This window comes from Epinephelus fuscoguttatus, linkage group LG11, assembly GCF_011397635.1.
Source record: "Epinephelus fuscoguttatus linkage group LG11, E.fuscoguttatus.final_Chr_v1".
In the NCBI taxonomy this organism is placed as follows: Eukaryota; Metazoa; Chordata; class Actinopteri; order Perciformes; family Serranidae; genus Epinephelus; species Epinephelus fuscoguttatus.
In genome coordinates this window covers 39,105,569-39,177,657 of record NC_064762.1, presented here as the reverse complement: position 1 = coordinate 39,177,657, position 72,089 = coordinate 39,105,569, and the positions used below count along the sequence as shown (strand labels likewise).

The 72,089-nt window shown below is 41.2% G+C and overlaps 1 protein-coding gene and 1 long non-coding RNA gene across 3 annotated transcripts; one reads left to right on the top strand and one right to left on the bottom strand.

Annotated features, from left to right (window-relative positions):
- Window positions 1–17,479: 17,479 nt before the first annotated feature.
- On the top strand, window positions 17,480–50,435 carry LOC125897423 (trace amine-associated receptor 1-like). Its single transcript, XM_049590761.1, has 2 exons — window positions 17,480–18,368; window positions 50,361–50,435. The coding sequence occupies exons 1-2, from the start codon at window positions 17,495–17,497 to the stop codon at window positions 50,387–50,389; spliced, it is 903 nt and encodes a 300-aa protein (XP_049446718.1). The 5' UTR covers window positions 17,480–17,494; the 3' UTR covers window positions 50,390–50,435.
- Window positions 50,436–55,965: 5,530 nt separating this feature from the next.
- On the bottom strand, window positions 55,966–64,918 carry LOC125897432 (uncharacterized). 2 transcript variants are annotated; one of them, XR_007450423.1, is made up of 3 exons: window positions 64,746–64,918; window positions 56,950–57,013; window positions 55,966–56,567 (listed from the first exon to the last, which is right to left on the bottom strand). It is a non-coding gene; the product is annotated as an uncharacterized LOC125897432 (long non-coding RNA). The 2 variants fall into 2 exon arrangements; XR_007450422.1 differs by lacking the exon at window positions 64,746–64,918 and adding an exon at window positions 57,091–57,292.
- Window positions 64,919–72,089: the final 7,171 nt, after the last annotated feature.

Below are 72,089 nucleotides of genomic sequence, written 5' to 3'. Positions count from 1 at the left end.
TTCATGCCAGACTGTCCTGGACTCTGTTGCCCCGTATAAAGACAAAAAAACAAGCAGAGAATCACAACCCTGGCTGAATGATCTAACTCAAGAATTAAAGGGAGAATGCAGAAGAAAAGAGCGAAAATGGAAGAAAACTGGTTTATGTTTTTTTATGACATTTGGAAAGATGCTGTGCATAATTACCAAAAGGCAGTTAAAGAGGCAAGAGCCTTATTATTTTCTAATCTTATTTTATCTAATCATTCTAACCCCAGGATTTTATTCAAGGTTTTAGACTCAGTTAGGTCCCCTACCCATAGTTATTTTACTGATGCTTCTCAAGAGCTCTGTGAGAAGTTTTCAAATTTTTTAAAGAGAAAGTTGATAATATTAGTAAACAAATAACCCCACCAGATCATGCTTTTCATGCTAGCAGAGACATTTTTAATTACTTGAGCTGTTTTGAACCTGTGTCACTGTCCCTTTTAACCAAAACCATTTTACACATGAAGCCAACTACGTGCAGTCTTGATTTTATTCCAACCAAATTTCTTAAAGAAGTTACTGACACAGTTGGGCCCAGTATTTTATTGGTTATTAACAGCTCTCTCTCACACAGTGTTTTTCCATCTGTTTTTAAACATGCTGTGGTCCAACCTCTTTTAAAGAAACCCAACCTCAGTCCCACTGTTCACAACAATTTTAGGCCAATTTCTAAACTTCCATTTTTATCAAAAATTTTAGAGAAAGTGTTTTCTACCCAGCTTTTAGCTTTTGTGTGTCATAACAACATCTTTGAGAAATTTCAGTAAGGTTTTTGAGTTTTACACAGCACAGAAATGGCCCTCCTCAAGGTCACAATGCTCCCACTTGGTCAGATTATTCAACGTCATAATGTCTCTTTTCAGTGCTACGCGGATGACACACACAAATACCTCCTGCTGAGACCTGGTGACCCCAAAAGCCTAGCTGCTGTTGTTGACTGTATCTGTGATATTAACTGTTGGATGGCACAAAATTGTCCCTGTGGCAGAGGACTAGTGAGCATCAGAGCTACTATCCAGGATGAAACATCCAAATTCAGGAGTACATCAAGGTTGTCCCAAAGGATGAGCTGCTAAGTGAATGCATCAAACAACAGAAACCTGAAGGGGGCAAAGAGGTAGAGGAGCAAACAACACGGAGGGATAAGCCCCTACATGGTGCATACCACCGTCAGATAGAGGAAGTGTCTGATATCAAGAAGACCCACCAGTGGCTGGAGAACGCTGGACTGACAGACAGCACAGAGGCACTAATAATTGCAGCACAAGAACAGGCCCTATGCACAAGGGCCATAGAGGCCAGGGTCTGTCACAGCAGATCAGACCCAAGGTGCAGGCTGAGCAAAGATGCCCCTGAGACGGTCCAGTACATAGTGGCAGGGTGTAAGATGCAAGCAGGATCAGCGTACATAGAGAGGCACAACCAAGTGGCTGGGATAGTGTGCAAGAACATCTGTACCCAGTATGGACTTGAAGCACCCAAATCCCGATGGGACACACCACCAAAGGTGGTTGAAAACAACAGGGCTAAGATCCTGTGGGACTTCAGCTTCCAGGCTGACTAACAGCTGCTGGCTAATCAACCAGACATAGTGGTGGCTGACAAACACCAAAAGAGGGCAGTGGTGGTAGATGTGGTGATACCAGCTGACAGCAACATCAGAAAGAAGGAACACGAAAGGTGGAGAAGTATCAAGGGTTGAAAAAACAGCTGGAACAGGTGTGGAAGGTCAAAGTTGACTTGGTCCCCGTGGTAGTAAGAGCACTGGGGGCAGTGACCCCCATACTAGGAGAGCAGCTCCAGCAGATTTCAGGAACAACATCTGAAGCCTCAGTCCAGAAGTGTGCAGTCCTAGGAACAGCTAAGATTCCGTGTAGAACCCTCAAACTCTCAAACCTCTGGTAGAGGACCCAAGCTTGAGGATGACACAGACACCACCCGCCTGCTATCCCATTTGCATAGCTATTTTTAAATGCCAGTAGAGTTGCAATCAGATAAGATAGAGCAATAATTATTTTTGCGTATAAAACCAGAGGAGTTACACTAACAAATCATGCATTCATTGTGTCCCAGACTTTCTCGCAACACTACCCATGACAACAAGGAATGATGCAATTTCCCGGGATGTGCAGGTTTTTTTTTTTGCGCTAAATATTTCTCTTAGCTTGTAGTCACACACTCGCTCTTGCTCTTGCTTGTGTGCTTGTGAATTAATAATAAGTATGTGTGTGATCCAAGTTGTATTGAGGTGCTGGGTCAGTAAAAAGGATGTTAAGTTGCATGTAAGACTCTGGAACATGAGCTAACTACCATCATTTTACTTTTGGGAAAGCCAACTACCCAATAACCTGACTACAAAGAAATCACAACAATAGAACTGCAAATATTAATATTAATATTAATATTAATATTACAGTTTTGCTTAGTTTGTACTGTTGTATGAATGCTATGCCCAGTTGTTCTATTGCTAGGTCATGAGTGGAGGGAAGAGTTGCTTTGTTTTGCTGTTTGTTTGCAGGTGGTCTTCCAATGAGGATAATCCCTTTAGCACTAATTTCAGAACCTTTATGTCATTTTTCACAACTCTAGACAAAAAAACTCAAAACGGTCATCCCTTGTAACACAGGCTGTCCAATGCTCAAAACATTGCATTGTGCATCCATATCTTTAAAGAAACCTTACACCTGCAGAATCACTGTTTCAAATAGCGCACTGTATCATGAAGTACCACATGAACTTAATTTAGGGTTAGGGTTAGGGTTAGACACAAGATACAGATAGTTTCATTGTTTATTACTTTAAACAATCATTAAATATTGTAGAACAACATATGTGAAAAATGTTTCATTATGGTACTACATCACTCTAAATGGTTAACTGAAATCTATTGAAGAAATACAACATAGACTGCTTTGAATCAAAGCAAAATTAATTGGCTACAAAATGGAAAAAACTACAGTACTATAAAATGCATGTAAAAAAACAAACAAAAAAAAATTAAAAAATCACTCAATCCTAAAAAGGACTGATTACTGTACTGCGTTTCTATCCATCAACCCTGTCTCGTAAGTTTTGGCACAGGATTTCATCCACATCATAGTTGATGTTTTCATTTGCCAAACATCTCCTCTACCACGTTCCCCCACACCTCAAAAACGAGGCCCATGGCCACCTCTCTGTTGAGGCCTAAGCCCTCCTCTCATACAAGGCCCACGACCACCTCTCAGAAGGGGTGCGTGACCCCTTTCAATCCTTCGACCACCATGTCTTCCTTGTCTTCCTCTTCCCATTGCTTGACTTCTGTTGTGATCACCTGCTGGCTCCATGTTACTGAAATCGCTTGTGCTGTCATGGATTCCACTCATTTATACTCATACCACAAGGTGAAATCAATCATCAGCAACAAGTTGAGAGTGTTGGAAAAGCAATTACAAGGGCCTTTCATGATCTAAACATTAAATATTGTTCAGCAGTCTCCATAAAACTGTGTGTTACAGTTTTTTACCATCCCTTTAGCACTAATTTCAGAACCTTGATGTCATTTTTCACAGCTCTAGACATAAAACTCAAAACGGTCATCCCTTGTAACACAGGCTGTCCAGTGCTCAAAACATTGCATTGCAACATTGTGCATCCATATCTTTAAAGAAACCTTACACCTGCAGAATCACTGTTTCAAATAACACACTGTCATGAAATACCACATGAACTTAATTTAGATCACCCACACACAAGATACAGATAGTTTCATTGTTTATTACTTTGAACAGTCATTAAATATTGTAGTACAAAATATGTGAATAATGTTTCATTATGGTACTACATCACTCTAAATGGTTAACTGCAATCTATTGAAGAAATACAACATAGATTTCTTTGAATCAAACATAAAAGTGGTTACAAAAAAGAAAAAACTACAGTACTATAAAATGCATGTAAAAAACCTCATGCCACAAGGTGAAATCCATCATCAGTAATGAGTTGAGAGTGTTGGAAAAGCAATTACATGGGCCTTTCATGATCTAAACATTAAATATTGTTCAGCAGTTTCCAGAAAATCGTGCGTTAAGAGAAATGCAAGTTTAACTTATTATTATTATTACTTATTTAGCAGTTGTATAGGCTACATTGATAGTTAGATCATTGTAATGAAATGAATAGACAGTCATCTCAGATGTAATGTGTGAATTGCATTTTGAAATGGTAATACTTTGATGTTAAGTTGTGTCATTTTGAACAGGTGATTTTAGTTAAATGAACAAATGATCTTAGGTTAATGTCTATAGTATCCAAACAATTGGAAAAAGTGTTAGGAGTTTTGAAAAAATGTGCATTTTGATCATTAGTTTTGAGTTTTGTGTCTAGAGTTGTGAAAAGGGATATCAAGGTTCTGGAATTAGAGCTGAAGTCATTGTAAAAATCTATAAAAGACTTGTGGTTTCAGTGCAGTCTTTGCTGTGTTGTGTTCCAGTGTTGCAGATCAGAGGAATCTGGTCATTCTGTGTGTCCTTACAGAATAATCAGTTTAGCTTTGTTGTCCTTTGCTTGGAAAGTTAGTGTGCAAACTTTGTGTCTGCCTTGTGCTAATTTTTCTACTTTTCTGGTCTTTTCTTCCTTTTAGAAGGGTTGTGTGTGTGTGTGTGTGTGTGTGTGTGTGTGTGTGTGTGTGTGTGTGTGTGTTTGTGTGTGTGTCTGCTGGTCTTGAGTATTCCACGCAGGGTCCAGTGTCGATTTGCACAAATAAGCAAATTGTCTGGGGAGTATACATATTAGGGCTGTCAGCACTGATGTATTAACTGTGATGCCATTTGGTCTGTGCATAGCGTTTGTTGTTGTTTTTGTTGCTGTTGTTAATCACCAGAGGTCCTGGCTTATGTTGGGGTCAACACATTAGGCTTCACACGGTAACACCAAATATGTTGGGATTTAATTGGCTATCGGAAATAATTAATAATTATTAATTATGTTAAATAATGTGACTTAATTAACATTAAATCACCTCATGGGGCACCATTCCCATAAAGGGAAAATGATAGCCAGTTAAAGATATCAGCCTCATAAAATAGGCTAAACTAATAATTTGGAGTGTGATTAATAATTAAATTAATGACAACAACCAAAATTAACGGTAATACCTGAAGGATTTCGGAGTTCTTGACGCAGCAGATGTTCACTATTCATTCACTCTTGTGCAACATTAAACAGACAGCAGGTATGATTCCAAAGAATTATATTTATTCACAAACAAGCAAAGCAAACCAAAACACACAAATTCTAACTATATACAAGCTTGGTGTGTATGTGTGTGTGTGTGTGTGAGAGAGAGAAAGAAGAGAAAGAAAGACAAAGGTGGGTGTGGTGATAAAAGAGCCATTTGGCCTACAAAACAAAATGGCTGACAACAGAGAACTACCAAAATGGCCGAATCAAGGCTGGCTCCAGGTCGGGGGAGGTGTTTGTCTGACCCATAGACTGTATAAAATAATGGACGTAGTCACCGTGACGTCATCCGTTCGTTTCTGAAGAGTGGATTTGAAGCTCAAAATACTCCGCTCTGGACGTCGCCATCTTGGCAGTGCCTGACTCCGCCCAACTCCTGGACAATCAAAAATGGGCAAAGAGGTGGGCCGAAGGAAGCCTGGTTGCCTAAACACGCCCACCTCGCTTGGCGCTGCTAAGTTAGCTAAGGCTAAGGAGCTAGGCTAAGAAGCTACGCTACTTTGGCTAGCCCTGTGGTGTTGGCTGCTCCCTTGGTACCAGCTCCCTCACGAAACTTGAGGTAAGTTGAGTTTAGCTGAAACTAACGTTATACAACAAACTTTGAAACAATGATTCAGCTGTTATCTTAAAAAAAAACGCTTCAACTTTTTTTTAAATATATAACGCTAATAATTTATTACACTCATTTTACTTTCATATACACAGCGTGGATCATTGGTGACAGCTATGTCCGGCGTGGTGTCCAGAGAGCTGCAGAGACCTTGGGAAGCACCCTCAGCATGTCAGGCATCCGCGTCTGCTGGTTTGGCTGACTGCAGTGGGGAGGCCTTGTCTCCTTCTTTTCGCACTCCCTGCGAGGAAGAGCAGCACCAGATGTCCTCATCATCCACTGTGGCGGTAATGGCATGGTGAAGGTCAGCAGTGTCAAGCTGGTCAGCATGATGAAGGAGGACCTGCACCAGCTTCATCTCTAGCATCCTGGCATTAAGATAATATTTTCTTCATTGGCCCAAAGATGCAGGTGGGAGGCTGGTGGCAATCCAGCAAAGATTGATAAGGCCAGGAAATGTGTGTTATGGCTACATTTGTTCATAGTTTAAATGGTGCCATAATTGAGCACCCTCACATCAGACACATTCATCTCACACCTAGGGGAAATTCATTCATTCATTCATTCATTCATCTTCTAACCGCTTCATCCTCTTGAGGGTCGCGGGGGGGCTGGAGCCTATCCCAGCTGACATCGGGCGAGAGGCAGGGTACACCCTGGACAGGTCGCCAGACTATCGCAGGGCTGACACATAGAGACAAACAACCATTCACGCTCACATTCACACCTACGGACAATTTAGAGTTATCAATTAACCTAGTCCCCAATCTGCATGTCTTTGGACTGTGGGAGGAAGCCGGAGTGCCCGGAGAGAACCCACGCTGACACGGGGAGAACATGCAAACTCCGCACAGAAGGGCTCCCACGCCCGGGATCGAACCGGCAACCCTCTTGCTGTGAGGTGAGAGTGCTAACCACCACACCACCGTGCCACCCCCTAGGGGAAATTATATGTTTTTAAGTAAATTAGTTAATTGTCTTAAAGACCACCTCCAAACGCAGTGAACTGCTTACAGTTGGCAGTGTTACTGCTTTTGAATTTGGCCTTTAGGACACATTTTGTTAGGCCTGATCATAGCCCAGGCTGTCATGGCCAATGTTGAGTTTTTGATATTCATCTATAACTTGTTTAAAATTTCAATAAATTCTATTTACATTTGCACTCCTTTTGTCTTTGTTACTGACTGAATGTTGTATTTCACAATCAAATCTGACTGTCAATTGAAAGGACAAACAAATCATATACTACAGACAAAACATTAAGCATTAATGTTTAACATTGTCACTGACAAAAAATTAAGCAGTCCATTTCTGTGTGGGCCTGATTATTTTAACTTTGTACTTGAAGATAACTAAGCATCTTACACCCAGCAGCAGAGCCTGAGAAGATTTTGGAGAGTAACCTTTGTTTGCTGCTCTGTTAGAAGTCTAGTTTTAACACAGAAGAATGTGACTGGATAAAAGGGCTCAAAGTGAAAAACAAAGAATTAGCTGGACATAATAGTTTTGAAGCCCCCAAGGAGGTATCACTTGTTCACTATGTTGCCAACTCTGAGAGGGTCTTCCTCAGGCAAAGGTATTGTGATGTTTTTATAGTGAGGCAAGCAGAAAGATAATCAGCCAATTATTAATAATTATTATTAATACCTCCTACGGGACTTAAAACTATTCAGTGTGCACATATTTCCTTGTTTTTCACAAAAGGAGGAGACTTTCTCAGTGAATTTTCTTCATTTGTCTTAAAGAAATGTCCAAACAAAACCAGCACATAACATCAGCTTTTCATTTTTTTTTTTTACATTCTGCTATGATAAATGCAAACTTGGGTAAATGTTAAGACATAAATGAAAACATTAAGATGCCATTAATAACTATTGTATTTTGTTAAAGGTTTAAATCACCACTATATTTCCAATCATCACAGAAAACTGATGAAAGACAGCTTTCAAAAAAATTGCTTTTACTCTAAAGTAAATTTTGTCTGATCCATTTTATATCACAAAAATTCGAACCATTTCACAAACAGTTTAACAAAATTAAGTCAAAGCTTGCATTCATGAGAACATCCATTTTAAAATGTTACAAAAAGTACACATGGAATAAATGAAAAGATTTATAACAGTAATTATAAAACCTATGGATTAGGACCCAGTGTCATAATTTGCAAAATCTTAATTTCTTGTTAAACAACCTCTTTACTGTGGAGTAAACATCACATTGGTCGAGGCGTTGTAACTTTCCACAAGTGTCCTACATGAGAGAAAGATAATAGGTTAAAAACACAGGTAGAAAACATTGACTACAGCCTGTCTTGGTTAAAAGCCCACTCACCACCAAAATGATCTTATTGCTGAGTAAGTGGCTGTCATTCATAAACTAGTTTTGTGTTTAAGTTCTGTAGATATTCAACTTTATATTTGAATGTGATTTTAAATTTAACTGTACTACCAAGACAAAAGGAGTATGAATGTACAGTATGCAATTCATCCACATTAAAATAATTGTTGCTATCAAAAGGAAACTGAACTGTTACCAAAGCTCACTGCCACTGTGGAATCATGCTATGTTCAGCTGTCTCATTATGAGAATATTTTTTCCATTGGTTCTTCACAGACTGTGTGTGGGGAAAAAGGTAGTAATTCTCACTTTGATAAAGGGTCTTTGCATAAAAGGCACTAAAATGTTAAAGTTGGTAAATACATGTCATGTTCCTTGATTAATAAAATCTTCATTTGGCCTTTTGCATCAGGGGAACACTAAACTGCACTGGTGTGTCAGTAATTTCATCTTATCAGGAATAGTACGGAGCAAGCTGTGCCCTAATCGAGTACTTAGTAATGTATGACAATTAGTAATTTATGTAATGCATTTAAATGTATTATGGACAATAATTCATCATTTCAAACTAATAAGTTTCTTGACTCTTTGTGAGGTACTGTATGAAAAAAAGGTGTCTTTATCCTGGAGTCAGTGCTGAAGTGATGACTCTCAAAGTGTTCACTGCACAGATGGGAAGTCTTGTTTGGAGTCCAGTTCTGTCTCCTCGTGTTGAGTGTCCACTGGTCCAGTCTGTCTGGGTCACCTAGAGGAAAACTTTACACAGACAAATAGATATTAAAAGTAATATATGTGTTAGGTTACCTACTTAACAGACTCCATTACATGCAAACAATACAGCTTAACTTACTTCAGTGTTTAACAGATCATAATCAATTTATTTTAGCAAAACAAAAAGGTGGTGGCCATCACAGTCCTCATATTCTGTCTGTGCATTATCTATTGTTGTATAAGCACAGGCCTATATCATACACTAATCTTCTTAATATTTTATATGTGACAGTCAAATGTCACATTAGTTTTTTTTCAGTTACGTTACACACCTTATTGTAATTTCACACAGTTCGCCACTTTTTAATTCACATACACAAGTATAGCCTTAATGTTATGTTAATGTTAAACTGCTCATATGACAACGTTAACATTGCATCACGTTAGCTAACTAACGTGGTGGACCTTTATTTTCAAACCTCACACAGCCTCAGCCTTTTGTTCAAAATATTCTCTCCCTAAATGCCTAAATCCTAACACTTCTCTGTCAGGCTCTGACTTCGATGCATCCCCGGACTGGCGTCTTGCTCGAGGGCTAACCGTTAGCTGGCTAGTTAGCTAGTTAACGAGCTAAGCTTGTGTTGTATCGTATTGTCTGTGGCTGGAGCACAGACTTCTTGGACGGTCTGTTGGTATAATTAGTCGAACAGCAAGCCATATTACTCCAATATTTGCCTGAAAAATTATCCGAAAGGCGCAAACACGGCTGAGAGTACAGCTTCATTGCCTTGAACATGGGCACAAATTGGCTGAGATGACGCCGAGCAGACGGCCAAGTCGAGGCTCAGCTCTGCAGCAGAGCCAGCGGCTAGTTAGCATGCTAGTTAGCCACCCGTGATGGTGCGACCTGTCAGTCAAAGTGACCACGCCCTTAATTATGCGCAATTTCAAACCTTAATAACATTTAAACGGAAGAGTTAGAGTTGTCATGAAAGGGGAACTTAACTATAGAGCCCAAAACCATTTTTTGTACCAGGCTGTAAACATGTTTATTTCTGCTCTAAAGTTGGGCATTTTAACATGGGGGTCTATGGGAATTGACTCACTTCCGGAGCCAGCCTCAAGTGGACAGTCAGTGAACTGCAGTTTTTGGCACTTCCACATTGGTCTCACTCATCTCCCCCGGAGGTTGGGGCTTGGTCTGACCGTGTGGTCAGCACAAAGACAAAGGAAAAGAAGCAGGAACTTTGAAATGCCTGTTTGGGTGTAGCTCTGTTGAAAGTCTATTTGTTAATGAGTCTGTGTCAATGTGACGTGTGTTGCAAATGGTCTGGATTAGTGCAGAGATTGTTTAGTTGTGTGCAAGAATTTTTTTTTATTTTTTATTTATTATTTATTTATTTATGTGTCATACACCAGTGAAGGTGCCCAGCCTATAAGGGCTTACAAGACTCAAATTTCATAAACAAAGCCAGCAAACATAATCAGCAGAGTACAGACAAAACAAACAACGCAGATTATACATTTCAAATAGAATTCACACAAATAATTCACTCTTTCTTAATTTCCAGGCACTTCTTATGAAGGTAGCTATAGTAAAAACCTCTTCTCTGAAAAACCATTCGAACTTAACCTCATCCTCAGTCCAAAACAACTCAGGCTTCACATTCTGCATTTTCTGAAATAAAAGCTGCCTGGCTTCATCATATAGTGGACAATGAAACAGAAAATGAAGTTCATCCTCAGTTACATTTAAATTACACACGGTACAGAGTCTCCTTTCCTCAGGTACAGAGTTAAACCTTCCTACTTCTATAGCCAGAGGGAGAATCCCAAATCTCAACTGGGCACATAGAGATCTTCTGGATCTATCCAGGGGTAAAGTCACATATGGTTCTGGACAATAAACATTTTTCAACTGACAGTAAGTTCTGAGTTTTGGTTTAAACCAGATGTCACTGGCCCATTTTTCTTTATACTCAAGGAATAATTTATGCTTCACAAAATTGACACTACATCGCAGACCATTTGTGAAGATGTGTTGTTGATCAGCTTCATTAAAGATAGCGTTCATTTCACTACACCAAGGATAGTTATATGCTTTATCCCAGTTAACTTTTAGCTATTCTGCCCTCTGGCATAGAAAACAGATGATTCCAGAGCCTCAGCATTTCCCCCTTCTGCTTAATTAAACAGGGTTCCCAACCCATATCGCCTTGGAGTGCCAACACAGGTGTAAATTTGTGCACACATAAAAAACAACGAATAGCCCAGTTTTGAATAGCATTCACCTTGGAAAACTCCTTCCCTCCCCATATTCCAGCTGCATACAAAAGAATCGGAGAAACACAGACATCATAGAGCTTTGAAAAGGTAGTATAGCCAAGATCTCTACAATTCTTCATTTTACTTCTAATAGAACCTAATGCTCTGCCTGGTGTATCAACAAGGGTATTAATACCTTCTTCAAACAGTAGGTATTCATCCAGGATGAAACCAAGGTATTTGTATGCCCTTGTGTAAGATAATGGCTTAACTCCAACATTAAAATTAAAGGTGCTTCTACTTACTCCATGTTTTCTGAAATGTATGACTTGAGTTTTTCTTGATTAACTGACATTCTCCACTTTTGGCACCAATGGTTAACAATGTCTAACAGGGACTGCAACTCCTCCTCCCTCTCTGCCAGAATAACGATATCATCCGCATACAAAAGTATGTTTAAATTCATATCACGTATTTGCACTCCAATATCTTCATTTTTAATTTGCTGGGCCAAATCATTTACAAACAGAGAAAAGAGGGTAGGAGAGTGAACATCTCCCTGTTTGACTCCTAGTGGAGTGGGAAACCACCCTGTCCTCATATCATTCACCTGAACACATGCCACTGGGTTTTTGTATAAAGCTTTAACAGCTTTGTAAAATATAACATCTACACCAGCTGAAATAAGTTTAAACTCCAACAAATCTCTGTGAACACAATCAAAAGCTTTTCTGAAATCAATAAAACAAACAAAGGTAGACTTTCCCTCAGAAATTCTAGCTCTAATTACAGTACTTAGGGTGTAAATATGATCTATGTTTTCTAAATCCATTCTGCTCCTCCACTAAAATGTTTTCAGCCTCTAGATATTGAGACAGCCTGGAGTTTAGAATATTAGAGAACAATTTATAAACTGTGCTTAAAAGGCTGACACCTCTATAGTTGAGAGAGGGACCCTTGGGTCGTTTTAGGCCGACTTTGGAATTGGTTTAATGAGTGATTTGTACCAATCAGAAGGAACAATACTAGATTTGAAACATACTTGCATGAAATTGGTCAGGAACTGTAACAATTTAGGTGTTTTCAGTACTTCATTAGAGAGACCCTCAATGCCAAAAGCTTTTCTCAATTTAGCACACTCAACAGCTTTACTAACCTCTTCAAGTGTAATATCTGAATTTAATAGCTGATTGGACTCATAATTTTCATGTGCAAACTTCTCTTCCTGGGACTTTTTTTCTGCACAAATATATTCTAAAAAAGTCTCATCAAAACCATTTATGCCACCCAGTTTATTAATTTCTCTCCAGAAGAGATGAGGATTTTTAATTTGCAAATGCTCTAAACTAAGAGACAAGCCACGATCAGATCTTCTTTTACTGTGTCTGTTATCCTGGGATTTTTGACAGGATAAGAGATCATCTATCAGCTGTTTCAAAGCCAAATAACACAAATCAGAGGACAGAAAATTTGAAGGAAAATTCCTAGGTCTTTCACATTGGGCCGCCTCTAAAGGAGTGGTGGGCTTGTCAAAAGAATAACTGACGTTTTCAGCCAGTTCGCTGGAAGTTAACACCTCAAAGTTGTTAAAACAATCATGAGCTGTTATAATATAATCCACAACTGCCATCCCCTTCGTTGAAATAGAGGTAAAGTTATCCTTTGACGGGGACAGTCTGCCATTTAAAACACAGCATTTGGAGTCTTTCAAAAATTCTAGCAAACTTTCCCATGATTATTAAACCCAGTATCTAAAGCATTTCTTGGCACAATGCCATCTATATCTGGGATACAGTCCTCCCTATCAGAAATGCGACTGTTCAGGTCACCACACAAATAAACAGCATCATAATTTATAGAATATAACTGCGCCAACAAGTGACTGAAAAATGTCACAGAGTCCCTCCCCCGTGACGACCCCTTGGGAGGCAAATAACAAGAGAAGATAACAAAAACATATTCTGAAAAGCGTTGCTCAAAATCCAATCCACAATCCAATCACGCCATCAATGGTTTTGTCCACAATGTCCACTTTATAGTCTTCAAACACAATATTTTTAACAAAAATCCCAACTCCCCCCAGAAGTTCTGGGAGCTCCAACATGAGTGTTCCTATTATGGCCAAACCAGGTGTAGCCCTCCAAGCAGATTACGGGGCATGATAAATGAGGTTCATTAAGTGAAAATATTCCAGTTGACAAGAGAAAAAATCGATCTACTTACAGACTGGGCCGGAGCTCCTCAACTATTCTTGGAGTAAGCATCAGCATCAACAGGCGAACATTTCATCATTCTGCTGTTACCGGTAATGTAGAAATCTTTTCCCACTGTCGGTAGTTCACGCAGCAGGGTGCGAAAATTCAGCTCAGTGAGACGATCCGCGTGGGATTTTGCTGATCTTATGTAGACCCTTTCAAAGCTCTGGTTCTCCCGCAGTAGATGTTTTAACCGCAGGGCTGCCACCTTCTCCTCCACCGTACGAAACTCCACTTTGATGATACCGGGTCCTGGACCGTGCGGCCTCAGACGCTCCACGGCAACCAGCTCTGGCATCGGGTCACACCGCAGGCCGGTGGCAAGCAGCTCTCTTACTTTCTCCGTCGCATCCACGTTGTTATCAGATGACAGGCCCAACACAATAATGAAAACGTCAGGATCAAATCTGGGTTTCTTAGACGTTTTATTCTTCTCAATCTTCAGTTCAATTGCATCCATTCTTGCACTCAAGACTCCCACCTCCACATCCAGACATTCCCTGATTTCCTTGGTAATTTTCTCCATCTGTTTTTTTATTGATTCCATGTTGTCGTGCGCCAGCTTCATCATTGTGTCACGTAACGTGTCCACTTTTTTATTCAGCTGCAATTCAAGAGCAGCTTGCATTGAAGCCATACCCTCACGAATAGCTTTAAACTCCTCTTGTAGATTAATGTCAGAAACTTTATCAGACCTTGTCCGAGGTGCCGACATGATCTCAGATTTGTTGGATAGGCTACAACCAGCACAAACTTTTCTGAAAATTACTTAACCATGAATCTTCTTCATACATACACGTTTTCTTTTACCACTTGTCTTTTTCCTGCGGTATTTTTGAGTATTTTTGAAGAGTTTTGTTTGATTCTGCTCACCGCTCAGTCAAGCATGGTCATCGGCGTCTGACGTCATCCTTGTATCCTTGTAGTGCAAGAATCTGTCTGTGAACAGTATTAGCAAACTAAACACCTAGCTTTGGCGAAGCCAACTAATCAATGACCTAACTGCAAACTATCACAACAATAACTTCCAGGCCCAGCCGGAAAGAGGTGTTGGCTGTTCAACAGCTGGAGAGCAAGAGTGATCTGTGGAAGGGAGCACAGATCTACAGATGCCTGTGACATCAGAGTCACATGTCACTGTAAAGGTCTTGTCCAATCAAGTTTTGGGACTTCAGTCTCACTTAGGTGTGAGGCGAGACCTCCTGTGGAGATGAGTGTCACATAGCTCTCTTTGCTTGGAGAACAAAGAGCATGCAGAGGAAAAAGCCTTTAAATGCCCAGTGATGATTTTACCAAATGATAAATCATCTGTGGTCCTGTGAATCCCAACACTTACCAACCATGTCATGTTAGCTTCCAAACCCAGGTTTATTTTTTTGCAAGGAAAAACAGCATGGTCATTTCACTTGCCTCTCACCCCAAGATATCTTAATCTTAACCTGAATCTTCGCCTTTACAGACATACCCACTTTATGCTAGTCCCATGCAGCCTCAGCAAAAAACATGCAGCTTTTTTGCATCCAGTATAAATTTGTCATTTGCAATACACCGGGCACCTTCTCTCCTTCTCTCTCCTTCTCTCTCTCTCGCTCTCCTTCTCTCTCTCTCTCTCTCTCTCTCTCTCTCTCTCTCTCTCATATCCCATTACTGCATCTTGCTAACTCGGCCATTCTGGATGTCACTAACTCAGCTTCTTCTCCGGAGCCTTTGTGCTCCACTGTCTCTCAGATTAACTCGTATTGCAGCGGTGCCTGGATAGTGTGACATGTGTGGCTGTGCTGCTGCCGTGGTCCTGCCAGATGCCTCCTGCTGCTGCTGCCATCATTAGTCATTAATCATACTTCTACTGTTATTATACACATATGATTATTGTCACACATGTATACTGCCAGATATTAATATATACTTTCAACATATTGTACCACAGTAGCCAGAACTATAACTATAATATTATTACTTTCATTAATGTTGTTGTAAGCTACTGTCATTACCGTCTGTCCTGCATCTCTCTCTCTCTCTCTCTCTCTCTCTCTCTGTCTCTGTCTCTCTTTCTGTCTCATTGTGTCATACGGATTACTGTTAATTTGTTATGCTGATCTGTTCTGTACGACATCTATTGCATGTCTGTCCGTCCTGAAAGAGGGATCCCTCCTCAGTTGCTCTTCCTGAGGTTTCTACCGTTTTTTTCCCCCGTTAAAGGGTTTTTTTGGGGGGAGTTTTTCCTTAACCGCTGTGAGGGTCCAAAGGACAGAGGGATGTCGTATGCTGTAAAGCTGTGTGAGGCAAATTATGATTTGTGATATTGGGCTTAATAAATAAAATTGAATTGAATATTGTATCTGAATATTTCCTGCATGTTGGGGTCCCTAAACCACCTTGGAATTGCTGCCACCTATGAGCTGAGCATACAAGTGGTGCTAATCAGACTGATGTCAACGGGCAATTGCATTGCCAAAGCCGGAAAAGTGCTATTTTGGAGTGTGCGAATGGCCACAGACCTGTGGATGAAACTAAACTGAAGAAGTTAACTACAGCACTTGCTTAAAGGTTGGCAGCTGACTGTGGACAAGTCAGTATTGTGGAAGACTCATGACTTACTTAGTACTTAATTAATTTTTGAAAAAATTAATTAAAAAAAAATATGCACACACACACACACACGCACACACACACACACACACACACACACACACACACACACACATATGTACTTCCCAATAGTATCAGTTGACATGCAGTTTATTATAGTTTATAGTTTATGGCAGTGCAACATAACATGGTCAACTGAAACCTTAATTATCCTCCTTTCATAGATGATACATAATTTTCATTATATATTTCCCATAGAACAGGAAATGTCCCTGGTTTTCATTTTTGAAATCTGGTTACCTCATATTTAAGTTGGCCTACAGTACATGAGTAAATGTAGCCTTATACATTCCATTCACATATATTCCTATATATTTAATTGTTTTTCCAACTCTAGTAAAAGATCTTCATTGATAGCACTTGTAAATTATTCTGTTCCCACTTAATACTAATACTAATCACTAGCAATTTTTTCTCAGTCATTTCCATTTTACACTTACTTTGAATTTTAAAAAAAAGTGTGCTTGACTGTATAAATTACCCATTAAGATAGAGCTTGTTTATAAAAAAAAAATCTCAGGGGAGCATTCAACTGGACTCCCCTACAGAGGTCCGGGCTTGCAGGTGATTATCTCTGTGGCATCAAAATCGCACTACAGCCAAGTACCCAAAGTTGGCAACCCTGGTTTAATATGTGGTGATAATGCTGAACATTAATCCTGAAAACACCTTTAACTGCACCAAATAATGATGTCACAGTGTTATGACACAGCTTTGAGTACTCTTTTTTTTACATCACTGCAGAGAGGTTGGAAATCAAACCAGTGAAGGTCAGCAAAAAAAATGTTTTTTTCTGTTAAAATGTGTTTGAAGTGCAAAACACTGAATTTGAATTATTTTCTGACCAATTTGAACAAGTGAGGTTTGTTTTAAGGAAAAGTAGTCATGCTGCTTCATGGCCCATAGACAAAGTGCATAGTTATGTGATTATAGGTTTATTTGTTTTAAAAAATGCAGATGAAGTTGCTGAGATGAATTTAAGAGTAATAACATTTAATGGTGTATGGGTATGGCAGTTAAAGCATGATGCAAATATAGTTCACAAGCAGCTCTATGATAAGTCATAATTTTGACTGACATTGAATGCCACTCCCCTGAACATAATATGTAAATGAGCCCAGAATAATAAATCTACTCTGAAGATACTGCTCAGCATGAAAGAGGCCAAGGAGCCCCATCAGTGCAGATGCACAAACAGATGCACAGGATTAACAGGCATGGTGTGAAACATATGAGCACTAAAATCAACCTTTGAATCTGTATGTAGAAAACTTATACTGATGTGTTTTATTTTCTATCTGTAAGGCAAATGTTACCTCAGTAGTAAGATCATTTATGCATGGAAACCACATTCTTTCTCAACAGGTCTGATGATCTCTGCAATGAATCTACAAATGTATCTGGCATAACAGCAGTCATAATGTCATATTTATTGTGTATTTTTGTTGGCTGTTTATCAGTTCTTATAATGTGTGGAAACCTTCTGGTAATAATCTCTATCATATACTTCAAACAGCTCCACACTCCTACAAACTACCTCATCCTCTCTCTGGCTGTGGCTGATCTGCTTGTTGGTGTTGTAGTTTTGCCTTTTAGCACAATGCTGGCTGTAAGCTCATGTTGGCATCTTGAAGGTTTGCTCTGTAAAGTCCGACGCTGCTTTGATATATTTCTGTGTACATCTTCTGTTTTGAACCTGTGCTTTATTTCTGTTGATAGATATTATGCAGTGTGTCAGCCTCTGAGGTACAGAACTAAAATAACTGTCCATGTAATTGTGATCATGATCCTAGTGAGCTGGACTGTTTCTGCACTAAATGGATTTGGTGTCACAATACGGGGACTGAATGAAAAACAATCTAACAAGTGTCTTTTTTTTCAACATACAAATTTAGCAAGTTCAGTAATGGCAACTCTTTTAACATTTTACCTCCCAGGTATTGTAATGTTCATCATCTACCTAAAGATTTTTATGGTGTCACAGAGACAGGTACGCAGCATCCAGAACACAACCTGTCAGAACACAAAGTCTGGAGCAACCATCAGTAAGATGGAGAGAAAGGCCACCAAAACTCTGGCTATTGTTATGGGAGTTTTTCTCATATGCTGGACTCCTTTCTTTCTTTGTTTCACCTTTAATCCTCTCACTGATAATGCAATACCAGCCTCTGTGATTGCATCATTTAAATGGCTTGGATGGTCAAATTCAATGCTCAATCCATTTGTCTATGGTTTCTTTTACACCTGGTTTCGAACTTCTTTCAAAATGATAATTTCTGGGAAAATATTTCAAGGTGATTTTACTCATTTTAAACTCTTCTGACTCATTATTGACTTGCTGACATGGATCTAATGACATGCTTTTACACTTAAGATTAGCATCTCTTTTCCACTTTATAGCATATATTTACATCAAAGTTGTCACTGTCCTAGATATACAGTATCTGCACATACAACTCAGTGTGCAGATTAGCCCCTCAAACTGTATGTATTCTGTGTGAATGTCTGTAAATAAATGTAGTATCATAATTTCATTGTGTTATTTACTGTTTGTATTTCAGAAACACAACATCTCTGTGTTTACTGCAAGAGGACTAGGAATTTTTGACTGATTTTTACTACACAATTAAAAGAAACATCATTTCATTTTGGCTGCAGATGGTAAAGGAATCAAGAAACAGTCATTATTTTAAATGATATTGGTGACTGCAAAGTACGCTCACAGTAAAATCTAAATCAGCAACTTTAGCAGCAAGAAGTGTACTGTTCACAGCACTATGAAGATGAAAAAGGATAACTTCTTGGTTTCGTTTTTTCATTATACGTGAAAAGCAAAAGTAAAAAGTGGCTGTCTGTCCCGGTAATGTATTCATAACAAGTCAACAATATATATGTACATACAAATAGATAAAAATATGTATGTATACTTTCACTCACAACTTCATATTATACACACACACACACACACACACACACATATATGTGTACAGTGGTGGAAAAAAGTTTTCGGACACCCCATGCATTTGTGAAATATTGCATTAAGAATCACTCTTAGGTCTTCAAGTGCAATTTCTTTTAGTACAGTCACAGCCAAAATACTAAATAAAACCTAAAAAAGCCACTAAAAACTTAAAATTGATTGGTTCCATAAAAATGCATAAGAATTTTGAGTACTGGGTCATTTTGGTACCAGTGATGAAGGTCGTTCTTTTTATTAAAAGACACAATTTTTCTTGCCAAGCTTCGTGTCTACATAAAGCCAGCACATTTGAAAGTTCTTCAGACACAAAAATGGCTAAAACAAGGAACCTAACGCAGGAAACACGCCTGAAGATAAAGATTCTCAGCCAGGAAGGGTACAGCTGCCGCCAGATAGCCAGGAAATGCAGATGCAGTCCTTCAGCAGTTGGATACACTCTGCAGAAATACAGACAAACCAACTGCTTGGAAGACAAACCAAGATCTGGGCGTCCAAGGGTTTCTTCAGCAAGAAATGACCGCATCCTGATCCGCATGTGCAGGCAAAACCGCCAAATGACATCACAGGAGCTTCAGCAGCAGTGGTCAAACCAAACTGGCGTTCAGTGTTCCACCCACAAGGCTACAAGGCTATCAAGAAGCCCCTGATCAATGAGAGACAGAGGTTAGCCCAGCGTCGTTGGGCCCAGGCACACAAGAACTGGACAGCCAGGAATTGGAAGAAGATTCCCACTGAGCAAGCAACGTCTGTGGACGTCCAAGTCTAGTTGATATCATGTCCACAGACATGTCCACAGACATGATATCAACTAGACTTGGACGTCCACAGACGTTGCTTGCTCAGTGGGAATCTTCTTCCAATTCCTGGCTGTCCAGGAATTGGACAGCCACTGAGCAAGCAACGTCTGTGGACGTCCAAGTCTAGTTGATATCATGTCATGATATCAACTAGACTTGGACGTCCACAGACGTTCACTTGGACGTCCACAGACGTTCATGTCATGATATCAACTAGACTTGGACGTCCACAGACGTTGCTTGCTCAGTGGGTTTGTGGTCAGATGAGTCCAGTTTTCAGCTTTATCTTCCTCCTGCTAATGTGAGGGTACGCAGAAGGCCAGGTGAAGCATTATCTCCAGCATGTACAGTACCTGCTGTCAAGCATGGTGGAGGCAGTATCATGGTTTGGGGATGCATGAGTGCTGCTGGTGTTGGTCATCTCACTGTCTGTGATGGCACATTGAATTCTACCAAGTATTGTACCATTCTCCAAACCCACATGCTGCCTTCTGCGCGTGCACTGTTCCGTCGAGGTAAAAACTGGATGTTTCAACAAGATAATGCCCCTTGCCACACATCCAAGGCCAGTAGAACTTGGCTGCAGGAGCACAGTATCCAGGTCTTAGAGTGGCCAGCTCAATCCCTGGACATGAGCCCCATTGAAAATCTGTGGTGGATTATCAAAAGGTCTGTTTCAAAGCATAAACCAAAGAATTTAGAAGAATTAAAAGCAGTAATTCAAGAAGAATGGGACAAGATTACCCCTCAACAGTGTGAAAGGCTCGTGGGGAACATGCCAGCCAGGATTAGAGCTCTACTACATGCCAATGGCAGGACTACTAAATATTAATTTGATGATGTGATGGTTATTTATTTTTTGTTCAGTTTTGAACACATTCTCTGTTATTTGTTGACTTTGATACCAACAATGTTGAGAACTGACATATTGAAACTGTCAAGAATTTAGTTTTGTTAGTTTTTCATTCATTCATTCATTCATCTTCTAACCGCTTCATCCTCTTGAGAGTCGCGTGGGGGCTGGAGCCTATCCCAGCTGACATCGGGCGAGAGGCAGGGTACACCCTGGACAGGTCGCCAGACTATCGCAGGGCTGACACATAGAGACAAACAACCATTCACGCTCACAGCCTGCTGATTCCCAAACTCCACCCCTCTTATTGCATTCTGTTTTTATTTATATTTTACACAGCAATCCAACTTTTTTGGAATCAGAGTTGTTATATAATTTAATTAATATTTAATTACATGGGGCACCATTTCCTAGAAAGGAAATATTATTTATCCATTCATTCATTCTCATAAAATATATTAGACTTTCTTAACAGAAATGTATACAAAAGTGTGTGCCAGATACGTAGAACAAATAAACACACACTAATACTCACTGTATGACATTAACATAAAACAATAAATACGTTACTTAGCGCTGATTATTATTAAAAAAACAACAACAAAAAACAGCTCATAGAAAGACTGCGTGCTCTTATTTTCAAATGCGGAAATGACATCATCAGCTGGGTGATCACGTGCTATCCGAAGATGGCCGAGTGATATGAGTGCATTTTCATTCGGACCGGCGGAAAGTTTGTCTCAAAAGTCTGTGTGTGTAAAAAGCAAATCCACCGGCGTAGAACTGAGATCCACAAATGTTTTTTCGATTCACAAATAAAAACTGAGCTCACAAATGCCTGTTCGAAAGTTGTAAATGTTAGGAAGATATTCACAAATGCTTTTCATTTATTTGCAAATTAATTTAATGTATTCACAGATATTTTTTGTATTTGTGGAATGTGTTTTATATTCAGAGTTTACACATTTACACACAGATTGTCAATCTGTTCACACACTTAATTATGAAACGTGCAGATCAAGAAATATTTGTAGATCACCCTCTGTGCATTTACAGGTATTAATGAGACAAATCTAACTCCATATTAACGTTACTTGGCTCGGCTTTCTCTCGCATGCATTCTTCCTACTTTTCTCTGTGCTGTCTCAAGTGTTGCTATAGATTGGTCGTGTTGCTGTGGGATGTGGCAACTTTAACTTTTGAACATTTACACAGCACGTCTTTCTGTTCAACGCTGCCGTACCTGAATCCAAAGTATCACCATATAATAGACGTTGCATTTTTTTTCCGCCACCAACTCAGCCTGTTCATGGTTGCGCTCATGCTCTTCTTCAGCGTCTATGGTGGTCACTGCTGCATGCCGGGTGGTCACTTGACCATACGTGCTGCACACACCAGGATAGCTTGTGGGCGTAATGTCAGCAAACTCCACACACCACAGGAGAGGTAGTCACATTCACAGGCACACGTTAACATTTATTTACATTAAATCGCCAATCGCAGCCTTTTGTGCGGTTATGTAATCGCACAGCCTGACATTGCAATTGCAACTGCGATTAGATCAATCGTGCAGCACTAATGTGGACATTATCTCTGCAAAGGCTGATTCTGTTAAAGTGAAGCAGAAGAATATTAGAGAGGTTTTAGTACAGAAAATTCAGACGAGGTCTCCAAAATGGCCATTTTGGCACATTTTGGCACAGTTTGGCACCATGTGTGCCATTTGATTTTTCTCATGTAAAAATTATATATTTCATTTGTATATCACTAATGGTGTTCAATACATCCAAATGCAACAGTTTTTTGGTATTTGTTTTTTTTTTTAATTCAACCAGACCTCTGCATATTTCCCATTCCAAAAATCGACCACACAAAGCAACTGAATATTGAATCCAAATGGACCAGATTTATTATTATCAAACTATAAACATGTTTCTAACAATACGAACTGTAAAAGCACAGGTAAAAAAAAAACCAAAACCACAATGAACTTTTTTATAAAAATGCAAACTGTAAACACACATAAAACTAAAAAAAAAACAACTTTACACTATTGTCCTATAAAAAGGTTTCTGTAAAAGTACAAACCAAAACTTTCTATAAAAATGCAAAATGTATATAAACACACACAAAATTGAAACAACTATTTACACTATGTTCCATTTATTTACGCAACCATCAGGAATTTACGGGTCGTCATGCCACAGCTGGAAGCAGTTTTTCATAGAGGTGAGGCAGAGAGGAACCTTACACCTCCGGCAATACACGGGAACTCCCTGGGTGTTCCAGCATTGTGACACCTCTTGCAGTGCTTCCTGGCTCTTGTGTCCTCGCTGTCAAAGAAGACAGGCATGCAAGTGGTGCGAGATGGGGATGGTGAGGTGGCTGCTGACCTTTCAGCAAACTCTAGCATCTTCTTTGCCAACACGTCCCTGAAGGTCTTGTGGGTGAGGGGCTTTGTCTGGTCGGGGTCCTGTCTGAACTTGAACAAGTCAGTCAAGTTCAAGTCGGTACTCAAAGATGTCAGTAGATGGTGCTCTAATGCCACTGTGGATACCTCAGGGAGATCGCTCGTACGTGCTCTTCTCATGCGCAGCTCAATATTAAATGAGCATCAGCTAGACCAAGATGGCTAACTTGAGAACAGCGGTGATGTTGAAGCAGAATTCAAGGCCTGGAGCTGGGCCAGAACACTCCCGACCTCGTTCTCTACTTCCCGAAAAAACGTACTTTGTTTTCTATTAAGTTTCTATAACTCAAATACTCAGAGGTCAAAGAATCACTGGAGACATGTAGAATCAGGTGCAACTGAGTTTAATGTGCTCACAGGCAACAAACACATACAACTCAATGAGTCAAGCTCCGGAGCAGGACTGAAGTTTTATTGTCTGTGCATTCCCTTTTATTGCTGGTGAAGATTCTGTTGAGTCTCCACCTTTTTTCTTTAATCCTACCCACTTGAGCTGAACATAACGGTGTCACAACTCTCCATTCTTTCCTTGAAGCCAGCCTACCCACTTGAGCTTGTACATAATGGTGTCCCAGCTTTCCCTTTTTCCCTTGGAGCCAGTTTTACCCATGTAATGCTTTCCCGGGCAGTCTAGGCCCGCCTCCTATTACCAGGGTCATATCAGGCCAAGCTGGAATTCCCCTAACTTTCCACCAATATGTTTGAGCTCATCTTCATGCTATTTTTTTTTTTTTTTTAAAGATGCACAGTGAATCCTAGGTACTTTCCAGTTTTCAAGTGCTCAGTGAGTGTGTGTGTCATGAAAATACATGAAATTATAAACCAGTGTGTGACTGTAAGTGTACAGAGTACATTGCTTTAACACGTATCTTTAAAGGTCAACTTAAAGGTACAGCATAAACACTACAGTAAATGAGTACATTACACTACAGTGAGAACAGTACGCTGCTACACAAACAACAAACCCTGGATAACCAGCGAGGCTAAAGCTGTTCTCAACAAGAAGAAGAGGGCTTTTAGGAGAAGGGATCAGGAGGAGATGCAGAGGGCACAGTGCAAGCTCAGGCTGTGTCTGAGGGAGGCCAAAGAGGCATACAGGAGGAAGCTGGAGAGCAGGATACAACAGAAAAACATGAGGTGTTGAAGGGCATGAAAACCATCACTGGCTGCAAGCAGTCCAAGGACGGGGCAGCAAAGGGAAATAGAGAGAGCCAACGAGTTCAACACTCTTCAACCGGTTCAACAGCATGCATGCCCCCACCCCCACCCCCCCGGTCCCCTGGCTCATACTCAACCTCATCCGCCCTCAGGTCCAGCACGCCTAGGACCGCCTTCAATTCGCCTATCGGGAGAAGGTGAGGGTCGAGGACACTGTCCTGTTTCTCCTCCACAGAGCGTACTCCTTCCTGGACAAAGGAAATGTCTCACTGAGGATCCTCTTCTTCGACTTTTCCAGCGCATTCAACACAATCCAATCCCTTCTCCTGCAGGAAAAACTGTCCAAAATGTGTGCTGACCCCTCCATCATGTCTTGGATCACAGACTACCTCACTGACAGGCCACAGTTTGTCAGGCTGAGAGACTGCACATCAGACATTGTGACCAGCAGCACAGGAGCACCACAGGGGACTGTGCTCTCCCCCTTCCTCCTCACCCTGTACACTACCGACTTCCAGTACAACTTGGACACATGTCACATGTCGGACGACACTGTCATTGTGGGGTGTATCAGGGGAGGCAGTGAGGAGGAGTACAGGAACGCTGTGGAGACTTAGTGAAATGGTGTCAACTGAACCAGCCGCAGATTAACATCATCAAAACCACGGAGATGGTCGTTGAGTACAGGAGGAAAAGTCCCCACCCGAAGCCAGTTTCCATAGAGGGGGCGGAGGTGGAGGTAGTCAACTCCTACAAGTACCCTTGCCTGCAGCTGGATAGCAAGTTGGATTGGTCTGTAAACTCAGACCATCTCTACAGGAAAGGGCAGGGAAGCTACTGCAGATGTTTTATCAGTCTGTGGTGGCCAGCATCCTGTTCTATGCTGTGGACAGCCTGAGACTGGACAAACTCATCAGGCATGCCAGCTCTGTGGTGGGCATGGAACAGGAGTCTGTGGTGGCAGTGGCAGAGAGGAGAACCATGGACAAACTGCTGGCTATTTTGCACAATGACAGCCATCCTCTGCACACTGCCATCAGCTCTCAAAGGAGCACGTTCAGTGGCAGACTGCGGCCACTGAACTGGCACGCATGTCAGGACTGGCGAAAAATTTTAGAAAATGAAAAAAATGAACCCCAAAAGTGCCAAAACGGCCTCTCTAGCGCCACCTAGGCACACTAAAATGGCCGCTGCGGCCCATGGGGATGTTGTAGAAAGATCAAACCAAAGCTGGCTTGTTCGTCTCATCGTGACCTACAAATCACGCACTGACAACCCAGACCTAAACCCAAGAGGAAGTGAGCTATTTGCCCTTTCAAAGTAAGATTTTGCCTCAAAAATGCTTTTTTTTCAAAAAATACCTTCTCCTAGACTGTTTTTTGTATTGGCTTCAAACATGCACACATGCCAGGCCAACTCCTGCTGAACAGATCTTCTGTATAACAAGAGAAAGAAATAGATTGACAAGTAGAGGACACAATCATACCAGTTAGGTGTTTAAAATGAAAAGCTTCAGAGAAAATAAACAGTGAACTTAAAGTAATTATTGAAAGGACAATAAAGACTGGTCATATTTGAATCTGTGCATTACAAGTACTGATTGCAAAACTGTCAGTTTGGTAGCTTGACAACTAAGGAGAGTTTACCCACTTATAGTCGCAGTTGTGCTGAATCTGGGATCCTTTTTTGCAAAAAACTGCTCACAGAAACTTTCATGTTGCTATGCAACGTCTTTGTAAGTCATATTATTCCCAGTACAGTTGCCCAAATCATTTAATTTAGGCTCACAAAGTAATGCATTTGTTGGTTCCTAAACTCATACACTGGTTTTGAGTGCGCTTGTTGGAATAACCAAGATTTAACAAGCAACCCAAAACCTAGGCTTAGATATATGCCTAAATTCCAACTGGTGAAATTAAAGTACAGAAACAATTTCGGTGCATGTAACAGGAATCCTAAAACGTTACTGTGAGCAGCATGACTGGGACTGAAAGTGGGTAATCTCTCTTGAGGTCTGGGCTTTTACTTTGTACAACAACAGCAAAATATTTAATTTTAACAGAGTTTTTTAGTTTAGTCATGCCATTAATTAATAATGAATGAATGCAAATGAATGAATTAGTAGGATATTCTTCATTAATGGTTCAAAAATGAAAAAAACAACAACATGCAGCTGCAATATTTACAACAAACAATTTTACTTACAGAAACAGTCTTAAAGAAGGCAGAATGATCATCTCCCAAGATGACTGATAGTCCCCAAAGACAAAGGCACCTGATGTCCGTTGGCTCAGTGGTCTGGAGAGGGCAAAGAATATAACATAGTTTACCAAGGATACTCAGATGTATCCTTAGTAGATGTATCCCACCCCCAACAATTTGTTCTGACAAAAATCGCAAATCTTCAAGAAAAGACAGAAGAGGACATTAAAGAAGAGGAGAGAGGACAGGAGAGAAGATGAGAGAATGGAAAGGAAAAGAGGAGATGAAAGGGAAGAGGAGGAGAGATGAAACAAAAAAACAAGAGCGCAAAGCAGAAAAGAATCAGAAAAGGGAGAAAAATGCAACGGCATGAGAGGTAAAGAAATGAGATTCGAAAACACAGAGGTAAGGGGATAGCAATCAAAAGAGGAAAGACAGCAAGGTAGAGAAAAGAGGAAACAGAGAAAGTAAAGATAAGGGGAAAAGAGAGACACTTAAACTGCGGGAAGACAAGGAGTAGACTGATGTAGACAACTCAACTCACCTTCGTCCGACGTAACAGCTCAGCCAACAGCTGTCCAGTAAGGCCTTTCTTCTTCCTGAACAGGTCCATCAGGCTTGGAGAGAAACGGTCACGTGCATCAAAGAAGTTTTCTCTGAGGTTTTTCCCAACCACTCTGCTGAACTCGTAATAAACCTGAAACGTGAAACACAGCAAACAATGTATAAGCCCATGGTCAAATGGCCTTATCTTTCACCCTTAACACGACATGCTATGAGACTGCTATTAGACTGCTATCTGCTATCAGACTGCTCTTCCACATCATTCATCCATTTTCCTGCTCCATCTTGTATTTTTGGTCCGCAACAACAAAAAAACCAAAATCTATATTTAGACGAGTTCTGCCTACTTTTCTATTTGACTTTAAACATGCCTCTGCTTTTCTGAGTGCAACTTGATTCACATGCCACTTAATAAGGAGCTACAGTATATGTCCATCAACAAAGTGCAGGAAAGATTAGTCCAGAGTAAAACTGGCAAAAGCTGTCATGAGCCACTCCTCCCTCTACCTCTGCTCTCCAACACCCCCCCTCCCCTTCCCTGCTTTCCTGTTAGTGTTAGCACTACTCGGCTACCACGCTAACGCTCCAACTCCAACTCTCCGGGAGCCGGGCTCACGGTCCCACGGAGAAGAGTTGGAACGTTAGCATGGCAGCCCATTAGTGCTAACGTCCCCACGCTTCTCCACCAGGTTCATTGAGTCGGAGCCGAGAAGTGTGGGGACGTTAGCGTTAGCACCAGTCGGCTGCCATGCTAACGTTCCGGGAGCCTGCTTCCTGGCGGGCTCACGGAGAAGAGAGGAATGTTAGCGTTAGCTCCCAGAGTTAGCACTAGAGCTACTACGGCTACTGGAGTAACTTGCAGCTATGGAGCGCTTTTACCAGCTCTTCTAGTCACTGAGCCTTGCCTCCATTTCAGCAAATATATTGCATTTATTACAGGGACCATCATCACTGAAGTAGGCAGGGGAATAGCTAAACATAGCCGCCAGGCTGCAATTTACAATGCTAATTGCAAATGTTAGCTGGGCTGCCGGGCTACTCACCTAACACAACCGAAACGCCTGACCCATTGCTGGGACAGAGCCGCTAATAACTCAAGCTCTGGACATTAACCCATGCTACGAGTTCTGTCCCTTTCTTTATCCGACAACTTCTTCGCCAACAACCGTTGTTTCTTTAGAGGTAATGTCAGGGTGTGTGAGGTCATGCTATACGCCAGATGAAATTACACCTCTAGTTCTTCTTCTTCTTTTAATTCCTTCAATCTAGAAATGATGAATTTCGCTTATTGCTCCTTTAACAAGGGATTAAAATCAAATTTATGAGAACAAAGGAAACATTTAGGAGAAAAAAACTCACTAATTTACGAGAAAAGGTTTGAGAAAAATCTCACAAATGCAGGAAAAAACCTTCATAGATGATGGTGATACACAGTTATGTGCAGTGACAGCCCTGTTCAATCCTGTGATTAAAAAAAAAAAAAAAAATCCTGCTCCTCCATGGTGTTGATGGCTTGTGGTTAAAAAATAAATTATTTGTAAAGTGGAGGGGACACAAAGAGGATTTTAAAAAGTGAGAGGGACATGTCTCCCCTGTCCCCAGTGGAAATTAAACCCTAGATTACAATAAATCTATATTTTGATACTGCATAAAGTATATGTTAACGTCTGGGCGTTGTAATGTTAACTCTGTGTTTATGTTCCCTTCAGATTAGCTAACGTTAAGTAAATTTACATTACTAAGCCCATATAGTCAAGTAACCTAGACAGTTTAAGTTAAAATGTCATAGCTTTGTCCCATGCATTAACAAAGCATTTTCACTGGATTTTTGTTTATTTGTTTCAAATAATTAACCTTAACCTAGCCTGTTTCAATTAATGGTCGTCTCAAAATGCAACGTGTTCACTAACGTTAACTTAAGGGCACTTACCAGATTCAATAGGCTAAACCGTAGTACAACAACAGACCGTCGTCTCTTTTTCTCTCGTCTCTCCTTCTCTCCTCTGCTGCACCATGTGCATGACTGCAGCTGCCTCACACGACCGCTGCTTCTGTGCTGTCGGTCGGGTGTTCAATGAGGCTAATAGTTAGATAACGGGAAGAACGTCACATCTAAGGTTAACTACGTAAACGTACAATATGTAATCACCGGATCTATGTTAAATATGTTTGAGCTGTGTACGTACATTGTCCGAAATGTTTCCAATAGTGTTGCAATCCAGAGGTATCCACAAAATGCCACTAGAGTAAGAAACACAATGTTAGCTAACAAGTGAAAAATGTCCATGTAACTGAACGGTGCAACCGTTTGAAGCAGCCCCTCCTCCCCCACTAACAGATAAAAATGACCGTCGAACTGGTAAACTGTAAAATACACGGTTAAAACAGACATTCCCACGGCAGCTGGCTCCACAAAGTCCCAGACACATCAAGCTGACTTCAGAGAATGAATCTCAGCTGTGGCTCACTTTCTGAATTTGAGCAAAAGATGCAACTGCCGATCTGTATAAGTTAAAATGGTGGCCCTTCACAACTCAGTGGAGATAAAAAGGTGTGGTCATGACTAAAACTTAGGGATTTAAGGCCATTCAACTTAAACTTATTCACACTTTTGACTATGTCTACAAATTATAAAAATATACTTAACATTTTATAGTAATGTAATAAAACTTAAATCATTTACGTACATTGACTGTGTTTACAAGGTCTTTAGTATCCCGGTTTTGATTGGGTTTTTTAAGTATCCCGTTTTTGTGTTTGTGCATGTAAACACCATATCCTGAATTCAGAAACCGGGTTATGCCCTTTTCCCGGTTTCAAGAAACCCGGTTTTGCCACCTGGAGTACTCCGATAGAAGCCGGGATACTGGAGCATGTATACGCCTTATCCCGGTTTCATGAATGGTTCAACTACGTCACACAGCCGGCTGAAGGATGCCCTACTCATTCTGAAGTTTTCTCTCTACTCTGAATCTGTAAACTCCATGAGAACGATCCTATCCCACCAGTCACAGCTACATATTTTCATCCACTGTTGCCTCATACTGCGTGGTGGCAGTGACAGCCGAATACTAGAGCTTGAGATTCTCTGCGCGCCCGGCCTAATAATGTCAAAATATTATTTACAGACTGATTTAACAGACGATCACTGCTGCCATGATCACGGGAAAGTCTGGGTGAGAGGCTTCCACAGAGGAGCGCCCAGTTTGCACCAGCTTTAAACACGTTATTTACTTCACTCAAACTGCGTGTGGCTATTAGCGCTGGTGTTAGTGAATTAGACCTTGTTTATCAGTGAGAATCATTTGCATAGAAATGTCCAATTTTTTTTTACAATATTTATTCACAGCCCTTCACCACCTGGATCCTAAAATAAACACCTGTTTTATTACATAATCATGCTTCCGTGTTGCGCCATTCATTAAGATCCTATGTTTCTGTCATTCAAATAACAAGACTTGTGGTTTAATACTCTTAATTATAACAGCCAACTTATTGAAAAATGTCGTGTTTAAATTGGGCTCGGGTCCATAATTACAGTTAATTGGATGGGCCGGGCCGGTCCCGGACATAACGTGCACAACGTGCATAACGGGCTGGATTTTTTGGGCCCGATCTAAGCTCTACCAAATACCTATCAAAGTTGGTGACGTATTCAATATTTGTTGTCGCTCTCTCCTCCCATTGCTGAAGATGAAGTGGATGAGCCATAGCTGTAATGCAACATGAGTGTTTACTAATGCTAAGCCCGCTAGAAGCCACAGAGGTGTCATTTTTGTCTTACTTCTAAATATAATAAATATATCACATTTCCCGCTCAATCTGTTGTAAACAAAAGACGTAAAAGATGTAACACACGCCTGCGCAGATAGGATGCAGTGATCAGAAAACGGGTTACTGGTATTTATCATGTATACAGGGATATGAATAACCGGGTTTCTCTGTGTTCCATGTAAACATCATATCCCGGATATGCTCAAAACCGGGATAAGCCTCAAAACCGGGATACTAAAGACCTTGTAAACACAGTCACTGTAATTAAAGCATTTAAAGTCCGGGCTAACAGTGTGAAAAAGACTATCGACTGCATAATTAAACCTTTGTGTTAAATATTTAATCTCTCCTTTCATACGGGTATTTTTCCAGACAGAATCAAAGTAGCAAGGGTTATACCACTCTTCAAATCAGGAGATAAGCATAGCTCTACAGACCAGTGTCTTTGCTATCACAACTTTCCAAAGTGCTCGAAAAGGTGTTTGTACAAAAACTAGATACTTCTATTGAAAAGAACAAATTATTGAGTGAGAGCCAGTATGGCTTTCAGTCAAATAGATCCACAGCAGCAACTATGCTAATAGACACATTATTACATTTGCTGAAGACTCAGTGATCGTGAATCTTCTTGAAGGGGATGAGCAGCTTCATGGGCCTGTAGTTAATGATTTTGTATCATGGTGTGATGAATTCTTCCTCCAACTAAATGTGTCCAAAACTAAGGACATGATAATCTGTTTCAGGAAGTCTAGTCCTTGCCCAATACTAACCAGCATTAAAGGTGCAAATATTGAGCTGGTGGACAGCTATAAATACCTGGGAGTAGTTGTGGATAATAATCTGTCCTCTGATTCTCATGTTGCCTCCACAACAAAAAAAAGTCCAGCAATGGCTTTATTTCCTGAGGAAAATGTCTTCTTTTAATGTTTCCTCCGAGATGATGACCCTGTTTTATAGAAGTTTTATTTAATCTGTTTTTTTGTTCTGCATTGGTGCTTGGTATGGAAACCTGGCTCTGGCCAATAAAAACAGCCTTGGTAGTCTGATCAAAGTGGCCAGTAAAGTTTCAGGGAGGAGTCAAGTCCAGCTTACTGACCCATATAGCAGGCAAGTGGTCAGGAAGGCTTTTTCGAGTGTGTAAATCACCCCCTTCTTTCTGAATTTGTAGTGTAGCCTTCATGCCGTCGGTGGAAGGTGCCTGCTCTTAGGACAAAGAGATTTAAGGTTTCCCTTGTCCCTTCAGCCATTCAATTGTTGAATGGCAGATAGTCTGTACATTGTTTATGTGCTTATATGTCTATTTGTTCAGGCTGCTGAAATCTGCACTTTGCATTAGCACATTGCACATTGATGCTGATTATATTGCTATTAATTTTCATTTATTCTCATTTTTAAGCCTTCTAGAATCTGCCCATTATGTCATGTTATGTGTTTTTGTCCATCAGTGTTTTGTATGTTGTATGTTTTGTGTATTTTCCTGGCTGCAAACCAATTTCCCTGAAAGGGACAATAAAGATACTTTGACTTTGACAGCATTAGCTTTAAGGAACATAATGAAAGAAATAACTACTGCAATAGAAAGCAAGAAATATATTTATTGATTCAAATAAAGCTTTTGACACAATTGACCATACTATTTTAATTTCCAAGTTACATGCATATAGTGTGAGAGGGATACCTTTAAACTGGTTGAGCAGCTACTTAGACCACAGACAGCAATATGTACAGTTTGCTGGTCATAAATCCAAATGCATTAAGATTGAATGTGGAGTCCCACAAGGATCTGTTCTGGGGCCTAAACTTTTATTTTGTATATCAATGACCCAATATTTTAGCTATATATATATATATATATATATATATATAGCTAAAAGCTCTGCTGGTTTTCTACCCAGAAGTATTTGTAAACAATAAGGCGATTCCCTCCATAGACGGATGAGTCATGGCCTTGTAAAAGATTATGTTTGTTTCTTTTAGTTGGCGAGAATGTGTCGCCGCAAACGCGACAAACATCCACTAACTTTGACGGCGTTTTCTGCGAGAGCGGCTGAGCCATTTTGTACCGCTACACGTGTTTCTAGTGGGACTATGTTTACAAGCACAAGAGTTCAGCAAGCCACCGAAGGACTGCCCTGCAGATTTACTATTGGTTCTGCAACGTAGGGAGTTTTTTTTAAACTCAGAAATTGTATCCGCCCATCTAAACACAAAATCAGGGAGAAAGTCATCAGTCTTTAGTTAAGCAAAGCGTCTAAAGACTGACTTGTGAGTCTAATACAAACCTGACTTTCTGTGAAAAGAGCTGGCCATCGATGGACCATCTGGCTGATGGCAGGCTTGTCTTTGACAACTTCTTCTCTGCGAAGAGCAAATGTCACATCCATTTCTTTCTTAACAAGGGATTAAAATCAAATTTATGAGAACAAAGGAAACATTTAGGAGAAAAAAACTCACTAATTTAAGAGAAAAAGTGTGAGAAAAATCTCACAAATGCAGGAAAAAACCTTCACGGATGATGGTGATACACAGTTATGTGCAGTGACAGCCCTGTTCAATCCTGTGATTAAAAAAAAAAAAAAAAATCCTGCTCCTCCATGGTGTTGATGGCTTGTGGTTAAAAAATAAATTATTTGTAAAGTGGAGGGGACACAAAGAGGATTTTAAAAAGTGAGAGGGACATGTCTCCCCTGTCCCCAGTGGAAATTAAACCCTAGATTACAATAAATCTATATTTTGATACTGCATAAAGTATATGTTAACGTCTGGGCGTTGTAATGTTAACTCTGTGTTTATGTTCCCTTCAGATTAGCTAACATTAAGTAAATTTACATTACTAAGCCAATATGGTCAAGTAACCTAGACAGTTTAAGTTAAAATGTCATAGCTTTGTCCCATGCATTAACAAAGCATTTTCACTGGATTTTTGTTTTTTGTTTCAAATAATTAACCTTAACCTAGCCTATTTCAATTAATGGTCGTCTCAAAATGCAACGTGTTCATACCTACCTCTTGAAGCTCATCGAGAGAATGCCAAGAGTGTGCAAAGCAGTAATCAGAGCAAAGGGTGGCTATTTTGAAGAAACTAGAATATAAAACATGTTTTCAGTTATTTCACCTTTTTTGTTAAGTACATAACTCCACATGTGTTCATTCATAGTTTTGATGCCTTCAGTGAGAATCTACAATGTAAATAGTCATGAAAATAAAGAAAACGCATTGAATGAGAAGGTGTGTCCAAACTTTTGGCCTGTACTGTATATATACACTTCCCAATAGTATAAGTTGACTTGCAGTTTATTATAGTTTATAGTTGGAATTCAAGAAAAACATACAAACCCCAAAACATATTTCAATTACTTTTTACTCTAATGTATTATTCTGTAATTAGTTATCATTTACTGGGATGTGTGGTTATTTTTTCCTGCTAAGCACATCATCATCAGCAGATGGCCCTCTAGAGCATCAGTAGCTAATGCCAGTAGCTGACACTTACGCCTGTCAGTTGCCTGATATCTGTGATAGGTCGCAGGTTTTGGATGCGGTAAACTCTCTGATATGTGCATGCAGATTTGGGATATGTGCGGACAAATTATGATAAATGATAGTCATGATGATTCATTTTATTTGTGTGCCTGATATGCACAGCACATACAGGAACACATATACTTATTTTTCTTCTTATTATTATTTTTCTTCCACCAGATTTCGGTGCGTAACTTGTGCCACAGCTTTGAGCCCACACAGGGTCTTCATAAAACATATAGATTCAAGATTCAAGAGTGTTTATTGTCATATGCACAGTAAGGACACGTGTTTCCCTGCAGAATAAAATTCGTTCTTTTCTGTCACCAATTAATGCTAAACAATATAAATCTGAAGTGTAAAATAGATCAATATATATATGGTGTGCACTGTTTTAATATCTCCTTGCTTAGTGTAATATTAATTTGCCTGACGTGGCTGGATCTGTGAGCGTTTGGTTGCTAAGAAGACTGTTAAGAGTGGGTCAACTCGACCTTACAACTCCTTAGTGAAAGGTCTTCTTAAGCTAAGTGCGAATCTGGGAAATGCGTTTTTCTTTCACGGGAGGCTTAAGTGCTCTTAGCGCTAAGAGCCATCTGGGAAACGCAGCCAATATAAGTATACTTGAGTAAAGACTTAACATGCAAATACATTGAATTTGATTGTAGCCGGGAATGAGTCTGAGTAGTTAGTTAGCTAGCAAGCTTCTGTGGGAAAAAAAAAGAAAAAAAAAAAAGCAGGCATTGATCGAAATAATTCTGCTAGCTAAACTAGAAGACAGTCTGGAACATACATGAGCTGAAGTCAGTTGAATGATTGAACAGCGCATGTTCTAGAGATTTCAGCTTGGTAATTTGTGTGAAGTAGGACTATAGCTGAATTAATGGTTACAGCAAAATAGCCTAGTACAATACTGTGCTGCCGGTATCACACAGGCTTGAGAGCTAATAGCTGGCATGTAAATGTAGACGTGTTATGACTGATTTCAAAGTTTTAATGGAAGCATAGTAGGCCTACTGAAATATTGTAAGTAAATACATTTTTAATGATCATTATCATTACTGTTATTATGTTGGAAAGAAACCATCTTTTAGCACCCTTTATCTCACTCCGTCTGCATAATTTGACCATGACTTTGACCTAAATGCATTTTCTTTAATTCTGGTGATCTCAAAAGTATTACTAACTGAATGGGCACCCTAAATTTAGTTTGAAATGACACCTTAAATGTTTTTCTACTACGTTTGGTTCCAAAGTTAAGCATATGTGAATATTATTGGCGGCCATCTTGAACTTGACCTCTCCCGGGCCTCAGAGGTCAAATCTGACTTCCCTCCACATCTGAAAATAAACCTTAGGGTATGTACAAACTATGGTAGAAATTTCATGCTTATTTCAAAAAGTGCACAATTTATCTGCTAATCCACTGTACTTACTAATGATTAAATGTAGCGTTATACATTCAGCCACAGTCAACATGTATATATTTAATCGCTTTTCCAACTCTAGTAAAAAATGTTCATTGATAGCAGTTGTAAATTATTCTGTTCCCACTTAATACTAATGCTAATCACTAGCAATTTATTTTACAATTCAAAATTATTATGGAAAGTAAAAAAGACAGTTTCTAAGGGCACTCATTTCCATTTTTCTATGATAAGAACACGTACTTTGAATTTAAAAAAAGTGTGCTTGACTGTACAGATAACCTATTAAGATAGAGCTTGTTTATCAAAAAATAAAAAAATAAATCTCAGGGGAGCATTCAACTGGACTCCCATCAAAATCGCACTACAGCCAAGTACTCAAAGTTGGCAACCCTGGTTTAATATGTGGTGATAATGCTGAACATTGGTGTTTCAGTTAAAGGTGTTTTCAGCATTAAATTATGATGTCACAGTGTTATGATACAGCTTTGAGTACTCTTTTTTTTTTTTTACATCACTACAGCGAGGTTGGAAATCAAACCAGTGAAGGTCAGCAAAAACATAATTTTTCTGTTGAAATGTATGAAGTGCAAAACCCTGAATTTGAATTATTTTCTGACCTCAAGAGAAGCAGAAAATATTTGAACAAGTGAGGTTTGTTTGAAGGCAAAGTAGTCATGCTGCTTCATGGCCCATAGACGAAGTGCATAGTTATGTGATCATAGGTTTATTAGCTCAGATGAAGTTGTTGAGATGAATTTAAGAGGAATAACATTTAATGGTGTATGGATATGGCAGTTAAAGCATGATGTAAATACAGTTCACAAGCAGTTCTAAGATAAGTCATAATTTTGACTGACATTGAATGCCACTCCCCTGAACATAATATGTAAATGAGCCCAGAATAATAAATCTACTCTGAAGATACTGCTCAGCATGAAAGAGGCCAAGGAGCCCCATCAGTGCAGATGCACAAACAGATGCACAGGATTAACAAGCATGGTGTGAAACATATGAGCAGTAAAATCAACCTTTGAATCTGTATGTAGAAAACTTATACTGATGTGTTTTATTTTCTAACTGTAAGGCAAATGTTACCTCAGTAGTAAGATCATTTATGCATGGAAACCACATTCTTTCTCAACAGGTCTGATGATCTCTGCAATGAATCTGCAAATGTATCTGGCATAACAGCAGTCATAACTTCATATGTATTATGTGTCTTTGTTGGCTGTTTATCAGTTCTTATAATGTGTGGAAACCTTCTGGTAATAATCTCTATCATATACTTCAAACAGCTCCACACTCCTACAAACTACCTCATCCTCTCTCTGGCTGTGGCTGACCTGCTTGTTGGTGTTGTAGTTTTGCCTTTTAGCACAATACTGGCTGAAAGCTCATGTTGGCATCTTGAAGGTTTGCTCTGTAAAGTCCGACGCTGCTTTGATATATTTCTGTGCTCATCTTCTGTTTTGAACCTGTGCTTTATTTCTGTTGATAGATACTATGCAGTGTGTCAGCCTCTGAGGTACAGAACTAAAATAACTGTCCGTGTTATTGTGATCATGATCCTAGTGAGCTGGACTGTTTCTGCACTAAATGGAATTGATGTCACAATTCGGGGACTGAATGAAGAACAATCTAACAAGTGTGTTTTATTTCAACATACAAATTTAGCAAGTTCAGTAATGGCAATGCTTTTAACGTTTTACCTCCCAAGTATTGTAATGTTCACCATCTACCTAAAGATTTTTATGGTGTCACAGAGACAGGTACGTAGCATCCAGAACACAACCTGTCAGAACACAAAGTCTGGAGCAACCATCAGTAAGATGGAGAGAAAGGCCACCAAAACTCTGGCTATTGTTATGGGAGTTTTTCTCATCTGTTGGACTCCTTTCTTTCTTTGTTTCACCTTTAATCCTCTCACTGATAATGCAATACCAGCCTCTGTGATTGCATCATTTAAATGGCTTGGATGGTCAAATTCAATGCTCAATCCATTTGTCTATGGTTTCTTTTACACCTGGTTTCGAACGTCTCTCAAAATGATAATTTCTGGGAAAATATTTCAAGGTGATTTTACTCATTTTAAACTCTTCTGACTCATTATTGACTTGCTGACATGGATCTAATGATATACTTTTTACACTTAAGATTAGCATCTCTTTTCCACTTTATAGCATATATTTACATCAAAGTTGTCACTGTCCTAGATATACAGTATCTGCACATACAACCCAGTGTGCAGATTAGCCCCTCAAACTGTATGTATTCTGTGTGAATGTCTGTAAATAAATGTAGGATCCATAATTTCATTATGCGTTATTTGTTTGTATTCAGAAACACCACATCTCTAAGTTCAATGCAAGAGGACTAGGAACTTTTGACTGACTTTTACTACACAATTAAAAGGAACATCATTTCATTTTGGCTGCAGATGGTAAAGGAATTAAGAAACAGTCATTATTTTAAATGATATTCAGGCAGCGTGACTACAAAGTACGCTCACAGTAAAATCTAAATCAGCAACTTTAGCAGCAAGAAGTGTATTGTTCACAGCACTATGAAGATGAAAAAGGATAACTTCTTGGTTTCGTTTCTTCATTATACGTGAAAAGCAAAAGTAAAAAGTGGCTGTCTGTCCCGGTGATGTATTCATAACAAGTCAACAATATATATGTACATACAAATAGATAATGTTTATAATATATAATAATATTTTCACTCACAACGTCATATTATACACACACACACACACACACACACACGTATATATATATATATATATATATACATACAAAGATATAGATATAGATATATACCCTCTCCCTTATTAATCCACAGGTATGTTAAAATTTGCTTTTCTATGATTAGCTTTGTTTAATACCTAATGTAAATGCATTGCAAATCATTCTGTAAAGTTGTGACATGGTTCTGAGATGTATTGGGAACGTATTTTTGTTGCGGTGTGTCTTAGTGAGCGCAGCCATTGAGAATATTTACCTCTGTGAATTTTGTTTTTCTACTGTTTAAGAGATTGTTTGAGAGTATAAGCCAGTCAGCCATGAGTTAATGGTAAATAGAGACATATTCAAACCAGTTTCACTTCCGGTCACTCGCTAACAGGGCGTAGTCACGCCATTTTGAGGTTAAGAGGTTAAGTGCAAGTCTAGGAGAGTGGTATGCTTATGTTGCAGAAAGGTTCTGTGTACGTTATATCAGTGTGGGATGAGTGTAACTGTAATGTATGTGTAAAATAGGATTGAATGTAGTAATGTGAGTAAAGTAAATGTGTTTTTGGGTAATAAAATGTTTTTACTGTTATATTTTATACATATATAGTACATTATATTTAGTTAAGTCTATTCTTATTTATTTAGGAATGAAAGGCATAATTTGAAATTTGTGTTAAGTCATTTTTCTTTAGACAGAATGTTTTATATTGTTTATTGTCAATTTAGTTTCAACATGTATTTTATTTCTCTAACATGTTTTTGTGTGAATGTCAAACATGAACTTGAATGCAGTAGGGCTGTAGTCTGATGGTCAACTAGTTGGTTATTTGGTCGATATGCTCTCGTCCGACCAAAGTCTCATTGGTCGCATAATCGCCATCATCAAAATTGAGAAGTTGGAAGCCCTACAGGATGGAGGCATGGCCCAGCTCCTCCACCTTGATGATATGTTGAGTGACCTGGTGGCCATGGAAGGTGAAGCGGTTGGGGTTGTCCAGATGATGCCTCCTGAGAAGGAAGATTCAGCAGCCACTCAACAGGGGTGCTCCATTCCACCTCACTGTGAACCCAGCCAGCCAACCAGATCTCCAGCTACCCCCACTACGGACATTCCCAGACATTCATTGGACATGGACAGAGACATTCATTCACACACTAACCCATCTACAGAAAACAGAGATGTCCACACATTTCCATCACCTGCCGGAAAAGGCAATGTTATGCTGGCAAGAGACCTTACCACTTCAGCATTAGCCAAGTCACCCACACCAGGTTTTGGTGGTGCTCCTCCTGGTAGGGTGAGTCTGTCTTCCAGCATGGGAGATCAGGTACTGAGGTTTAATGATGTTGCAGCTCTGCTCCCACACAGAGAATTCAAGCTACATGGTGGTCAGATTTCTGATGTTGGTTCTGATTTGTCATACAGTAGCCTTTGTAAACAAATTGATGAAGGTTTGCATGAAGGGTTTACTGAGTCAGAGATGATTCGTACAGTAATTAAGATCACAAAACCTGGTACATTTCGAGAGATGTTGGCTAAAACCCTGAGCCTATTTTATAACTTTTCTCAAAAAATTGCACACCCATAATGAAATGAGTATATCTCTGCAACCACAAGGTCTATTTTGGTGTCATGGTAAAGGGAACAAGATTAAGTTAAGATATGTAAATATCAGTATATGTGTTATATGTGAAGAGTAAATGAAGATGGCACACAGTACAAGCCTGTGTTGCGTTCAGGCGTTATCACGTATATGACCAATTCCAGCACGCCATAGCACAACACAGCAGCATGTCAAGTGGGTCAAAACCGAGAAAAACTGCTAAATTTTTCGTTTGTTATTTTATAGTTTGTTATGGAGTCCGTGATTTCCCCGTGAACAAATGTTTGAGTAACTGTGCTTTGTTGTTTTATGAGGCTCTGGCGGCTTTCAGTCTCTTTGTCTTTAATGTATGGAGTTAGATTTGTCTCATTAATACCTGTAAATGCACAGAGGGTGATCTACAAATATTTCTTGATCTGCACGTTTCATAATTAAGTGTGTGAACAGATCGACAATCTGTGTGTAAATGTGTAAACTCTAAATATAAAACACATTCCACAAATACAAAAAATAATTGTGAATACATTAAATTAATTTGCATATAAATGAAAAGCATTTGTGAATATCTTCCTAACATTTACAACTTTCGAACAGGCATTTGTGAGCTCAGTTTTTATTTGTGAATCGAAAAAACATTTGTGGATCTCAGTTCTACCCGTGTGGATTTGCTTTTTACACACACGGATTTTTGAGACAAACTTTCCGCCAGTCCGAACGAAAATGCACTCATATCACTCGGCCATCTTCGGAAAGCACGTGATCACCCAGCTGATGACGTCATTGCTGCATGTGAAAGTAAGAGCACGCAGTCTTTATATGAGCTGTTTTTTGTTGTTGTTTTTTTAATAATAATCAGTGATAAGTAACGTGCATTCATTGTTTTATCTTAATGTCATACTAGGGCTGACCCAAAAATTCAAAGCTTCGTTCGATGGCACGGGATTCGATTGTGGAAAAAAAAAAAATTATAAGCTTCAGCACTTTGTTTTCGTTTTTTTTAGTGTTAAACGCAACAATCACCCCCACCAGTCCGATACTGACAACGAGCGCACTCAGAGCTGGCAGACATGTCCAAGAGGTCATCGGATGTGTGGTTGCACTTTAAAATATGCCCCGACAACCCCCAGAAAGCAGAGTGCCAGATTTGCCAAAAGCAATTAGCATATCACAACTCAACAACAAATTTGGGAAATCACTTGAAAAATGTCAGTAGTAATTAAAAAAGAAAAAAAATCTCCGACAAGGAAATAGAAAGCCCGATGCACAATGGAGACCTGCTATTATCCTGCTTGAACACAGACAACTAAATTCTTTCAACAATGTGACTCAAAATAATGATAAAATAGATTTTATTGATGTAAAATATGTATTTTCCAGTTCCACCGGTCCGCTCTGAGTCTGGTGTCAGAGACACTTCTGATACTCTGAGTCGCGCATCTGTTTGATGGTGCTGCAGTATGCGCTAAAGGTTTTAATTTAGTGTTCAGTCAAAAGTTAAACACTACTTATCACCGACCATTAGTGTTTTTTCGTTTGTGTCTATGTTCTAACTCAGCAGTTAGAACATAGACTGCATGGGTTAGATCAGATGTAGGTATACTTATATTTTGCATTTTTATTCATTCTTATGAATACAAATATACTTTATGAATAGCTGTATTTATTTTCTATTATTATTTAACGATATAATGGTCTTTTAAATGCTGTGCTGAAAATGTCTAAATCTTAAACCCCATAATTTTGTACTGATTACACTAGCATTGAAAGGTTGTGGAGAGATGTCTGGACGTCATTCACTAGCATCTTCTTTACAGGTTGGATGGTACTGACTTCTGGTCTATTAACAATGTATAAAATGCTGCACCCTGCTTTCGTCCCCCTAGCCCACAACATAAATGTTTACTGTTGCCATGGCAGCAGATGCTGTTTCAGTAGCTAACGTTAGCTTAGCGCAATCTACATATTAACAATGAACAATACAACTACAATATTACATTTCTAAACAAAAAGAGCTACCAACACCAACAGCTGTTCTATCAAAGACCTTAACCAGGGTGTTGCCACTTGTCATATCTTACAACAGTTAACGTAACCTCACTGAAACGATGTAACGTAACTAAACACAGTGCGGTCAACACAGACATTACAACTACATTAGTAAGAGTACACAAATAATAAGATGTGAAGTGCTTTGTGACTTTAATCCTACTCGAAATGAAAAATATAAAGGATGAGTTGACTGATAACTGCCAAATGAAGAAGCAGCCAAGCCACCGTGCCTTTCATACTCAAACAGAAATGTATACAAAAGTGTGTGCCAGATACATAGAACAAATAAACACACACTAATACTCACTGTATGACATTAGCATAAAACAATGAATGCATGTTACTTATCGCTGATTATTATTAAAAAAAAACAACAAAAAAACAGCTCATAGAAAGACTGCGTGCTCTTACTTTCACAGTGTTTTTTCGATTCACAAATAAAAACTGAGCTCACAAATGCCTGTTTGAAAGTTGTAAATGTTAGGAAGATATTCACAAATGCTTTTCATTTATTTGCAAATTAATTTAATGTATTCACAGATATTTTTTGTATTTGTGGAATGTGTTTTATATTTAGAGTTTACACATTTACACACAGATTGTCAATCTGTTCACACACTTAATTATGAAACGTGCAGATCAAGAAATATTTGTAGATCACCCTCTGTGCATTTACAGGTATTAATGAGACAAATCTAACTCCATATTAACGTTACTTGGCTCGGCTTTCTCTCGCATGCATTCTTCCTACTTTTCTCTGTGCTGTCTCAAGTGTTGCTATAGATTGGTCGTGTTGCTGTGGGATGTGGCAACTTTAACTTTTGAACATTTACACAGCACGTCTTTCTGTTCAACGCTGCCGTACCTGAATCCAAAGTATCGCCATATAATAGACGTTGCATTTTTTTTGCCACCAACTCAGCCTGTTCATGGTTGCGCTCATGCTCTTCTTCAGTGTCTATGGTGGTCACTGCTGCATGCCAGGTGGTCACTTGACCATACATGCTGCACACACCAGGATAGCTTGTGGGCGTAATGTCAGCAAACTCCACACACCACAGGAGAGGTAGTCACATTCACAGGCACACGTTAACATTTATTTACATTAAATCGCCAATTGCAGCCTTTTGTGCGGTTATGTAATCGCACAGCCTGACATTGCGATTGCGATTATTCGTGCAGCACTAATGTGGACATTATCTCTGCAAAGGCTGATTCTGTTAAAGTGAAGCAGAAGAATATTAGAGAGGTTTTAGTACAGAAAATTCAGATGAGGTCTCCAAAATGGCCATTTTGGCACATTTTGGCACAGTTTGGCACCATGTGTGCCATTTGATTTTTCTCATGTAAAAATTATATATTTCATTTGTATATCACTAATGGTGTTCAATACATCCAAATGCAACAGTTTTTTGGTATTTGTTTTTTTTTTAAATTCAACCAGACCTCTGTATATTTCCCATTCCAAAAATTGACCACACAAAGCAACTGAATATTGAATCCAAATGGACCAGATTTATTATTATCAAACTATAAACATGTTTCTAACAATACGAACTGTAAAAGCACAGGTAAAAAAAAAAAACAAAAAAAAAAACACAATGAACTTTTTTTATAAAAATGCAAACTGTAAACATACATAAAACTAAAAAAAAATTATTTACACTGTTGTCCTGTAAAAAGGTTTCTGTAAAAGTACAAACCAAAACTTTCTATAAAAATGCAAAATGTATATAAACACACACAAAATTGAAACAACTATTTACACTATGTTCCATTTATTTACGCAACCATCAGGAATTTATGGGTCGTCATGCCACAGCTGGAAGCAGTTTTTCATAGGTGAGGCAGGGAGGAACCTTACACCTCCGGCAATACACGGGAACACCCTGGGTGTTCCAGCATTGTGACACCTCTTGCAGTGCTTCCTGGCACTTGTGTCCTCGCTGTCAAAGAAGACAGGCATGCAAGTGGTGCGAGATGGGGGTGGTGAGGTGGCTGCTGACCTTTCAGCAAACTCTAGCATCTCCGTTGCCAACATGTCCCTGAAGGTCTTGTGGGTGAGGGGCTTTGTCTGGTCGGGGTCCTGTCTGAACTTGAACAAGTCAGTCAAGTTCAAGTCAGTACTCAAAGATTTCAATAGATGGCGCTCTAATGCCACTGTGGATACCTTAGGGAGATCGCTCGTACGTGCTCTGCTCATGTGCAGCTCAATATTAAATGAGCATCAGCTAGAGCAAGATGGCTAACTTGAGAACAGCGGTGAGAACAGTACGCTGCTACACAAACAACAAACCCTGGATAACCAGTGAGGTTAAAGCTGTTCTCAACAAGAAGAAGAGGGCCTTTAGGAGAAGGAATCAGGAGGAGATGCAGAGGGCACCGTGCAAGTTCAGGCTGTGTCTGAGGGAGGCCAAGGAGGCATACAAGAGGAAGCTGGAGAGCAGGATACAACAGAAAAACATGAGGTGTGGAAGGGCAAAAAACTGTCCAAAATGTGTGCTGACCCCTCCATCATGTCTTGGATCACAGACTACCTCACTGACAGGCCACAGTTTGTCAGGCTGAGAGACTGCACATCAGACATTGTGACCAGCAGCACAGGAGCACCACAGGGGACTGTGCTTCCCCCCTTCCTCCTCACCCTGTACACTGCCGACTTCCAGTACAACTCGGACACATGTCACATGCAGAAGTTTTCGGACAACACTGCCATTGTGGGGTGTATCAGGGCAGACAGTGAGGAGGAGTACAGGAACACTGTGGAGGACTTCGTGAAATGGTGTCGACTGAACCAGCTGCAGATTAACACCACCAAAACCAAGGAGATGGTAGTTGCTTACAGGAGGACAAGTCCCCACCCAAAGCCAGTTTCCATAGAGGGGGCGGAGGTGGAGGTAGTCAACTCCTACAAGTACCTTGGCCTGCAGCTGGATAGCAAGTTGGATTGGTCTGTAAACTCAGACCACCTCTACAGGAAAGGGCAGGGAAGCTACTGCAGATGTTTTATCAGTCTGTGGTGGCCAGCATCCTGTTCTATGCTGTGGACAGCCTGAGACTGGACAAACTCATCAGGCATGCCAGCTCTGTGGTGGGCATGGAACAGGAGTCTGTGGTGGCAGTAGCAGAGAGGAGAACCATGGACAAACTGCTGGCTATTTTGCACAATGACAGCCATCCTCTGCACACTGCCATCAGCTCTCAAAGGAGCACGTTCAGTGGCAGACTCTGGCCACTGAACTGCTCCATGGACAGACTAAGAAAATCCTTTGTCCCGAGAGCAGTCAGACTGTACAACAGCACCTGCAGTAACTAACTTCTTATCCCAATAGACTTATCTTTAGCCACTTTAAGCCACTTCTGCCACTTTGCAACACATTTATATTTTTTTATGCCTACATTTTTAATAGGGAGCTTGGCCAAAGGCGGAGGACCCTACTGTTTTTGGTGCATTTATTCTTTCTCCCGCCATCTCCTAAAACCCAAATTTGACCCCCATGCCCATGGTCAAATGGCCTTATCTTTCACCCTTAACACGACATGCTATTAGACTGCTATCTGCTATCAGACTGCTCTTCCCACATCATTCATCCATTTTCCTGCTCCATCTTGTATTTTTGGTCTGCAACAAAAAAAAAACAATCTATATTTAGATGACTTCTGCCTACTTTTCTATTTGACTTTTAACATGCCTCTGTGCTTTTCTGAGTGCTGCTTGATTCACATGCCACTTAATAAGGAGCTACAGTATATGTCCATCAACAAAGTGCAGGAAAGATTAGTCCAGAGTAAAGCTGGCAAAAGCTGTCCAAGGAATGAATTTACTTATTAATTTGCTAATTTTATTCAACATTACAATTGGAACACATTCATACAAACCTGACTTTCTGTGAAAAGAGCTGGCCATCGATGGACCATCTGGCTGATGGCAGGCTTGTCTTTGACAACTTCTCTGTGAAGAGCAAATGTCACATCCATTTCTTTCTTAACAAGGGATTAAAATCAAATTTATGAGAACAAAGGAAACATTTAGGAGAAAAAAACTCACTAATTTAAGAGAAAAATCTCACCAATGCAGGAAAAAACCTTCATAGATGATGGTGATACACAGTTATGTGCAGTGACAGCCCTGTTCAATCCTGTGATTAAAAAAAAAAATCCTGCTCCTCCATGGTGTTGATGGCTTGTGGTTAAAAAAAAAAATAAATTATTTGTAAAGTGGAGGGGACACAAAGAGGATTTTAAAAAGTGAGAGGGACATGTCTCCCCTGTCCCCAGTGGAAATTAAACCCTAGATTACAATAAATCTATATTTTGATACTGCATAAAGTATATGTTAACGTCTGGGCGTTGTAATGTTAACTCTGTGTTTATGTTCCCTTCAGATTAGCTAACGTTAAGTAAATTTACATTATGAAAGCCAATATGGTCAAGTAACCTAGACAGTTGAAGTTAAAATGCCATGGCTTTGTCCCATGCATTAATAAAGCATTTGCTAGATTTGTTTGTTTGTTTCAAATAATTAACCTTAACCTAGCCTATTTCAATTAATGGTTGTCTCAAAATGCAACGTGTTCACTAACGTTAACTTAAGGGCACTTACCAGATTCAATAGGCTAAACCATAGTACAACAATGGACTGGAAGACTTGTGGCTTAGTAACGTCCTCAGGTTGACATGTTGTGAACATTCAAATGCCTTACCGTCGCTTAGAACACATAGAAGATCTATATGCATCAGAGAAAACAATAAAACTGGAATTTCTGAAGAGTGCAAATGCTGTCACTGTTGTAACGGGGTGTGATAGTACCCAAATGCAGCACTCAGAGAGGCAGGCATACAGTTGGTAATGACTTTTAGAGGCCGTTTACACATACACAGTGATTTTGATAAACGGAGACATCTTCCTTCGTTTGTGCCCTTCGTTTACACGCAAACGGAGATTTCTTCTTTGAAAACGAGTTTTTCTAAAAACTCCGGCCAGAGTGGAGATTTTGGAAAACTCCGGTTGCGCGTTTGCATGTAAACTGAGATAAACGAAGATAAACGGAGTTATAGGCAGCCGACGTCACAGTATGCCCCAGAACTTGCGCCTGTGTCAAAAGTGCAACCTATGTTGCTATGGTGACAATGGATACATGGAAGGCTTGAGCTTCTCGTTACACTGCCACCTACAGGTTTGGCGTGCTCTTGTGTATATATACACGGGTAAGTGTAAACGAAGATCTTTTTGAAAACGGAGACGGTGAAATGTCCGTTTATGAAAATAGCCGGCAACGTGTAAACAGCCTCTAAATGAAGCTTGCAGCAGACACAGGGAAATACAGAGGAATAATCCAGCAGGTAAATATCCACACAGCACACACACCGAGATCAGTGTGGCAACACAGCAAGAGTCTCTGCTTAACAGGGAGTCACAGGTTGTAAGGACGAAACTCACACTGTTGCGACAAGGCAGGCAATCTCCAAGCAGCCACAGGAACAGGCAGACAGAAATCAGGAGGGCAAAAGCAGAACTTGTGGTCGGGGACAGAAGGCAAAGACAATTTCCAGGATTCAGGCAAGGTTGGCTGGTCAAAGGCAGGCAAGGCTGGCAACAGGAAATCAGTCTCAGGAGTCTTTATACTGAGCCAGTCAGTGATAGAAAGCAGGTGAGTGGAGTTGGGCTGATTCGGTGGCAGGCTGAGTGAGCAGGTCAGCAGAGTTGCCTTGATGAGATGGGTGTGGCTGGCAGTCAGAGTGGAGCAGAGGTAAAGGGAAAAGTACTGCATGAGGTGAGCAGAGGAACTGTGACAATTGTATTCCCAATTAAGACAATATGGAAGAATTGCTTTACTTTTTTAATTTGGCCTTAAAAAGTGTTTTGAAATGCGAAACAATGGAATTGAAAACATGCAATGAAAATGTGATTAATCCAGATTAACTACTGAAATCCATAAATTTATCACGATTTTAAAAAAAGATAATTATATATATATATATATATATATATATATATATGTATATGTGTGTGTGTGTGTGTGTGTGTGTATATATTTTCATTTCTGAAATCTGGTCACCTTTATTTAAGTTGGCCTACAGTACATGAGTAAATGTAGAGTTATACATTCAGCCACAGTCAACATGTATATATTTAATTGCTTTTCCAACTCTAGTAAAAAATATTAATTGATAGCAGTTGTAAATTATTCTGTTCCCACTTAATACTAATACTAATCACTAGCAATTTTTTTTATAATTCATAATTATTATGGAAAGTAAAAAAGACAGTTTCCAAGGGCACTCATTTCCATTTTTCTATGATAAGAACACGTACTTTCAATTAAAAAAAAGTGTGCTTGACTGTACAGATAACCTATTAAGATAGAGCTTGTTTATCAACAAATAAAAAAAAAAATCTCAGGTGAGCAGTCAACTGGACTTCCCTACAGAGGTCCGGGCTTGCAGGTGATTATCTCAAAGTTGGCAACCCTGATTTAATATGTGGTGATAATGCTGAACAATGCTAATCCTGAAAACACCTTTAACTGCACCAAATAATGATGTCACAGTGTCATGACACAGCTTTGAGTACTCTTTTTTTTTTTTTTACATCACTACAGCGAGGTTGGAAATCAAAGCAGTGAAGGTCAGCAAAAACATAATTTTTCTGTTGAAATGTATGAAGTGCAAAACCCTGAATTTGAATTATTTTCTGACCTCAAGAGAAGCAGAAAATATTTGAACAAGTGAGGTTTGTTTGAAGGCAAAGTAGTCATGCTGCTTCATGGTTCATCGACAAAGTGCATAGTTATGTGATCATAGGTTTATTAGCTCAGATGAAGTTGCTGAGATGAATTTAAGAGTAATAACATTTAATGGTGTATGGGTATGGCAGTTAAAGCATGATGTAAATACAGTTCACAAGCAGCTCTATGATAAGTCATAATTTTGACTGACATTGAATGCCACTCCCCTGAACATAATATGTAAATAAACCCAGAATAATAAATCTACTCTGAAGATAGTGCTCAGCATGAAAGAGGCCAAGGAGCCCCATCAGTGCAGATGCACAAACCAAGATTAACAGGCATGGTGTGAAACATATGAGCAGTAAAATCAACCTTTGAATCTGTATGTAGAAAACTTATACTGATGTGTTTTATTTTCTATCTGTAAGGCAAATGTTACCTCAGTAGTAAGATCATTTATGCATGGAAACCACATTCTTTCTCAACAGGTCTGATGATCTCTGCAATGAATCTACAAATGTATCTGGCATAACAGCAGTCATAACTTCATATGTATTATGTGTCTTTGTTGGCTGTTTATCAGTTCTTATAATGTGTGGAAACCTTCTGGTAATAATCTCTATCATATACTTCAAACAGCTCCACACTCCTACAAACTACCTCATCCTCTCTCTGGCTGTGGCTGACCTGCTTGTTGGTGTTGTAGTTATGCCGTTTAGCACAATACTGGCTGTAAGCTCATGTTGGCATCTTGAAGGTTTGCTCTGTAAAGTCCGACGCTGCTTTGATATATTTCTGTGTACATCTTCTGTTTTGAACCTGTGCTTTATTTCTGTTGATAGATATTATGCAGTGTGTCAGCCTCTGAGGTACAGAACTAAAATAACTGTCCATGTTATTGTGATCATGATCCTAGTGAGCTGGACTGTTTCTGCACTAAATGGAATTGGTGTCACAATACGGGGACTGAATGAAAAACAATCTAACAAGTGTCTTTTGTTTCAGTATTCAAATTTAGCAAGTTTAGCAATGGCAACTCTTTTAACGTTTTACCTCCCAGGTATTGTAATCATCACCATCTACCTACAGATTTTGATAGTGGCACAGAGACAGGTACGCAGCATCCAGAACACAACCTGTCAGAACACAAAGTCTGGAGCAACCATCAGTAAGATGGAGAGAAAGGCCACCAAAACTCTGGCTATTGTTATGGGAGTTTTTCTCATCTGTTGGACTCCTTTCTTTCTTTGTTTCACCTTTAATCCTCTCACTGATAATGCAATACCAGCCTCTGTGATTGCATCATTTAAATGGCTTGGATGGTCAAATTCAATGCTCAATCCATTTGTCTATGGTTTCTTTTACACCTGGTTTCAAACTTCTTTCAAAATGATAATTTCTGGGAAAATATTTCAAGGTGATTTTACTCATTTTAAACTCTTCTGACTCATTATTGACTTGCTGACATGGATCTAATGACATACTTTTACACTTAATATTAGCATCTCTTTTCCACTTTATAGCATATATTTACATCAAAGTTGTCACTGTCCTAGATATACAGTATCTGCACATACAACTCAGTGTGCAGATTAGCCCCTCAAACTGTATGTATTCTGTGTGAATGTCTGTAAATAAATATAGGATCCATAATTTCAATATGCGTTATTTACTGTTTGTATTTCAGAAACACAACATCTCTAAGTTCAATGCAAGAGGACTAGGAACTTTTGACTGACTTTTACTACACAATTAAAAGGAACATCATTTCATTTTGGCTGCAGATGGTAAAGGAATTAAGAAACAGTCATTATTTTAAATGATATTCAAGCAGCGTGACTGCAAAGTACGCTCACAGTAAACTCTAAATCAGTAACTTTAGCAGCAAGATGTGTATTGTTCACAGCACTATGAAGATGAAAAAGGATAACTTCCTGGTTTCTTTTTTTAATTATAGGTAAAAAGCAAAAGTAAAAAGTGGCTGTCTGTCCCAGTAATGTATTCATAAGTCAACAATATATATGTACATACAAATCGATAAAAATATATATGTATACTTTCACATATTATATACACACACATACACATACACATGTATGTATATATATATATATATACACATACAGTATATGTGTAATGGTGGATTGTTATAGCAGTTTGAACGTGATATAACATCAATTCTACTCCCTTAAACAAAATATGCCAATGTGACCAGAATAATTTATTTAATGTCCATCAGTGCAGATGTACACACCAGGATTATTAGACATGGTGTGTAACTGCAAAGTACTGAATAAGATTTTGTGCATCTACATCTTTCTGATCAAAATCAGAAGTTTTAGCAGTATGTTGTGTATTGTTCACAACACAATGAAGAGTACACTGGAAAGGGGTAAATTTATAGGTTTCACTGCAGCAAAATAGCAAAATAAGTTGCTGATTTTCTCTGTGTTTCAGTCTATCCCATCGATGTGTTCATGATAAGAAAAAAAACACCATGGATGTATACTCCAACAATCATTATCATACAAGCACCTTTAATATGTTCTCCCAAAGCCCCCCATCCTGCTTGGGGGACCAAGAAAAAGCGGAAGAAAAACCCAGCCTGCTGATTCCCAAATCTGGCCTAAGCTGCCAGGACCCTATTGTTATCCTGCATGTTCTTCTTCTTTCTTCTTCTTCCGAGGAAATCCTACTTCCCATGCACGAAAAATCACCAAACTTTGCACAAAGGTCCAGTCCCAGATTGCCTCAGCTGCAAAAACAGGCCAATAGTCCTGATGGTGGCGCTACAGCAAGCCTCTAAAGTTCAAAATTTTGAAAATTCACAACAAATCAACAATATGTGCTACAGATTTGCAACTTTCACCAAAATGTAGCCCCAATATTTAAGAAACTTTTGTACATTTAAACCTATTGCAAATTATGAAGTCCATCACTCTGTTTTTTTTTTTCAAAAACTGTAAAACCTATTAAACCTATCTCCTCCCACAATTTTTGCTCAATTGACACCAAACTTGCTACAGAGCATCTTCAGACTGTCCTACACAAACGATCCACAGATTTTTGATTTCTACAGTGCATCAAAATGTTTGACTGTAAATGGTACTGTAAACATATGCTTGCAAATTCTTGCTAAATACATTTTCAATGTTCATTAAAAAAATGACAACATTTTGGAGTCATGGTAGATGATGTTTGGAAAATATCAGAATTGTATCTCAAAAACTGAATTTTTTACAGCAATTTGAATTTCGCTCTCATGCGAACACTTGGAGTCAATGCAAAAATGGCATTTTTAAACATCAGTTTTTCACTTATGGAGCCAATAAATCATTGTTAAAAACAAATTACCTACATCTCCATGCTGTCTAGATGCAATTCGTGTATTTTTGTATTTTTGTCTTAATAACTGAATTTTTGACAGCTGTTTGAAATCTGCCTTTACACACTAACAGTTGCTGTCTTGCACACAGGTGACTGGCTTAGTCAATTTGTGAAGCTTCATGTGACATTTCTGTTTGGAACTTTCACTTTGAAATTTGTTTTTCCATGGCATGGATGGCTACTGTCTTGCCAATTAGCTCAGTGAGATAGAGGATGGTTCTTGGTGTTGAAGATTGTGAGTTTAAGCTTCAGCTTGTGCAACATTTTCATATGAGAAATCTACACAAACATTTCATAAAGGTCCAGTCCCATGCCAGATGTCCTCGACTGGAAACACAAGACAATAGTCCTGGCCTCTAAATTTCAAAACTTTGAAAATTCATAACAAATCATATGTGCTACGGTGCTACAGCTTTGGAACTTTCACTTTGAAATTTGTTTTTCCATGGCATGGATGGCTACTGTCTTGCCAATTAACTCAGTGAGATAGAAAACGGACCTCAGTCTCAGAAGTTGTGAGTTCAAGCCTCAGCTAAGGCAGAACAGATATTCTAATGTGAAAGTCCTATGTTCAGGCATCATGTTATGTGGATTAGAGACTAAGGTTAAAATAATTATGATCCAGGCAGTTTCATGGAGAGACAAATACTCTTTATCAGCATTTGTTTTCCCTTGTCTCTTTTCCCTGTTTATTTGGCTTAGCTATCAGTCAATATGCAGAGTCTATCCAATAGCTACTTTTACATTTTAAAAAATGTTTTCATCTTTGTCACCATGGATAATGTTTAGCTTTAAGCTAGATCAGGCCACTTTGTTCATTATTGCTAGCAGCTAATGTTATTCTTTCTTTCTTGTTTCTTGTTTCTAGTTTTTTCTTTCCTTTGTATATTATGAGTCTGATCACTTCATCCACTCATCCACAATTTGTGGGGCATGCCATAATTATATGATGTAACTTCTATGTTGTGATATGCTTTGTTTTAGTGTGTGTGTTGCTCAGAATTGCCTAATTTTGCCTAAAATTGCTGGGCCCCGACCATTGCTGTGCAGCAGCTATAACTGCATTCTGTTTTTATTTATATTTTACACAGCAACCCAACTTTATTGGAGTCAGGGTTGTTATACAATTTAATTAATATTTAATTACATGGGGCACCATTCCCTAAAAGGGAAAAATTATTTATCCATTCATTCATTCTCATAAAATATATTAGATGATAATTTTGGAACTTTGATTTATAATTAGAATTATAACTATAACCAAAATTACCATATCAAAAGTAAAGACTGAAGAATTTGGGAGTTCTTGACATAGGAGGGGATGAGGATTCATTCATTCATGATTCCAAAGGTCTTAATTCACAATAAAGCAAGCAAAACTACTATATAATATATCCTAATATATCTGAACTAGTGCCACCATAAGAGTGTGGGTTTGTATGTTTGTGTGTGTAAGAGAGACAAAAAGTCTATGTTTGTGGGTGTCAGTGTGAACACACAAAGACAAAATTGCTCCCTGAGTTCACAATGTCTAAGAACAATAGAGCATATGATAGTGGAACCTAGAAGTCTACTCTGTGTGTGTGTAGCTATAGGTGTAAAAGCTAAATTAGAATATGTGTGTGAGCCAAGTTGTATTGAGGTGTTGGGTCAGTAAAAAGGATATTAAGCGGCATGTAAGACTCTGGAACATGAGCTAACTACCATCATTTTACTTTTGGGAAAGCCAATAACCTGAGTACAAATAAATCACAAAAATAAAATTGCAAAATGGCTCATCAATGTATGTTACAATTTTACTTAGCTTGTACTGTTGTACCAATGCTATGCAAGTTGTTCTGTTACCAGTTCATGAATGGAGGGAAGATTTGCTTTGTTTTGCTGTTTGCAGGTGGTCTTCCAATGAGGACAAGCCTGGCTTAAAAGACTTACTGTAAAAACCTTACATGGTTTCAGTGCAGTCTTTGCTGTGTTGTGTTCCAGTGTTGCAGATCAGAGGAATCTGGTCACTTATGGAGCTTTATTGCTTTATTGATTTCACATTCAAAAACCCTGCCCTCGCACTCAAATAGCCTCTGCTTGCGCTTGGATCTTCTCTGTTTCTGCTCAAACTGTGTGCTCGCACTCAGATACCATGTTGCTCACATTCAGTTACCATGTTGCTTGCACAGATTTCCTGCTCGAGCTTCGGTTTTTCTCATCGCGCTGAAACTGTTTCTCTGCGCTCGTGGAATTTCTGCCTTGCGCTTGGATTTTTTTGTGTAACAACCCTGTCAAAATCCCCCAACCAATAGAATGCCAGATTTACTGTTGACCAATGAAATGATCCCTGCCTCCTTGTGGGCGTGCTCGCCTTTGTTTTAGAGAGTCCTGTCCAGGCGGGTACTCTTTAACCGGGTTCATCCACTCTCACCCTCTTCCCCTGTCAGGAGTTGTTTTTCAACAGTCACCGGCTCACTATTATCCCTTATATATATATATATATATATATATATATATATGTATACATTTAAGCAATATCTCACGAGAGGGAGTGATGTTGTAATGTATATCGTCACGGCTGTGATTCGGTCATGGGCACGATGGCACGAGGCTGCAGGCAATTACAGCCGTGACGATATACAGTACAACGTCACGAACTCGAGTGTGATATTGCTTTTATACAACAGTTCAACAACAGCTTAAACAGCAATGCTGAGTAAGGAAATGTTAACAAAAGGTGATTTTTATTATTTAAGTATGTTATGTAGCTCCGTGAAAAAAAAACCAGTTCCCCCAGTCTGTTGCTAGGCAACGCAGCACACACGCCAGAGCGATAGACAGATAGATGTTCTATTTATCACTCTGACACACACCAGGAACTCACAAACTACTTTGTATTTACACTGATCTGCAACTGTGTAACTTCATCCAGTTCGGCTGATGAAACGTTGGCAAACCTGGATGTTGGCACGGACGGATTCAAACACACCTGGAGGTCTGCACTGAAGAGTCCTGGCTTTCCTTTTCCTCGTCCTCTTCTGACGACCACTCATAATTTAATTCAAATGTAATTTGGGAGAAAATATCCATCTTCTTGGTGTAACGCTATAGTGTCAGTTTGCGTCAATGTAGCGAGTGTGACAGCTGGTTAATTAATGGTTGTATTTATATTTATAACACCTGTGAGCGGAGTGATTTTACTGTTACATTTCCCAGTGATGATGTACTCTACATCAGCACTCACCCCAGATAGCACATCTGGCCGATGTCAGCCCGATTTATCAAGTTTAGATCGTTAAGATGTAGCAGGGAGAGCGTTTGCTCGTTGCCAAGACATCGCTGAGACGTTGGCCTTTAATCGAAAATGACCACCACACGACGTTCGAACGATTAATAAAAGAAGCTGCACTTGGGGCGTCGGTGGCTGTTGCCGCAGCAGCCCGGGTTCGACTCCAGCCTGTGGCCCTTTGCTGCATGTCATTCCCCCTTCGCACTTGTCTGTCCTATCCATTAAAGGCTGAAAATGCCCCCAAAAAATATCTTTAAGAAGAAGAAGCTGCGCTCAGTGGGCGCTCCTTCATTAATATTCATATGCTTCATTAACTACAACCTTTATTCATTTAGGTCGGACCTTTCAAACTACATGTAGCAAATGCTAAGGTGAAAAGATGATTAAACTGGTCAGAAGTAGAAGGCTGGGAGGACTGAATTATTCTGCGGTACAGAATAAAAATGAAAACCAAAGTCAGGTTGCTTTTGAAAATGTATTATACACAGTGAACACAGTAGTTAATTTACAGAATATATACAGAATATACAATTGGCCACAAGCTTTAAATAGATAGTTCAGGTAGACTATGTCTAGATCAGTGCACCTTCTAACAGATAACCAAGAGAAAGGTTATTCCAAAGGTTATTGAAAAATACTTCAATGAATCCACATGCATTCGTCAAACCCACTCAACATTCAACATCAAAACACTGCGGCTGGTTGCTGCCCCAGTCCCAAATATCCCATCTTATCCCCCAAGAAGAGTGAGAGAGTCTGTGTGAGATGAATTGGGTATGAATTGTCCGGGCAAGGGGGAGAGGAAGGGATTGGGCTGGTGAGGTAGTGTGTGAGGATGTATGTGTGGGATGACCGGGGAAAGAGCACACGGTGCTGTCACTGGCGTTCCACCACACAGGCAGACCCGTTCCCTCTCTGGATTCTTCTGGTTGCTAGCTCGCCATCAATATCCCAGGAAAACCTGGCCTGGATAAACACAAGGCCACTTTAACAAATCAGCATAATAAATAAATCACAGCTGTGTCACTTCTGGAAGTATCAAGAAGCCCAAGAATACATAGCAATATCAAAAATCTCGAAAATACATAAAGTATCAAAAAGCTCAAAAATACATGAAGTGAAATAACCCATTAAATTCACTTAATAGTATTAATAATATGATATTAAAATAGCAGTGCTTCACAGACATAGAACATACTTTAAATACACACTTTACCCATACAAATACATGAACATAGTCCGTAAGTACATCACATCATAGAAACCCTATACCACCAGAACGAGAGTTACTTAGCTTAGCAACTTAGCATGTAGCAGCAGAGCATGCAGCACGCAGCACAACACTCACCAATTCCGCTGTTCATTCTCAAGCACACAGTCACTCAACCCGGCGGCGGCGGCCGTGGACACATCTACAAGCAGGTAACAAAGAACAATGTATTCCGGGTATCCCGTTACAATAATGTTTAGAAAGAGAATCGCTAGTTACCAAGCTCTGTCTGTCGGCTGCACGCCACAGATACACGCCGCTGCACACACGCTCGCTCTCTCTCTCACAGTCTGACTCTACCTGCTGCTGCTGCTACTGCCGTATACAGCCGTAGGGCTGCCCTGATTGGCCCGCGCAATCTCGCGAGAAACCCAAGAGGATGACATCACTGTGCAGGCATTTGTACCTTGGGTTACATCCTCCCCCCCTAAACCCATGTACGCCCCTGTACATGTGAAACGATTACACTACATGAGTCTCAGGAGCAGGAGAAGAACTCAAGGCATCAGTGTAAGCGGACAAAAGGCTTTGGAAAAGAGTCTGTGCAACAGAAATTAAGGGATTACCTAACCGAGCATACTGTAATCTATGTGGGGGTTCTCGAGATCTCTGAGAGCGTCTAAGTGAAGTGGCAACTTCAACTGGGTCAGTCTCAAGATTGGCAGCAGCCTCGGCAGGCTCTTCAGCCGCAGGACACGCAGGCTCTTCAGCTGCCTCAACCGGTGAGTTTCCTTCAGGTAAGCTGCCATCAGCTTGACTTTCCTCCACAGGTCCAGGCAAGGTACACAACAGTTCATCAGTATCCACATTTGCTTCCACAGGTCCAGGTAAGTCATCCAGTATTTTCTCAGGTGAATCAGGGAAATCCTTTTCCTCCACGAGGACAGTAGGGGATCCAGCTGGGGGGGGGAAGTTGAGGGGTCTGTTGCTGGGGAACAGATGACAAAGTTCGGTTTTGCTGCCCACATCCACACTGAATCCCAACAGGGGAGATGAACATTGTGGAGTCCAACCAGAGTCATTCTCTTCCTCTTGCTCATCGCCAATGGAACTGGATTCACTGAGAGTTTGCTGACGGGTTCGGGGCCTACGGGCAAGAGTGGATGGAGACCCCTCGTCCGTGACTGACAGAGGCAGGAACCCACAGGGAAGCAGGAGATCTCGGTGTAAGGTGCGTTTGGGACCATCGCGGGTTTCAGGCTTCACCGTATAAACAGGGAGATCACCTGCCCGTTTTATGACCACATAAACATCGGATTCCCACTTGTCCATGAGCTTTTGTTTCCCACGGATCCGAACATTCCTGACGAGCACTCTGTCACCCACTTCCAAGACCGATGTTGTTATCTTCTGATCAAACCGGGTTTTGTTCCGTTCCGCCGTTTTCAAAGCATGTTGAGATGCTAGGTTGTAGCTCTCCTCCAATCGAGCCTTCAGGTTCTTGACGTATTCGGAATGGGATTGGTGATGCTTGCTTCCAACAGGTAAGCCAAAAGCTAAATCCACAGGCAATCGGGGTGTTCGTCCGAACATGAGCTCGTAAGGAGTGAACCCGGTGACCTCATTTCGAGTGCAGTTATAAGCGTGTACCAAGGGTTTTATATACTCCCTCCACTTCAGCTTTTGCTTGGTTTCCAAAGTCCCCAGCATATTGAGTAGTGTCCGATTGAACCGCTCAACGGGGTTTCCCCTTGGATGGTAGGGAGTGGTCCTGATTTTCTGAATCCCAATGACTTCACAGAGCTCTTTGATTAGCTTGGACTCAAAGTCAGGGCCTTGGTCTGTATGTAGCCGTTCAGGTACACCATAACAGACAATGAAGTTGTCCCACAAACATCTTGTTACTGTTTTGGCTTTCTGGTTAGCAGTGGGGATAGCAACAGCAAACTTGGTGAAATGATCAGTCAAGACCAGGATATCTTTGGTGTTGCTGGTGTCGGGTTCAAGGCTCAGATAATCCATACAAATCAGTTCAAGGGGTCGTGTAGCTTTAATATTTACAAGGGGAGCAGCTCGGTCTGGAGGGGCCTTCCGACGGACACAGCGTTCACAGGTTTTGACTTTGTGCTCCACTTCAGCTGCCATTCTGGGCCAGTAGAAGCGAGTTCGAACAAGGTCAAGAGTCCTTTCAATACCCATGTGGCCCATGTCATTGTGCAGACTCTGCAGGACCATGGGTCTCATTTCTGAAGGCAAGACCAGTTGGTAAGTGACCTGTTCACCATCCTGTCTTCGTCTGTACAGTATGTCATCTCTCAGCTCCAATCTGTTCCACTCCCTCAACATAAGTGGTAAGTCAGGCAACTCCCTCCTCACCGTGGGTGGGATCTTTTCTCCACATTCCAGCTGGAAAATTACCTCCCGGATGGTTGCATCCTCTCTCTGCTTTTCCTTGAGATCAAGTTGGGACCATGTAGGAATGATTGGCAAGCCTTGGTGACCCTCAGAGTCATAACAGTCAGGAATTGCATCAGCAGAGGCGGCAAGGGACTCCACCAGTGTGATGGCCACAGGGTCAGAACCAGAATGGAGCGGGGTTCTGACCATATGACTGGTACAGATGGCATCAACGACCTCTGCGGGGATTTCAGCGGTGCTGGTTAGATCAGACAGGTGCTGCTGAGCAAAACGATCAATGCGATCCTGCTCCTTTTGAGAACGAGCATCGTTCACATAAGGAGGATGGGGTCTCCTGGAAAGTGCATCAGCATCAATGTTATGTTTACCAGCCCGGTACTGCAGTTTAAAGGTGTAGTTTGACAATGCAGCCAACCAACGGTAACTTGTTGCATCCAACCTGGCAGAGGTAAGGATGTAAGTGGGGGGATTGCTGTCCGTCACCACTGTAAAATGACTCCCATACAAGTAGTCGTGGAACTTCTCGGTCACACTCCATTTAAGGGCAAGGAATTCCAACTTATGGGCTGGATAACGGGATTCACTTTGTGACAGGCCACGACTGGCAAAGGCGATGGCCCTCAGTTTCCCTCCTTGCTCCTGATAGAGGGCAGCTCCCAGCCCAGTGGTGCTGGCATCTGTGTGCAAAATATAGGGCCTCTGTGGATCAGCAAACCCAAGGACTGGGGCAGTTGTCAGTTTCTCAATGAGAGACTGAAAAGCGTCTTGACACTGAGGAGTCCATCGACCTCCAAAAGGCTGTTTTGGATCATGGTACTGGGTTTTGGACACTTGGTCGTTGCGGGTCTTCTGCAATGGGGGATACCCGCGGGTGAGTTCGTTGAGGGGCTTAACTAGGTCGGCGTAACGTCTGATGAATCGGCGATAATAGCCAGAGAAGCCTAGAAAGGACCTCAAGTCCTTCAGATTTCTGGGAATTGGCCAGGATTTTAAAGCTTCGACTTTTTCTGGATCAGTTTCCACACCATTTTCTGACACCACATGTCCCAGATAGTGCACTGACGTTTGGAAGAATTTGCATTTTTCAGGCGACAGCTTCAGCCCATACTCTTTTAGACGAGTAAGTACATTCATCAGTCGGGTCTCATGCTCCTCCAAGGTGCGGGAGAAAACAATCAAGTCATCCAAAAAGACAAGAACTTCTTTGAGATGCAATCCTCCCATGCATTTCTCCATTAGTCTCTGGAAAGTGCTAGGGGCATTCGTTATACCCTGGGGCATACGATTAAACTCCCAGAATCCCAACGGCGTAACAAAAGCTGTCTTAGCCTTGTCAGCTTCCTGCATCTCAATCTGGTAGTATCCAGACTTCAAGTCAAGCACAGTGAACCACTTGGATCCTGTCAATGCAGAGAAAGTTTCCTCCAGATTGGGCAAAGCATAAGCATCCTTGACTGTTTGCAAGTTCAGCTTCCTGTAGTCTATACATAGACGGATGTCGTTCCGTTTCCTCACAACAATGGGCGAAGAAAATGGAGATGAAGACTCCCTTATTACCCCAGCTGCAAGCAGCTCGCGAAGATGCCTCCGTACTGCTTCCACATCCTGCGGGTGAATGGGTCTTGCACGTTGCTTAAAGGGAGTTTCATCAGATAACTTTATACGATGCTTCACTTTGTCGGTGCAACCAAAATCCAAGTCATGGTGAGAAAAGACTTCAGACACAGCACGAAGCTTTGAAGTAACACGCTCCTTCCACTCAGGAGACAGAGGCGAGTCCCCAAAGTTAAAGGTCAGCTCTGACACCTGCTGGACTTCAGTTTCTGGCTTCACATGGTGCTGCGAGAGGACGCTATGAAACCCTTCCAACTCTGCTAGAACACACCGAGGTGGAATGGAAATGTCATGCCCTGATGTATTCGTCACCACCACAGGGACTTTATGGGACGCACAAGCTGGAAGCGTAATCAAGCAACTCTTAACGCAAACACCCCCAGGTAAGGAACTCTGTGTGGGGTGCTCTACAATGGCCTCCCAGCCAGCAGCGTAAGAAGGGACTTGAGCCGAGCCCTCTAAAATCATACTGTGGCCTGCAGGGATGAGTGTGGGCGACCTGCCGAGCATCCTCACCACCCCAACCTGTCCATCCTTGCTCTGAAGGTGGCGTAGTTCAAGGGTTTTGAGCACGGTTCTGTATCCGTATGCCTGGGGCTGATGATTCATAACTTCACTGCCAAGGTGTTGTTCATACAACACATCAAGAGTGTTGGTTCCTATAAGAACAGGTGACAGGGTTGCAGGGTGTGCATCTGGCACGACAAGTGCAAGGGTAGGTACCTCAGCGATGACTCCCAAAAAATCTTTGGGAAAGGTGACAGTCACTTCTACATAGCCCAGATATGGAACGGACTGCCCTGCTGCACCCTCGACTTCCAGAAGATTATCAAGAGGTTGGATAGGATGATCAACAAGATTCTTGTTGTAAAACGATACTGGAACAGTTGTGACTTGGGATCCGGTATCCAAGAGGCAGCTACAGTCAATGCCGGCTATACCGACTGCAGCTGTGCACCTGGAACCAACAAGTCCTTTGGGTAACTTAGCAGTGGGCCTCCCCGCCTGCGGGGGTTCAAGTTGAAGCTGTTGAGTACACCTAATAGAAGTAGGACATTCTGTGTCAGTGCCAGTCCCTGTTCGCCCTGTAACAGGAACTGATTCTAGTTTAAATGGGGTCTGGGCGTAGACGGGGTCCTCTTCTGCCCAGTTGGGTTCTTGGCATTGAACTTTCTCCTCTTTTCAGCAACTAATGCAGGGTTGGGCTCATTGTCACACTGAGGTTTTATATGACCATCTTCGCCACACCGGAAACAATAACCGGGTTTAGGCTGCGCTGGTTTCTTCTCCATGGCTGGTCGGTCGAACAGGAAGACTTGGAAGGACCCAAAGGATTGGGAGACTTGGCGGTTAAAGAAGCCAACTGGTGCTGGATCTCTGCCATTTGCTTGGTAAGCTGCTGCGTAAGAGTGGTTAATGCAGCACAAAGCCCTTGCTCTTCATTGCCATAGGCAACTTGTGAATGAGCTGAAGCTCTCTGCTTCGCCCCAAGATGCTGCTTCATGCGCAGGGTTTTAGCTGCCTCACGATCCTCTTCTGGACGCAGAAGAAGGAGCAACTCAGCAAAGGATGGGGGGTTCACTTTTCTCTGTTTCAGCTGAAGATCAGAAATCAGGGAATTATCCCAACAGCCTCTGCAGAACTGATTTAACAGATGTCGGTTCATTTCGGCCCCAGAAATCCCCCCCCCCCCCCCCCCTCCCCCACTTCACAGCAAGATTTAAAGCCACCTGGAGACGCTGAAGGAAAGCTGAGGGCTTCTCGCCCGCATCCTGGAAAGTATCCATAAACTTAGCATAGAGTTCATCCCCATCCTGAACAGTACCAAAGGCAGAGTCAAGTTGTTGCAAGTAAACATCAGGCAGAGTATCAGAGCTCAAATGCTTTACCATGTCAGCAGCAGGTGGAAGGAGACTGTCCAGGATCTTTCGGGACCGTTGGAGATCTGAAACGGCAGGGTCTTTCATAATCAGGTCAACATTGGATCGCCAAGTGTCATAATCAGATTCATGTGGAGGTCGAGGAGTTTTTCCAGAAAACACTCTGAGTCTCTGAGAGGAAAGCATGTATGTAGGGGCTTCCTCACTCTTCACAATATGTTCAACCACATACCTCTGGACTTCAGGAGGATTTAGGTCACAGACTGAATTAGTTCGTTTAGCTCTCACGGTTGCTTCACTAGCTTTAGATGGATTCCCCACATTCCCTGCAGGCTCCTTGGAAGATGGTGGGGATGATGTTCCCCCAGCATGAGCTTCTTCCCCATCTCCTTCTTCTGTGGCTGACTGCACATCAGCAACAACTTCACCCATCTGAGACATCATATCTTTAAGAACCTCAGCGAAGTTTGTGCCACTCACCTTTGCTAATTTCTTCAGCTCGGTAAGATACATTTGAGTTTTTTCATGCCCAATATTCTTAGCATAAAGACTCGCTAGAGAAACAACCTTGTATGTATGTGTTGGATTTTCAAGAGTATGTGTGTAAGGTAACAAGGGTGCTAAGGCTGTAAGAGCAGTCCCAGATGTATACTCAATAATCAAGTCTTGATCAAATTCTGATAATGGCTCATTTACTACTACAAGTCTATTAATAGAACCGTATTGCTTGAGGAAATCAATTACTTTATCATCTCGTTCTGTTTCTGTGACACCCTTGATCAACACTGCATTTGGAATTTTAATTCCCAGTTTCTCAAAAACCTCCATGGTTTCATTAAATTCTGCACAACAGACAAAACCTCCCTCCTGGCTAGCTCGCCAAATTTATGTAGCAAATGCTAAGGTGAAAAGATGATTAAACTGGTCAGAAGTAGAAGGCTGGGAGGACTGAATTATTCTGCGGTACAGAATAAAAATGAAAACCAAAGTCAGGTTGCTTTTGAAAGTGTATTATACACAGTGGACACAGTAGTTAATTTACAGAATATATACAGAATATACAATTGGCCACAAGCTTTAAATAGATAGTTCAGGTAGACTATGTCTAGATCAGTGCACCTTCTAACAGATAACCAAGAGAAAGGTTATTCCCCCCCCAAAAAAATACTTCAATGAATCCACATGCATTCGTCAAACCCACTCAACATTCAACATCAAAACACTGCGGCTGGTTGCTGCCCCAGTCCCAAATATCCCATCTTATCCCCCAAGAAGAGTGAGAGAGTCTGTGTGAGATGAATTGGGTATGAATTGTCCGGGCAAGGGGGAGAGGAAGGGATTGGGCTGGTGAGGTAGTGTGTGAGGATATATGTGTGGGATGACCGGGGAAAGAGCACACGGTGCTGTCACTGGCGTTCCACCACACAGGCAGACCCGTTCCCTCTCTGGATTCTTCTGGTTGCTAGCTCGCCATCAATATCCCAGGAAAACCTGGCCTGGATAAACACAAGGCCACTTTAACAAATCAGCATAATAAATAAATCACAGCTGTGTCACTTCTGGAAGTATCAAGAAGCCCAAGAATACATAGAAATATCAAAAATCTTGAAAATACATAAAGTATCAAAAAGCTCAAAAATACATGAAGTGAAATAACCCATTAAATTCACTTAATACTATTAATAATATGATATTAAAATAGCAGTGCTTCACAGACATAGAACATACTTTAAATACACACTTTACCCATACAAATACATGAACATAGTCCGTAAGTACATCACATCATAGAAACCCTATGCCACCTGAACGAGAGTTACTTAGCTTAGCAACTTAGCATGTAGCAGCAGAGCATGCAGCATGCAGCACAACACTCACCAATTCCGCTGTTCATTCTCAAGCACACAGTCACTCAACCCGGCGGCGCCGGCGGCCGTGGACACATCTACAAGCAGGTAACAAAGAACAATGTATTCCGGGTATCCCGTTACAATAATGTTTAGAAAGAGAATCGCTAGTTACCAAGCTCTGTCTGTCGGCTGCACGCCACAGATACACGCCGCTGCACACACGCTCGCTCTCTCTCTCACAGTCTGACTCTACCTGCTGCTGCTGCTACTGCCGTATACAGCCGTAGGGCTGCCCTGATTGGCCCGCGCAATCTCGCGAGAAACCCAAGAGGATGACATGACTGTGCAGGCATTTGTACCCTGGGTTACATACAGATATTTCACCATTCACTGTGAGAAATCAATGCTAACATTCAAAACTAGCTTAACTGTTATCATAGCCTATTTCGTGTGTAAGTGTGCCCAATGAAGAGACAAAAGTCAATTTGACAAACTTTATTTTCAAATTTCCACAAACAATATCTGATGGCCAGTCCACTTCTCCTGGCAGCCTGCAAGAGACAGAAAAGACGATGAGCACATAACTTCAAGAAATAAATCTCAACTTCACCACTAGCCACTTTTTTTTTTTTTTTGGTAGCATTTCAGCTGTATTTTAGCCAGATTGAAGGCTTTGGGTCCGTCACTCTGCTTAATTTAGTGTTGAAACAGTTAAAGGGCCAGTGTGTAATATTTGGCATGGTTTATTGTCAAATCTGAATCTGAGTCTGAATATTCTACCCATTAATATGTTGATAGTGTATAAAAGTGTATAATCACTATAAAATAAAATTTGTTTGGTTTTCGTAGCCTTATAATAATGTTTTTACATATATATATATATATATATATATATATATATATACAAGGGCCTGGCTTTAGAGAGGTTGCCATCTTGCGCCGCCATGTATGTACAGCAGCCCTAGCGGACAATCCAGCCAGCCAGAGAACGCGTTTCGCGTGTATAAATAAGCCAACGAAGACAGCAGAAGGAAGGAAGGAGGAGGAGGAAACAGCAGAGAGTGTTAGTAGTTCGTCGATGGAGAGTAGTGAAAAGTTTTTTAGTTATAAAGTTTGCGAATGGACCACACTTACCACACAACAGGAGAGAATGAACCCGAACCGTCATCTGCGAGGAAAAGAAGATGCAGCTTCACTCCTTGTAATGCACTCTCTGCGGCGCTTTTCCTCCTGGTGATATATCTCCCCAACGATGGTAGCAGTAGCACCGAATCCCATTCTGTGCAGCCAAATGGGAGCGGAGGATTCAGCCTCTCGTCTCGCCCGCTCAGCATCCAAGTTCCTCATCTGTATGCTCCGGCTCAAACAGGTATGGCTCTGGGTCTGTGTCCGCTAGAAGAAACTCTTCAAAATCGCGTTCAAAGTCGTCCATTGCAGCTACTATAGTCCAGAGATATTGCTAGGCTAAATAAACAGCTGAGCTCTGTTTACAGGCTACGCTGTCAGTCAGTGTGCGGGCTGGAGATTGGTGGAGCAGAGGGGGTACCCGCTTGGTATTGTGAATGAGAATGTGTGTATGGAGTGTGTGTGTTACGCTAGAAGAGTCAGAGTTTGGGACGGAGTCTTTTACCCCCTGGAGTGTTAACAGAGTTTTTGGAGCGCTCAAATAAACGGGCCTTTTTCCCGAACGCTCCTCTGGTCTCCTGCTCGTGAGTGATTCATTACAATATTGTAACATGGCTTAGATTTTTAAATAAACATTAACCTCGTCGCTAGATAGACCTATTCCTTAAAAACTCGTGTCTGCGCAAGGCTTTTTGTCCCTACGAGGCCGCCGTCATTTACCCGACGGGAGGGGTGAGCGAGTGAGCCCTGCAATCTAGAATTTGACCACTGATGTCACTGTTTTCAACGGTTTTCAACCCATTTTACACAGTGGCCCTTTAAATAACGGGATCCGTTAACTCTGTTAACTGTTAACAGCAGCTCAACAATCAGTCCTTCATGTCGGACAAACAGTGGTTTCAAAACTGCGCTATTACCTATAGCCACCGGGTCAGTTTGCTTTGCAGAGGAGGAGACCTCGACTGATAAATTGCCCATAAAATCACATTAACAACATATTAACATACCTATTTGACCTCCGCGGTCCTATCTCCTCCTCTCACCCACACTTGAGCACCGTTCTGGGAAACACAGTGTCGGCCCGCCCGGCCTGACCTCCACGGTCCTCTCCGCTCATCTCAGCCACACTTGAGCATCCGTCAAGGCCGCAGAGGTCAGGCCCGGGCGGGACCATAGGTGAGTGGATCCCAAGTCTCGAGCCCTGCCCGGGACCACGGGTGACAGCTCCGGGCACTTCCGCTTTTAACCCAAAACGAGTGCTAACGATAACCAGATACGCAGATAACATCAACTAGGGAAAATAAAATGAAAACACCACAGTTTTAGCCTGTTAGCTAACATGAACTAAACTAGCTGTGAGCTAATGAAAGATAACGTTAGCTGGTGGGGACATGTGCTATATACACCCAGTCGTGCCTCACCACTCACCGGGAACCTCTTTTAACGGTCACAGAATGAATAACATAGCTATTTTCTGCCAATTTATTCCAGTTAGCTTACCTGAAACCAACTGCGATGAGATGCTGTGTCCCATGTCCCAGTTCTAACAAACACTGCGGAGATGAAACATGGTATCTGAGTGCGAGCACACAGTTTGAGCAGAAACAGAGTAGATCCAAGCGCAAGCAGAGGCTATTTGAGTGCGAGGGCAGGATTTTTGAACGTGAAATTGGTTGCAGCCTTATTTTCAAGGTCTGGATGTAACCGAGGACGAGACACCTCCACCTGGAGTAACGTCAGTATCCAGCTGGGCTTTATCTAGAGCTCGCGAGATATATTTCGGCCGCGCTTTGGAAAGCAGAGCTAACATGGCAGCACACCGGTGAGGTAAGACAACACGTTTACATGTCATTTTCTATATGTTCTCTGACATTTATTCTAACGATATGAGGCGGTCTTTGTGGAAAAAAAGCTTGTTTAGTGGACTATCTTTGCACTTGAATTGAACACTACTATGCACCCCGGCTGTATCTAGGCTAACGGCTAACATGCTAACTATTATTTTTATGTCACTAGTCACTTGAAACAAATTTAGGATGATAGGAGACAGGTTGAAATACACCAAAATTTCCCTTTAATGGGTGGCAACTGACTGTGGACAAGTCAAAATTTTGGAAGACTCGTGGCTTGGTGACGTCCTCAGATTGACATATTGTGAACATTCAAATGCCTTACCGTCGCTTGGAGCACATACAAGATCTGTATGTATGAGAGAAAGCAACAAAACGTAAGGTTACATGTGTAACCCTGGTTCTCTGAGTGAAGAGGTTTCCCCTCCACCTAGAGATATATTTTATTTAGATTTAGATTTGGATTTAGATTTAGATTGAAGATTTTAGAACCCTTGGGTCAGGTGACATGGATAATTTCTTTGAGACAATCCACCTGTGGACGTGGCTGTAAACCCCTGTCAACTACGCCCCCAGTGATCTAGATCTGATGGAATGAATCCCAGAGCGGCCTTGAGTTGGAGGGAAAGCCTCTTCACTCAGAGAACCAGGGTTACACATGTAACCTCATGTTCTCCATCATTATAGGATTCCCCTCCACCCAGAGATATATTGTATATATCACTGTTGGAGATCTGTAAGACACACCACAAGGGGATAGAGCAGCATCAACTTTGAATGAGACGTCCCCGCCACCCAAGTGCTCTACCAAATACACCGTGTGCCAAATGAACTATATACAAATGTACACTACATACACACCCCCGGCTAGCCAGCTCCACAAGATGCTGTTGCCACAAGCCCTGGTGCCAGATGCTACCTAGGCCACATGGCCCCACAAGATGCAAAGGCCCAAGTAAAAGGGGGGGGGGGGGGGGGGGGCACACCGCCAAGCCACCCAGGCTGGCCAGACAAAGAGACAAAATGTCACTACCATTGGGCTAAGCCAAGCACCAGCTCCCCGAACACTGTGCCTGCAGCCACATTGAGCTAATAGAATCTCGCAAACCTGGATGGGGCGGACCAGGTAGCTGCTGTGCAAATCTCACTAAGAGAAGCACCGCGCCACAGCACCCAAGAAGTAGCCATGCCCTGGGTCGAATGTGCCCGCACCCCAGACGGGAAGGGCACCCCTGCCCAACATATGCCTGCTGGATAGTTCCCACAATCCAGTGCGAAAGACGGGCCTTGGACAGCGGCTGACCCTGGAGGTCCAGCCTAAAACAGACAAACAGCTGATCTGTCTGCCTATAGTACTGTGTCCGCTGTAAATACACCCTTACGCCCTGACTGGGCACACAAGCAACTGCCTACAATCTCCCTCCTCTGTTGATTCGGAGAAGAGAGACCGTACCACCATGTCCTGGCTTGGCTGAGAAGGAGACAGAACCTTAGGAAAAAAAGCAGGGTTTGGACGTAGGACCACCCCTGCCCCCTCCGGCAAGAACCTGCACAGATGCTCATGCACAGAGAGAGCATGGAGCTCCCCCACCCTCTTGGCTGTTGCCAGTGCAAATAAAAGAGCAAACTTAAAAGGACAACCATTTCAGGTCCACTGACTCCAAAGGCTCAAATGGACGTACCCCAAAACCCTAACGACCAGCTCCAAATCCAGAGTGGGACAGATGGTCTGGAACGCAGGCCAGCATGCCTCTTAGCACCCTTAAGGAACTGGAAAACCGCTTGTCTGCCTCTCCAGGTAACTGGTAGCTTCCCATCCGAGCTGCCTTAATTGCCGCAACCGTACCCCTGAGAGTTGAAGGCAACTTCCCAGCATCCAAAAGCCCCTGGAGGATAGTTGGGGCTGAGCAAGTCAGTGGATCAGCATGGCGCCCCCCACACCATGTTGCAAGGGCCCTCAACCTGTACGTGTAGAGCGTTCTTTTGGATGATGCACGAGCCTCCAGCAGTGTACGGACTACTGAAGGAGAAAACCCCATGGCTAACAAGTCAGACCCCTCAGGGGCCACGCCCACAACCTGAGCCCTTGGGGAAAGGGATGAACCAGAGTCCCCTGAGCCTGGGACAGCAGGTCCTGACGTACTGGGAGCTCCCACGGAGTCCCATCCAGCAACGTTGGGATGTCTGAGAACCAGGTCATGTGTGGCCAATATGGGGCCACCAGAATCAGCCTCATCCCTCCCATCCGTACCCTCCGCAGAAGGGATGGAAGAAGGACAAATGGAGGAAAGCTGTACAGCAGGACGCTTGGCCATGGGTGAGCCAGAGCATCCATTCTGAGGGGAGGATTGTCTCCCCCTAGGGAGAAGAAGAGGGTACAATGGGTTGTTTCCCATGATGTGAACAGGTTGACCTTTGCACGTCCGTAGCGGAGCCAAATCTCCCTCACCACCTGAGGGTGTAGTCTCCAACCCCCTGGGTCTGGACCTCCTCTGGACACTGGCTGCATGTGTAGGAGAGCCAAAGGGACTGCCTGGACTGAAGACGCCATCAGGCCCAGAAGGCGGAGACACTGTCTCCATGTGACCCTGGCCCCCAGCCTGAATGGAGAGAGACCAGACCTGAGAGACATTTGCCTCTCCTCTGTCAGAGACAGTACACCGTTTTTTTTTCCCTGTTAAAGGTTTTTTTTGGGGGGAGGGATGTTGTATGCTGTAAAGCCCTGTGAGGCAAATTGTAATTTGTGATATTGGGCTTTATAAATAAAACTGATTGATTGATTGACCAGCCTGGGAATCTATAACTAGGCCCAGGAACTGCATCTCTTGAGACGGCTCCAGCCTGCTCTTCTCCAGGTTGAGATGCAGGGCCAGGTGCTGAACGTGGTCTGGAACAGTCAGATGCACCCAGCACTGAGCCTCCAAATGCGCACACAGGAGCCAATCGTCTAATTAATTCAATATTTGTATCCCCTTTTTCAGAGAGATACCGAACGGTAGGACTTTGAACTCATACTCTCTGTTGTCAAACACAAAGCGAAGAAAATGCCAATGCTTGTTCCAGATTGGAATCTGAAAGTAGGCATCTTTCAGATCTGTCCTCATGAACCAGTCCCCTTTGTTGACGGACACTCTCACCAGGGAATCGTCAACATTTTGCACGGCAGCCGCCTGAGATGCCGGTTCAGACCCCTGAGGTCTAAAATGGGTCGCAATTTCCCACCCCTCTTGGGGATGAGAAAATAGTCCTACCGGTCGTAAAAATGGTCTACTGATGCCATATCTCCCAAGTCTCACGATAGTCCCGCCCTCGGGAGATCACTACACAGAAGTGTTTGATCGCATGGAAGCTGCTCTCTCAGCATGTCTCCTGAACCCTAACCCGGCAACACTGTGGGATTGTGGAATGTATTGGGCATGATTGGTGCAACATCAAACGAAGGGCCGGGCAGCAGCCCTAATAACCCACAAACTCCTTCTCGACGCCCCAGCAGACAAAGAAGAGAGTTCTGTGTCAGTAACGTGAAGAAAATCCCCACATGGAGATAACACGCTCAACACCGGACGTGACCAAAGCCCCACGCTACCACCAAACTCACGGATCTTTCTCCCCTCGCCCCAAACAGGACTGGGACAAAGACCCTAATGTTATCCGGCACGGAAGCCTCTCCACAGAGACAATATACCAACACAGAGATTGCGACAGCCAGGACGTTATATGCGATTACAAGGCATAACACAGCCATCGTGAGAGGCAATCACCCTCTCTCAAACCCTGTGAGTGGCACAGACTGTGTATTTGTCACCTTGATAAACGAAAAACAGAGATATAATTGTCTCAAAGAAGCGACACATGCCATGCTGTTCCAAGTGGAATCAGAAAAATCGTGGTTGACAGGGGTTTATATAGGATGTCAGCCACGTCCACAGGTGGATTGTCTTAAAGAAATTCTCCATGTCACCTGACCCAAAGGTTCATGTCTCCAAAAGAGAGAACTGGAATTTCTGAAGAGTGCAAATGCTGTCATTTTATTCCCAATTAAGACAATATGGTGAGAATTGCTTTACCTTGTTAATTTGGCCTTGAAGAGTGTTTTGAAATGCGCAACAATGGAACTGAAAACATGGAATAAAAATGCAATTAATCCAGATAAACTATTGAAATCCATAAACTTATCATAATTTTTTTTAAATTACATATATATATATATATATATATATATATATATATATATATACAGTACAGGCCAAAAGTTTGGACACACCTTCTCATTCAATGCGTTTTCTTTATTTTCATAACTATTTACATTGTAGATTCTCACTGAGGGCATCAAAACTATGAATGAACACATGTGGAGTTATGTACTTAACAAAAAAAGGTGAAATAACTGAAAACATGTTTTATATTCTAGTTTCTTCAAAATAGCCACCCTTTGCTCTGATTACTGCTTTGCACACTCTTGGCATTCTCTCAATGAGCTTCAAGAGGTAGTCACCTGAAATGGTTTTCCAACAATCTTGAAGGAGTTCCCAGAGGTGTTT

Bases quoted from the DNA above. Each gene is read 5' to 3' on its own strand.
- LOC125897423 (XM_049590761.1), top strand. From the start codon at position 17,495: ATGTCATATTTATTGTGTATTTTTGTTGGCTGTTTATCAGTTCTTATA. The intron at 18,369-50,360 runs GTGATTTTACTC...AAATATTTCAAG, and splicing joins TTCTGGGAAAATATTTCAAG to GTGATTTTACTCATTTTAAA.